Source organism: Camelus dromedarius, chromosome 7 (assembly GCF_036321535.1).
Source record: "Camelus dromedarius isolate mCamDro1 chromosome 7, mCamDro1.pat, whole genome shotgun sequence".
NCBI classification, from domain to species: Eukaryota; Metazoa; Chordata; class Mammalia; order Artiodactyla; family Camelidae; genus Camelus; species Camelus dromedarius.
Window position 1 is genome coordinate 20,113,180 of NC_087442.1, and position 72,089 is coordinate 20,185,268.

A 72,089-nucleotide genomic window follows, 5' to 3' on the forward strand; every position below is an offset into this window, starting at 1 on the left:
GGTATATGGTCCACTTCTTATTCCTGGTAGGTCTGAGGGGAATATACTTTAGAAGAGAAAGGAGGAATAAACCAAAGGAAATAAAACTGTTCTGCATAATAAATGTAAAGTGTTAATATAAGGTGTGGAAAGGCTTACAAATTAATTGAGGGGTAGAAATTGTGTCTTTTCCTCCTTGTAGATTTATATTATAATATTTAAGATTATTCGTCCTGGGAAAATGTATCTGATCCAATAGTTTGTCAACAAAAACACTGAAAAATAAGAGGTACACGTGCAATTCTAGACGGGAGACTTTAAAAGTGACCAGACGGAGTGTCCACACCTACTCCAGACTTAAGAGACACGAGGAAAAGTACCCCTGGGAGAAAGCGTCTCATTAGAGAGGGAAGCAACACAAAGCAGAGGTTTTGGAGAAGGAAGCATCTGGAGACCAAGGCCAGAAGTTGGAACTGTGGTTCCATCCCCAAAGGACGCCGGTGAGGGACTCATCCTCCCGGGGATTTTCCCTTGAATCATATAGATAGTCGTGACTCCATGTAAAAGTTCACATTTTCCCTTTGAATTCCCTGTAGCTCCTCCAATCCTTCAGAAAAGTCTTGATACATCTATACAACTTGTCTAGTGGTGGCCTTTCCCCATAAATGGGAGGGGGCAAGAAAAGGAGTTATGACCTGCCTCACAGTCATTCCCTTGCCGATGTCCTGGAGGGAGCAGCATTTTGTTGAGGGGACTATTGTGTGTTCAGGAGTTCCAGAAGGTGAGCAGAGAGAAGGTGCCCACAGCTGGTGGGGGTGGAAAGTGGATGACACAGATACTACAGAGCAAAGTGGACCCTGGTGGGGTGATAAAGGGAGTGGAGGTGGTGGGACTGATGCTTAGGTCATAGAGGTGAGTTCACATACACAAATTACCATCAGACAATCAAGGTAGCCTTGAACCAAATAGATTTGGATAAGATTTATTGATTGTTTTAGAAAACCAACAGCAAAACACTGACAAGGTACATAAATACAGATTGGACATTTTAGGGTAAATTCACTATATTTCCTACTTGCTTGTAGGAAACCAGGTAAGGTGGAAAAGCTGTCCTGATCATATGGCATGCACACCAGACTGCAAAAGGACTTCCACACTATTTAACAGGACTGTGGCAAATAGCTTTAAAGTAAGGCAAGCATCGTGTGTGGCATAAGCATACCCTGTACCAAGAGCCAAGGCCAGGCTTGCCCTCAGAGACTGCGTATGAGTGAGGTTTCCCTTTCTTGCCAAGGTTCTTCCAGTAAAATCCTCAATGGCAGGTGCCTTTATAGGGAGATGCCTGGTGCTGTCCCTGCTCAGACTCTGTGTACCAGGAAGTGGCTTTAGAGAAAGTCAGTGTGTTTCTGATGCCTCCTTTGTATTCTAAATGTGCAACTAGTAAAACAGCAATTACTACGGCTTGATGAAACTGCCTCTGACTCACCCTCTACAGTGACTAAGCAGGGCCTTTAAAAAACTTCTAAAAAGTGAAAAAAAATTAAAACATAAAAATTATATTAAAAGATGGTACCACTTTTGAAGCACAACTCAGAACTTCTTTTCATAACACCAAAGGAAGAGGTCACTTTCCACCGAATCTAATGACCTTAGAAGGGAAACACCATTGCTGGGCATGGCCTGCTGGCGATGCACACAGAGGTCACAGAACTCTACCGAACCTATCTCAGGCCCTGCCAGTGCTCCAAAGTCCCGAGGTATTTGGGGAACCAAAGCAATTTAAGCAAATGGTGACCAGTTTTGGGGGCTTATGATCATAGGACCACAAACCCTCATCCATCCTGGAGCTCAATGCCAGAACAATGAAAAATAAGGAAAATGGCTTTTTGTGCTACATCAGAGTGCTGGCAGGTAGACAGTTCAGTAACCTGTGCCACTTTCTACACATCCATAAGACTACATAAAAACAAACTTGTTTTACAGAATGAAGACCAACAGAGTCTTAGAGGATAGTTCAGCCTTTCCTACATGCCAAGCTATATGGCCAGAAAAGGTATCTCCTCAGGAAAAAGTAAGGCTCCTTCAAGAATAGTGGAAAAGCAAGTATTTGCAAAGAGCCAAAGAAATGTGTTCAAATGCATCATACACAGCTTTTTCTTCCGACAGGTGCTAAGAGTTCTTTGGTGGTTACAGGAGAGACAGCCTAGAGCTCAGGGCAGGAGACTATGCCAAAGCAAAGGAGTAAAGAGTGACATCTAAGCTCAGCATTCAACAACTGTCATCCAGTTGACCAACTACAGCTAATCAGGCTACTTAAATGTTTGCTGGTTTCTAGCCCCTCCATGGTTCTTGCTTTTCAGTTTCTAACTACACATTAGCCCCACTCCATTGAAAAGGAAATGCTTGTGGGAAAGGGGTAGGGAGGAAGAAGAACTATAAATGAATCAATTGTTTGATAGAAAAGTTGAAGCACTGATTATCTATGGATTTCAATTATCTGTGCTTTACTCTGGCTACTCTGGGTAACCAAAGGTCACTGTTAATATAACTTTTGCTTAGAAATGTTAAGGTTTATTATATTTTAAAATCTAGTTATGTAATGGACATGAATAGTTTAGAGCAAATTTTTATATCATGTCACCAGGGCCCTGAAAAAAAAGATTATTCTTCCAGTGGAAAGGATTTCAGTTTGGCCCCTGAAGAACAGTTAAAATTTCAATCTATTCTATATTGGTTTTTAGACTTTCCAGAATATGGAAAATACTTTATTAAATGAAGCAAGCATCATTTTCTTCATTTCATAAAGTATTACATTCACAGATAAATTAGTATATACATGGGAGAACTGACAGTATTAAATATTAGGTTTTAATTCTCCATTTAGGAAACTCCTTATAGGTAGACTTCCTTGTTCCTGGGCAAAGAAAAATGTAAGAAGATATGCAAACATGAGATCGTACAAAGATGAATGGGGAAAAGTCTCAACTCTAACAAATCCATGAAATAGTAAGTCTCTAAGAATTGTAATAAGAAAATGCTGGACTTGAAAACCCAGCTCTACCAAGAATTGGCCTAAGCCAGCCAATCACATCTCAAATTTTTGGTATAATTTGACTCTAAAGTAATGAGCTGGCTTCCCCAAGACAGATAAAAAAGGAGTCTACCTGCTTTATAGTCACACCTTATATATAATCTGTATATATCCATATGTGTTTCTATATATTGCACTTAAACTTACAGGACTGCAGTAAGATGGCTGGGAATACCTCAAAGAGGCAGAGAAGCAGCAGGCATAAACTTTCCTAAATCAAGTAACAGTGTCTGGAATTCAGAGTGCTGGTTATAGATATACTAAAATGCCTGGTGACCCCCTATATAAAATCCTAATCATCTACATTTAAGTCATCATACACACAGTCTCATTTGGCATCCAGAACATGTGCACATGTGTGGTTCTATAGCGCTCAGAACTGATCACACTACATCATTTTCACTAGTGTTATAATTAAAAGAAGACATTTTAGACCAAGGATACATACTTTTATGAAAACATCACACACAAGGTCTTAGATGTCAGGCCTCCAAAGTCTACCTCAAAGAAGACTGCCTTCAGAAGGCTTTAAGAAGGATGCTAGCAAGTGTGGATTGAACCAGTCTCTCTTTCTGCTCTCTGGTGTCACAGAACTAGAGACCTGCTTATATCCCAAGGACCATGGAAGGATAAGCACAGAGGCCAGGCATTCATTCAGTCTTTGGTCCCTATACAAACCCATGACAAAGACCATTTCACCACCTTAGGTGGCGTGAATTATTTAATTATGGATATTTCCCCCCAAAATATCTAGAGACTAGACTGGAGTCATGCAACAAAGCTTTGTTTTAAACTAACGGACCTGCTCAGGCAGGCTTGCTCTGGAGAGAGCTCCTCATTGGACCAAGCACAGCAGTGGGTGGTAACAGGTTAAAGGCCAGACTGGTCATGGCAAGTTGGAGGTGGGGCCTCTAAAGGCCTTGCTCCTTTTCCTGCCTCTCCCCTACCCCCTCAGCGCCCCAAAAGGACCCAAACTCACAAATGAATGGCTGTTACAAGACCTTGCAGAACACAGGCTCCATCAACTCAATCTCACTTGGATGGGAGGTTATAATAAGGCCTGGAGGTTAGGAGTCCAAGTCTAGAGGCCACAGTTTTCTCTTCCCCAGAACTGAACACTAGATGGTTACTTTGTAGCCATAACTCACAGGTGATTTTAAATCCACACATGAGCTTCTGGGATGAAGGAAAAAGAAAATTAACTTTAAAAGCTAAATGAAAAAGAGGCACTTAAAGGAAAAACCTGTCCCCAGTCTGAGTCTCCTGTTGTGATGTAACCAACGAGATGATCAGCACTGTGCCCTCTTGCATGCCTTTAGCACCTTCATTCACCTAAGGACTTCCAAATGCTCATGTCTCAGTGCCTTGCTCAAGTGTTCTAGCACCCTAATGGCAAAGCAAGTGAAAATTTAGATTATTTCTTTTTTAGAAATAAAAAACAACACAAACCAAACCAGAACTAAAATTTCACGCCAAAAAGTGAATGATTCTCAGTTTCATTCCTTCCTCATGCTAGTTTTTAAAATGATACTTAGTTCTTCAAGAGGAATGACCTGTGGCTTTCCCCTCAAGACCTTTTATCCAATTACTAGGCAATTACTCACAGCACCATGCACATTAAAGCAGAGAAAAAAAAGACAACACAAAAAGCTAAGAGAAAAATCATGGGCCAACTGGCTTTCTAGAGATAAAACCCATTGCCTGAGAATATGACAGGTGTATGGCCCAGAGTTACAAAGAAACAATCCTGAAAGGAAATGGCCAACATGACAGTCAAAATTCACAGTCCAGAGCAGAAGCCCTTCCTGCCCTGCTCTCTTCCAGCTTCTTACAAGCTTACGTTTGTGTCCCACACTGTTTATGCCACACATTCAGGGTCTACAATCCTCATGATGAACTCAAAGAGATACTGGAAACCATTAATAAGCACAGGAGAATTTCAAAACTGCCCAGAACAAAGAACTTTGACCACCACGTTTCTTGATTTGAAATGTCCTTGGTGCCATAATTTCTAAGAGCAACAACAAACAGCACAACTACAACACACAATAAAGTTTTCTGACAAGTCAACTCTAACCATTGCTGGCACCATAAGGATTAGAAAAGAAATCACTAATCAAGGGCTGGTGACCTGCTTAACTTTCCTCCAAAGTCAAAGGATAGGTTTGGTATCTATGCAGCAAGACATCAACCACTGCTGCCATTAGATCCAGCTTCTCAATTAGATATATCTGAAAACAGGAAGTTAAACATCTAGCTTTACCTATAACCTGCAGGATTCTCAAGGTTAGCTTCTTGTTCTAGCCCCAAAACTTCTTGTTGTTGTTGCTGGATTTAATTTTTTTAATTTAATTTTTGTTTTTATTGATGATGTTGCTTTAATTTATAGAGCACATGGTAATATGGTTAGAGTTCCTTTAAATTTTTCTTTATTTTATCTTGATTCATAACATTATTAAGGTACTTTCAGACTTTCCCTCAGCTCTGTCAAGGAAGAAGGAGTATGTGTGTATGTGCGTGTGTACTGAGGCAGGAGGGAGAGAAGCAAAGAAAAAAAGCACAAGGGAAAGTGAGATTCCATAAACTTAAAACAATTTACAGAAAGGCATCTGATGTATTTTCTGAATAAGGCCTTGATCAGGGTAACCAATCCTCTTTGAAGCACATTCTACACTGCCCATAAATAAAGGAGTCTCTTTAAATTAACATTTCCAGTATCAATGAACAGTCCAGAAATCCTCATTTCAAGCGTTCGATGAGTCCCTGTGTGAGTCCAAGGTGCAGAAGCTGTGTTCGGGAGAGGTTTGCCAGGTTGGGGAAGGCCGCGAGCAGCTTCTCCCATGCCAGCTCCAGCAGGCTAGGCACCACCAGCCAGATCTTAAACAACGACCCAGTCCGTTTATTTTCATGGATGTTCACCACACCTCCGTGAATGTACATGCAGCCAGCCTATGAACAAATGGCAGTCACAGAGGATAAATATAAGTGGGAGAGAAACAGATACTCAGGCTGGAGATTCAGCAAAAAATTCATGGTAGGCTAAATTAAGATGAGATGGAACAAAAAATTTCTCATTAATTCCAACATAGTGCTGAGATCAAGAAAGGTTTAAATAATGAATGAGTTACGAAGGGAGAAACTAGAGATTGTTTTTACTTCAACAACTTCAACAAATGTTAAACTAAGACTATATTAAGTATCCATTGTGTCAAATACTAGGAATACAAAGATGAAAATAAAGGTCTTCGAGCTCAAGAAACTAGTAGACTCTTGAATAACATGGCATCATGGGGATAAAACTATTCTGCACTCCCAGGAGGGCAGATACCACTGTCAGGGCCCGAATGCCACATGTAGCATTTCTTTTACATTATGCTGCTCTTTTAAGCTTGTATGTGATAGTTTTTCTCCTCTTTTCTTTGAGGAAGAGCTAGCTTGGATGAAGGTTTTAAAAACACATTCTTAATCCAAGTTTCGCTAATACCAGAATCTTTTTTTCTTGCTAACATCCCTAAAAATATTTCCTTATCATCTGCAACTACATAAAGAAGATATGAAAATTAAAACTTACTGGTGTAACAGCTGCACAGTGAAAATACACTGGCTCTGGCATGGTAGCTGGGAGCTTGACCCACTGAAAAGTCTGCAGATTCAACTTCCAGATATCTCCCAGGATCACTTCTCCATTGTAGCCCCCGCAAATAAACACATCTATCAGGAAAAGAGAAAGCCAAGATCACACCAAGGAGAAGAGCCACAGCGACAGCACGTCTGGCAGTAGCTCTCATGGCTAGCGGACAGGGGAACTGGTTCAGTGGCTCTCCCCATACCACAGAAGACTTCAGCTAGCGGGCCACTCATGCTGCTATCTCGTCCCTCACTAGAGTTTGGACACTCTGTTGGGATCTTTGCTAGGGCTGAGGATGCCGGTCTGAGAAGACTTCATGTCAGGGTTCTCAAATTCCAGTAGCTCCAGGTGCTAGGCATAGATAGTGAATGAGCAAGAAGGTCCAAGGAAAATAAATAGGAGGTCCAAGGAACAAACAGGAGTGCACGTGCCCTAATGGGGAAGATGACGATGCAGCTCTAGCTGATTGATACCATGTAGGACTTAAGGTCAGCAACTGCCAGATCTTCAATTTTTTTAGAGAAGGTGGAAATCTAGATTTTTTTGAAAAGTGAAATATTTTTACTTTTTGAAAACATTTTGCTTTTTAAGTATTGGTCACTAATTCAAAAAATGATAAAACACATATGAGCCAAACAAAACATATCTACAGGCCGCCAGTTAGTGAACTCTTCTTTTTAAATAACGTCCTGGAGAGGACAGACATTTATCTGCCCATAGAGACAAATGTTCTCTATGTAGACAACTTGAGGGGAAACATTCACTACAATGTTCAGTTTGGGGCACAAAAGACATTCTTCCAAATCTTCTTCAGCCCAAAGAGGATAGCTTAAAGCCTCATTTGATCTGTACCAGTTATTTATGTCAGGAACAAAACCTTCCTAAAATCAAAGGTTTTTTATTGTTGTGGTTTTGTTTGTTTTTGTTTTTGTAAAATCAGTTAGTTATAACGAATTAGATAACATGTAACAGAGACTATGTGAACCTTCAAACTAGATGTTCAGAACTACGGCTGAATTCCATTTATATGGTGTGTGGACTCAAAAGAATCAAATGAATACACATCTTAATTCAGGTCTAGACCAAGCATAAGTCAATACTTAATTAAACTATAAAACACGTTGGAAACTTTTTTGGCTAGGATTCAAGAGAAGTACAGCTCCGTTCTTAGAGAAGCAAAGCTGACCAATGCCACTGTCTATAAATCTTGCCTCCAAAGCAGAAGCATAATGAAAAGCACCTCTGTACTAGCGATGGCAGGATAATCTTAGTAAAATCTGAACTAAGCTGCTGAAAGGATATAGGCTATCAAACTCATTTATACATACCTTCCTCCCCCTCAGATTTAAAGTAGTACATCCAACTATAAAATAAGCTGTAAATCACAAGAGAGGAAAGTTGTCCAAAGAGGAGTCATTTATCACACTTAGATAAAGCAGCTGCAGCTGTTTTCTGATGCCATACAATGCCTGTGTTGTAATATGGCCAAAGAATGAACTAAGAGTTCTATCTGGCATCAGATAGAGAACAGAATAAACTTTATGAAATAACATTCTGAAGGAGTTACTACAATTTTAATACAATGTCTACTGAGGTCTCTACTGCATGTCAAGATTATTACTTTTACCCACCGTTAAGTGCAGACATCTGTTGAGGTGGGGTGCTGAAAGATTAGGTGGTATCATAAAAGCTTATCATTTACTTTTGAGTTCTCTGATAACTGAGGGGACCCAAATACCACATTAGTTTACTTTATGAAAATTGCTGAGAGAGGCATAACTTTATGGAAACTATAAGACACAGACTCTCCCCAAAATTATGCCTCTTTTAAGGAGTTATTAAGAAATAGAATATTCTCAGTATATACAGTTACAAAAATGGAACCAGCATGCTATTTGAAATCCTTACCATTTTTAATCTGAACACAACTGTGGCATCTTCGGGCTGCAGGAAAACCTACCAAACACATAAACACAGAAATTCCATTATTCACAGAAAGACTGGGAATAATGGTGATATAATATAGCAGAAGACATACTACAAATAACTCACTTAAAACAATCCCTTTGTTGCATTAAGCAGTGCTAGTCCTTCCAATCCTTCTTATTTCACACTAAAATAAAGCCATCAGAAGTTTCATCATAATGGTACAATGTTAAGGTGTCAGGAAAACAAAGTGAGGTGGTGGTGGGCAGGGGTTACTAGTGGCTTTCCCAAGCTTTGTTACCCACAAAGAAACAGGCAGATCTTGATTTAAGTGCCTACTTCTCATCCCAGCCAGATTTCCCCGCTTCCACAGAATTCAGTAATCCCCATCAAAAATCTCTGCTCAGTTGCTAAGGAAGAATAATAATTGGACTAAGGAATACAAGTAATTTCTAATATCAGTTCAACAGATATTTTACTGTCATGGAATGCAATAAAATTACTTTTTCCCTTCCAGAATTAGTAAAACTATAAAATACATTTACTAAAGATAAATGAATCAGTATTTTAAATTTACCTATTTTTTCATGAGGCTTTGTTGCAATTTCCTCCCATGCATTTGTTTCAAGGTTGTATGCATGAATCTTGAAGAGAGAGGAAAAAAGAAGACACACAAGTAATTTTAGCTAGCCTGAAAACTGGATTTTTCACAACAGCCTGTACAAACATATTCTTGGTTGAAAAGCCTTCTATTCCTTTGCTTTTTTCTGATCTTTACTAATTCTAATATAAGGCAAAAGATTAAATTAAGCAATTGAAAACTAAGCACATATATGATTTCATTATTTTTAAATCTTAGAAAAAAATGAAGTAAAAAAGTTGGAATTCTGCAACTTCCTCATTTTCTACAATAAACATGTATCATTTTTATAACAGAAAAAAAGCAAGTTCTGGTAAGAAAACATGGGAATGCAGTTTTGACAAAACTTAAAAAAGACTGTTAAGGTTCCAAAGCAGACCAGGAGCTCAGCAGCCTACAGACATCCCCTGGGATATGTGGATTTAGGAAGGCCACAGGGGTGGATGAATGAAAGCCCTTCAGAGCTCAGCTTTCTGAAGTTAGTGATGTGCAGTCCTAAACATGCCTTTTCTTTTTAGATACATGGCACTGACAATGAGAGGGATGTGACATTCTGAGAATCCTGGTTTCAGTTCTAATTAGTTGCTCCTATTTAAGCTACTATAGCTTCCTTTTAGTGACTTTCCTACCTAGCATAGAGGGATAATTTTCATATTGTATTTTCAGTGTATAATAATGCAACTGTCAACTGGAAAGCATATCAGGGGCACAGAGTTCAACCTTAAATTATAAAGAGCATCTAACACAAAATAGGTGTTGATGAAGAACCTGCTTGAAAATTAAAATATCTACAGTATCAGAATTAGCTTGCTTTAGCATAACACATGCCTTGCTCTGCCTTCTTCCCCTCTTTTTTTAATATACCTTGTTTAAGGAATAAGCTGTCCAAGAAGTACCACCTCCCAGGATGTAAATCCTCTGCCCATCATGTGCAATTTCATGTCTGTATCTGAAAATATACAATAAAATACATTTATAATTAAGGGAAAAAATGATCTACCTGAGATTTAGCTGCAAGGCTTTTTACTGCATCATTATTTCTAATAAATAACCCAAGTGTTTAATAATAGTGAATCAGTTAAATAAATTATAGAATATGCATAAAATCGATTAGTATGCAACCAATAAGAATGTAGGCACAAAGGATGGTTAATATACTGAGAACTTCTTTTCATGTCATTAGCTGAAAAAAATAGTTATAGAAGAGCAGATAGGCTATAATCTTATTAAAAATTTATAGATATACAAAAATGTACAGAAAATGACTATAAGAATACATGCAAAATGTTAACCCTGGTTATCTCTGAGTTTAAATTTTGCTTTTCATTTTCTTCATTTTGCTTATTTATATTTTCTAAAAAAAAATTTTAGAACATTTTAATTTTTTGTACAATTTTATTTATTGATTTATTTATTTTGGGGGGAAAGTAATTAGGTTTATTTGTTTATTTATTTGTTTGTTTGTTTGTTTGTTTATTTAAAATAGAGGTACTGGGGATTGAACCCAGGACCTCGTGAGTGCTAATTAAGCACGCGTTCTGCCACTGAGTTATACCCTCCCCCCCCTTTTTTGGGAAGCCCTCCCCCTTTCTACATTTTCTATAATCTTTTTGTGATAACTTTGTATAAGGAGGGAAATTATTACAGAGTTTGAAAAAGTGATCTGCCTACATTTAATTAGAAACCCTAGACTATGGGCTTTCAAATTAAGACGCTTATTTAACAGATAAAAAGATATCAGAAAAATTATGCCACACAAAACTGTGAATATAATGTGAAATAACTACCAGAACTTTTATCTAAGCAGTCTAGCTAAAAGCTGAAACAGTTTATAATATGTCCATAAAATGCTTCAAAGAAAGCAACCATGTGAAAATGCTTTGAAAGCTTATTGTTTCCTCCTTTCCCTGAAGGCCCTGGTGTTGATAATAAATTACATCAAAATTATTCCCTGTAACAGGCCATCTCCAAGTCCTCTCATGGTAGTTCTGCAATAATCAGCCCACTAACATACTACATTGGAGATGAGTTTTCCTTAGCACCTGTATGTCATTTATTTAAAGGGCAACAAAGAGATGTTAGTCTAAACAGAGTGATTAAAAAACTGTTTACTGTCTTTGCTTTTAAACTAGAGGGCAAAAAATTTAAGTTTACCAGTGAGTTTAATTCTAAGAAGAGGCAATTGCTATTAGGAAAGAAAAGTGAAAGATCTAGGATTTCCACTAGAAGGCAACTTAAGAGAATCATGTGATGTTTGAGTGTACCACAGAGCACTTAAAAAAAATGATCTTTCCTCCCTCCTCCCTTCCATCCATCCATTTATCCATCCAGTCAACATTCACTGACTACTACCTACGGGCATGACACTGTGCCCTGTACTAGGAATACACTTGTAAACAAATGAGCCAAAGAATCCTAATATGCAAGTTAAGAAGGGAAATCAAAAAGTAACTAGAAAGTGAGTGTTTTGCCTGTAATATGAAATTTAGTTACAGTTATTACCATTGGTTTCTACCTTCCTAATGCAGGAAAACTGAAGTATAAGAGGAAATAACATGAAAAAAGCCTATAGTTCAGAGAGAAATATCATTCCCTCACCAGAAGACCTTTCTTTAAAGCTGACTGGGATCGAACAGCCAGTTCACTATTTTAACCAAGCCAAAGGGTTTTCTTCAAACCTTATTGCCAATATTCTGAAAAAACGTCAAATCTTAGCAAGAAAGAATAAATATGCTTTAATCCTATAATCTCACCTCTCTTCTGGTAGATCACAGGACAAGTTGTTTGGTTTCAGTTGTGTCCATTCTCTAGTATTGAGGTCTAATTTGTGCAGGTCTGTGCTATAAATATAGCCAGTTGTCCCTCCAAAGACATAAAGGGAGCCATTGATGATAGCCATGGCCTAGATAATGAAGAAAGATGAACAAGACTGCCTTGTTAACACTTGATTAAAGAATATAAACTTATTAGATACTCCCAAATCAGGTTTTATGAAAATTTCTTGTACTTTTTAACCTTATAAAAATCAGACCCTTAAAGGACTAAAGATTTTAGAGATTATTTACAGAGATTATTTTTAGAAAGGTAAACTTTGCTCAATGAAAAGTAAGTTCTACCTAGACAGGCAAAGGACATCAGATGATCCTTAGGGGTCCTAGGCAACCAAAGAATTTATAGACCATGGACATGAGCATTTCCACTGAAGGCTGCTTTTCTTTCTAAGCAGTCTGAAGAAAATGCTCTTAAGAGGACGAAGCAGATATGAAAATAAGATACCCAAATCCTTTAAGTAAGAAGCCTAGAGTTGGCAGTCCCCAAAACTTGATATTTTCCACCAGACTCTTCTCAGTGCAAGTTTGGCTATGGTTATGGTCATTTATTAGTGTTTAAATGCCTCCTGTGGTGGGATGCAGTTATCCAGTCTGTGCCTCTACAAACAGCTCAGAAGCTGTCAGTACCAATGCCAGCTAGTTGAGAAAGAAGCCAATGCTTGGCTGTTTTAAGCTTAGCCCATTACTCTCAAAGGGTCTCTGATGTATGGTGAGTTGCTTCCTATCTTTTAAAATATAACTTTTCAAACCTAAGGCTTGAAGCACTGAAATCTAACTGGAAACTAATTTCTATGTAATCTGTGTTTTAGCTCAAATCTGTATAAAAGTTTCTTAACCAAGTACAGAGATCATCTGCTCTACTACTTAGGGTAGAAAACTCTTCAAAGCATCCTATCACTCTAAAGATGACAGGACCTTGACCATATGTTGCCCAATGTCTCACTTGGGGTGGGTAGGGTCCTGACATTTAAAGAAACTTCCATACAGGTTTAGATCACTGATCCTAAGTTGGATTAGAAACAAAGAGTAAGTGCAAAAAGGAAAGGAGAAGGCAAGCAACCAGATTTACAAACTACAATTTCATATCAGAAATGAACAACCAAATAGTAATCACAATGAACTTATTCCCCATTAAAAAATTGGTAGCAATATAAATATTCTGACATTGTCCCAGGAACTAGAAAAATCCAAACAAATACATCCACCATGACTGGCCATAGATTGGTACCTGTCCATATATACGACTCGGTTTCTTCCCCCGACAGCTGAGTAAAGCCCATCTCTTATACTTCACGTTACAGACATGGACATCATTGCCGTTGCTCTCACCAAATGGGATACCCGTCCCTCCAAACACTAACAGGTTGTTTCCGTGTAGCACAACTGGGGAAGGAGAAGCACAAATTCCCTTTAGATACTGGCTACCTGCAATGTGTTCCCACATTAACCCAGAATATCTGAGAAACTAAAAAGTTACCTGCTTTAATGCTTTCAGAAGATAGCTCAAACCACTGACATGTAGTTACTATAAAGTTCTGCAGAAAAAGGTCTAATTCACATTATATCATATAGCTCACTGTTTAGTATATGACATGTATTCAATGCATATCTCTGGAATTCATGAAACACTGTATGTGACAATATTGAATGACATTAACTATAATCCACCACTGCTGCTTGACACAGTTCAAGTATGCAGCAAAGTAGAGGAAAATAAAGTATCATCTTTGCCTTAGCATAGACCCAGCGGGATTCACGATGAAGGGATAAAAGGATCATTCTGTTTTTGCCAGGGGAATGATCGCTACATTTCAAATTATGGTTTCTGTCATCTTAATCTTCTGTCAGATAAAAAGAACACTAATATCCTGCTGGTAACTTTCTGTTCCTGTCGTCACACACACTTGTATATACTTTTTGTCTCTCTCTGATGGCAGATACTCTTAAAGATACTGCTACTGTATTATTTCAATGGCTTTTTTTTTTTAACCAATTCTTCGATTGATATAGGGTAAGAGTTAATAGCATGAGCTCTGGAGCCGGTGAGAGCTGGGTTTAAATTCTCGTGTGACCTCAGAAAAATTATTTAATTTCTCTAAATTAATCTTCCTAACAATCCTATGAGGTAGGAACTATTATTATTTTCCCCATTGACATAGACAATGAAACAGAAATGGTGAGCAGTTTAAGTAACTTGTTGAAGGTCTCCTAAAAAGAACCTTGCCAAGCTGGGCTTCAAACCCAGGCAGTCTGGCCCCAGAGCTCGTACTCATAGGCCTAGGGTCTCTCTATCTAAAGCTTCAGTTTCCTCATCTGTATGATGGCAATAATTCCAGTACCTGCATCATAGGGATGTTGTAGGATTAAATAGATACCATGTGTGAAATACTTTGCTCAACAGCTATTATTATCATTATAAACCCCATTTGTTGATCTTCTACTACATTCTGCCTAGAATATGATATTTTACATTGAACTCCCTGAGATATTATTAATCTCATTCTATAGGTAAGGAACTAGAAACAAAAAAATCATCTACCAAGTAGAAAGTATACAGCTAAATTCAAACTCAGGACTATCCAACTCACAATTGATTGTGAATCACCACACTATATTGTTATCATAGTAAAGAGTCTATCTATTAACAAGGCTTAATCATATTACAGTATTATTAAAAATTATTAACAAGGAACATGTGACATTGAACAAGACCTCTCAGACGTTTCATAAAGTCAAAAGTTCAGCACTGCTTCAGAACTCACGTGACATAGATGCCAGTTCCCGAGGCATGTAGCCATCTGTGCCCATCTGGTGCCACACTCCTGTAGCAAAATGATACCTCCAAAGCTCCCTGAAGAGAGGATAGTCTTCATTATCTGGCCCTCCTGATTCATCATAATCTGGGTTATAACCTCCAAACACATACAGATTGGTATTATCTGCCACACAACGATGTCCGCTTCGTGCTGGTGGAGGTCTGTGGCCTAGGAGAGAAGAGGGCAGTTTTCCACAGATGGCCCAGCAGATTAAAAGCACAAACAAAATTTGGTAACAAACATTTTATCTTTAAAAAGCGATCAGGGAAAATTTATAACCTTGATGTACTTTTTAATTACTTAGGTTATTTTATACATTCACACATACTACTTAAGATTTTAAGGAGCTAGTCTCCATTTCTATTTCATATGACTATTTTCAGATTTTGATAACTGTAAAAAGATTTTTCAGCAAAAACAGCATTATAAACTCAAGAAAATGGCTGATAACTTGGAATTTTCAAGAAAAGAAGGAGGAGGGGTTTAATAATCCAAAAGCTAAAAGGACAAATTTTCTATTTTCTTTGAGGATAAAAAAAACATAGGCCAACTAAATTAAACTGAAAATATTAGAGAACTACAGAAATATAATCACAAATGTGAATGAGTTATGTATAAATAAAAATACACACAAATAAAACCTATGATTTTCCCACAATATATAATTATACACTTAAAAAGAAAACTGGCTTTCAAAGAATTATAGCAAAGTTTAGAATTTAACTACCACTCCATGCATTATGGCAGTTAACAAAAGTATCCCTATATTCATCTCAAAGAGCATCTTTCATCGTATCAAGAACTATACTAAGAAAAGCTTTTTCTACAATTTATATTTGAAAGCTTTCTTGAAGTTTAAATTATGTCAACTAGTTCACTAAAAATTATTTCAAGATTTAGAGTAAAAAACCCCTAACTTTATATTATCTCTGTTATCCTTACAATTTTTATACCAGTCTATGCAAACTCTTGCATAGCTACAGAACCAAAGATGCTTAAATATACATTAGGTAGAATAAGCTGTCTGTTACCCTAAAGACTTGTCTACTTTCATATATTAGGAATAGATACTAATATAACATTAGGATTTATGGCAATGTTGTACTCCTAATAAACATCTATTATTAAACATTTATTACCAGTCTAACTCAGGCCTTACAATTTTTTAAAAATCAAAATCCCACTTCCTAGGGTATGCTTTTAAACAAGAACTGAAAAGAAATTGCAGATATCTAGAAAAGCTAAAAAACAAACCATGAATCACTCAAGTCCAACCTGTCAGTCCTGAGAGTCTTTGATGGCTCCTTACTGCTCAAGCTCAAAGTCCTCAAACAGCAACTTACAGAGTCTTTCCTGATCTCTCACACTCCTGCCTATTTTAAGTCTATCTTTCTGTTAGGAAAGCCAAGTCCTTCCCCTCAGACCGGGCCTGCTCTACCTAGCCTTCACTGCCTGGTTGTGGGAATGCCTCCGAATCTAGCCAATACAGCTCTTCCTCGTCAATAAAACCCTAGGGCCCTTGCTGTTCAATACCATACCACTCAAGCATTAGGATATACATGTACAATTAATACGATTATTATACTGTAACTATGCAAATACATGAATAAATACGATATTAGGCAAGCTATAACCAGTTAGAAAATTTACTCACGAGCTATGATTTACCTAGTAAAGAACTCAATTTCTCTTTCTAAAAATCTTGAAACACAGAAAATGTGGTGTGGAAGAAAAAGCAATTAACTTCGACCAGTACCTAGATTTGAATCCAGGTTCTTCCTGTTACCTTGAGCAAGTCACTGACCCTCACTGAGTCTCAGCTTCCTCATTTGTATGAAAGGATATTATTCCTGTTATTCCTGTACCTCACAGATTTATTATACTTGCTATTATGTTAAAATGTTTATTGGTTAATGTGTGTATCTTCCCAGGAGGCTGTAAGCTGAGGGAAGAGGAATGTATTTGTATTAACCTTTCTGTCACCAAAAGGCACACAGAAAACACTGAACAAATTTACAAATTTAATTTTTCTCTACTCATTTCATTAATGTTTTTTTTTCTCCAAATAACTATAAGTTTCGCAAGGGCAAAGGTCATGAATAGCAATTATCCTGTATCACCCACAACACCTAAAACAGTTGGAGAGATATATCAGATACAAGAAGTTTCACTAATTTTAACTTCAGATCAAAGCAAATAGTGACAGGGTGATCAAAAACAGTGTGCAGCACTCAGTGGATCTGATACTGTGCTCAACAGATATATGATTTTGGGGACAGGGGTTGGATTAAGCAATGGTCTTCTTTTTTATTGAGTTATAGTCATTTTACAATGTTGTGTCAAATTCCAGTGCAGAGCACAATTTTCAATTATATACAAACATACGTACATTCATTGTCCCATTCTCTTTCGCTGTGAGCCACCACAAGATCCTGCATATACTTCCCTGTGCTACACAGTACAATCTTGTTCATCTATTCTACATTTTGAAATTCCAGTCCCTTCCCACCCCCCTGCAATGGTCTTCTTAAAACACATCTGCTTCTAAGAAGTAGCAAGACAAATTTAAAGAAACACAACAGAGTTGCTATGGTCAATAGATAAGAATCTCTAAGAATCTCTATAATGTCATTTACTATATTACCTGGAGCCAACAGATACTTTTTAAAACTGATTTTGGGCTAATATGAAAAGACATATAGTATAATTTAGGATTCTTCTCTAAATGGCTGTACAGCAGAGAAGACATTCCATTACAAGTTTAATGCCAACTATTTTTGAGACAAATATAACTCACATGGGTTAGAAGTTGAGGAGTCAATGAAAAGATGATTTTATATTTTATACTTATATTTATATATCCACTCATTCATTCATTAAGCCAAAAATATTCCTGGACACCTGCGATGTACAGGTACTATGCCAGGTGATGGGGATGCAATGATAAGACTATTACTGTTTCTGTCCTCTGGAGTTTATAGTCTAGTCCTGCACTGTCCAACACAGTAGCCACCAGCCACATGTGACTGCTGAGCATCTGAAATGAGACTGGTCCAAACTGTAAAATACTCCCTGGATTTCAAAGACTTGGTATCCAAAAATGAATGTAAAATTACTAATTTTTATATCTGAATATATGTTGAAATGATATTTTTTACCTCCTGGGTTAAATTAAAATATTTAAATTAATCTCATCTGTCTTTTACTTATGGCTACAAGAAAATTTAAAATTTTGTGACTCACATAATACTTCTATCACACTGCATTGGTTTAGCTCAGTTGCCAACTTCTGTGAGTAATTTCATTATCTATGCAAATTAAATGGCTGGGTAAAGAGCATCTGACCAATATTTGATAAACATTAAGCATCCTGTCAAGGAGTCTTACAGCTGGGAGAAAAGAGGTAACTCTTCTTTCTCTTCAGTCAGTAACTAGAGATTTCTTTGTACATATTTATAGCCCAAGAGTGACTAACATATTAGAAAGTCAAATTTTATTTTGAATAAATCATGGGAATGTGTCAGGGCTAATGCCACAGAGACTAAGCATTAATTTTCATTAAGCAGGATACAGTATAGGCTCTTCAACCCTGACCAAAATGAAATTAGGTTTTAGATTCTTAAAGTAGTTCCCAGAATTCTCCCCCAAATTCTCCAAGTGCAAACCCCACTTTCCTAAAAATTACTTGCTACTAATAAAATCACCCATAGAATTAGGATACCTGATTGAAGAATTCCAATTAGAAAATGTAGAAGTCAAAAATTTAAACTGAACCTGTATGCAAAGATGAACTTTTGAAAAAATTGAAGTATAGTTGATTTACTATGTTGTTACAAGATCTTGTGGTAGCTCACAGCGAAAAAAAATGTGACAATGAGTGTATGTATGTTCATGTATAACTGAAAAATTGTGCTCTACAATGGAATTTGACACATTGTAAAATGACTGTAACTCAATAAAAAAAGTTTTAAAAATACAATGTTAATTTCTGATGTACAGCATAGTGATTCATTTGTGTGTATAAATATGTTATATATATATATATATATATTCCTTTTCATTTTCTCTTTCATTATAGGCTATTACAAGGTACTGAATATAGTTCCCTGTGCTATACAGCAGGACCTTGTTGTTTAGAGGTGAACTTAGCACCCAGAAGGGAACATCCAGCTGAGGGAGTGTGCATCTGTGGTACCTGAGCCCATCTTTGCTTCACTGTGCTCATCATGTCACAAACACTTGCTCTTTACCCAAGGGAATAAGCCATAGCTTATGGTAATCAGGGAACGGACTTTAGTTTCTAGCCCAAAGGAAGAAAAAAGTTAGCTGTCAAGGCGACAAATGATTAGGTTGCGCCAACGTTTTCACTATTATGAATAATTTTATAACAAAGCTTCTTTTATACAGATTCATATGCAAATGTCTAAAGTATTTCTGGGGTCAAAGGAATATACACTTAAAATTGTCACAGATGCAATATGGTAATAGAGCCATATTGCTCTCCAAAAAGACTGGAATAATTTATACCTCCAGCGATTGCGTATGGAAGCGACTACTTCTTCCTGCCCTCTTCAACCTTTTTAATTTGTGCCAGTCTGCTGGGTGTCAGGTTAATTTGCATTTCCCTGATTTTTCTAGTTCACATGTTTCTTAGCACATTTATATTTCTTCTTTGGGGAATTGCCTGATCATATCCCTTGCTCACTTTTCTATCAGGTTGTCTTCTCACAGATTCATAGAAAGTATTTATTAGTATATTTCTTTCTTCCAGATTGCTACTTGTCTTTTCATTTTGTTTATGGTATCTTTTAACATATGGAGTTTTTCTCTAATTGAACCTCTCAATTTTTTTCTTTTAAGGCTCCTGTGCAACAACAAAATCCTCATTTGCTTTATATCTCATTTATCTCTGCATCTTTATAAAATTATTATTTATTTCTAGTAATTTTATAGTTTTGATTTTTATATTCAGAACCTGGATACATTCAGAATGTATTTTTGTGTATTGTATGAGGTAGAGCTCTAATATTTCCCCCAAAATGGATAAGCTACTGTCCCTAAACCACTTATGGAAAGCCATCCCTTCTACACTGAACTGAAATGCCACCTTTATCATATACTAAATTGACACATTCTAGAGTAGAATTAGGAAAATCCCAACATCCAGGTCTAATCACCTTGGACACAAAATCTATTGCTCCTTAGGAATGCACACAATCAATATAACAAGCAACATCACACAATCTTAAATGGAAAAGCTTGCAAGTAAAGTAGCACATGACATTTTTGCTTAATAAGCCTATTACAAGGTGTAGTCACCTCTAGATGTGCTATCAAACATTTGTAGTGGGGCCGTAGTGAAAAAAAAAAAAACTAAAACCTTTATTGCTAGAAGTATTAACTACTTATAAATGACAAATAGGCTACAGGATAAATTCAGTTTAACTGGTCACTTCTTTCCAAATATAAAGCCCACCATTACCTCTGCCTGAGAAGACAGCTTTTCTGTTGTACACCTGGAAGCAGAGACAGGAAGGCCAGAGAAAACTGGGCTAGCTGGCTCCCAGCCCTGACCAGCAGGCAGACCTTTTTACTACTCCCAGAGTCCAAGCTGCTCCATTCACACCAGCACACAATAGTCTTGGTTATGTAAACATCCTCTACTGCAGGGACTCCATACTCTGTATCACAATCATATGTAAAGATTTGGCTTCTTAGGACAGAGTAATCTTAGTCCAAGTTGGCAGCAGTAAAAGCAACTTGCTTTGACAGACTGGTATTACCATAAGTTAGTTTCAAGTGCTGAGCAAAGCATAGTTGAGATAGCTGTCACACTCTACCCAATTACATACTGGCCTGGGCTTCTGGGCTCTGTTCAGTCTGACTGCCTATTTATTGATTCCTACACTATTACCACATTGTTTTAGTTATGACAGCTTTGAAGTTATTTTTCAACATCTATTGGATAAATTCCCCTTTGTGTTACTCTTTCTAAAAAACTTCCTAGCTATTTTTCTCCACTTACTTTTGCAATAGATTTTAGAATCAGTTTGTTAAAATCTATAAAATGTCCCTTGGGCAGACCCATCTTATCCAGGTGATCAAAGTTATCATCACCAGTAATGGGACCAATCAACATCATGTGCAATGAGATGAACACAGTATTTCTTCAGTGGTATTCCTGCCAAAAACACATAAGCTGAATGGGATCATGAAAAAAATACGAGACAAACCCAAACTAAAGGACATTCTGCAATATGACTAGTCCCTCCTGTTCAAAAATATCAGTATCAAGGCTAAAGATACAAGAGAACTGAATGCAACACATGATCTGGGATTTTCTTTCACTATAAAGGACATTATTGGAATAACTGACAAAGTCTGAAATGAGGTCTGTAAATTTGAAACTAGTGTTAATTTTATCCATTATGTACAGTGTTGATAGTGTTAGTTTCCTCATTTTGGTACTTGTTCTGCAGTTATATAAGAGAGTATCTTTGTTTCCCAGGAACAAACACTAAAGTATTTAGGGGTAAAGGAGCATTGTGCCAGCAGCTTACTCTCAAATGGTTCAAACAGAAAAACAATACGTATGTGCCTATGTATTACAGAGAGAGAGGGGAGAGTGAGAGAGGAGAGAGAGAGAAGACAGGACAGGATAAAGTAAATGTGGTTAAATGTTAACACCTAGGAAATCTGGGTGAAGAATATAGGAATTTTTTTCTCCATTCTTGTAACTTCTCTGTAAGTCTAAAATTATGTCAAAATTAAAATTAAAATTTAAGGAAGTCTCTTGAGGATTTTATTTGGGATAACCCATGAAGGAACATAATCTCTAGCTATTTATCCTCATCTTTTTGATTTCCATCAGGACAGGTTCATTGTCTTCTTGTGTTTTATTCCTAAGCACTTTATAATTCTCTATATATTATGAATAGATATCTTTTATTTTCTAAATGGTTATTGTTAATACTTAGGAAAGTAATTTATCTTTGCAAATTTAAATTTTAACCAGACAGTTTTCTGGACTCTAGTATTAGTTATCATTAGTTCATTATCTTGAACTTTATAGTAGACAATCATATCATCCTGTTATTAATGACAACTTTCAGCTTTCTTTCCAATATCTGTACCTTTTTTTTCCCCATCTTTTATTAAATTGGCTGAAACTTCCAGAACAAGGTTGACTAGTGGAGATAATAATCTGTATCTTTCTCTCATTTTTTACTTTAATGAGGATACTGGTAATGTTTCACTATTATATATGATATTTGCTTTGGCTTCTTATAGATAGTTTATTAGTAAAAAAATTTTTATTAAAATATACAGAAAAGTGCATATATCATAAAAGTACAGCTTGATGCCTTTTAATATAATGAATGCACTCAGTATCAAATTTTATTAAATGCTTTTTTTGATAGCAGAAAATCACTTTTTCTCTTAACCTATTAAAGTACTAAACTACATTCCACAGATAAACCCACTTTGATCTTGATTTATTTAGGTTTATCCCTGCCATATTATGTATATTTTAATTTATCGTTCTTTCTCATTGTTTCATTTTCTTACTTTTCTAATTTTACTGAAATAATTAAGCTTTCTCTTCTTTTCCTTTCCTTTTTTCCTAGGAAGAGCTACATCCTTTTATTCCCAATATATTTTTTTAAACCCATACATTTTTATTTCTTTAACACTATTAAGAGTAAATCATGTCTGGAAAGAAACTTGGCTATTTATGGAGGCTATTTCTGGAAAGGGGAATATGGTGAGGAGTGAAGATGTGAAATGGGACTTTGCTTTTATTTTTATTTAACCTCTTTTACTGTGAAATATAGCACATGTATAGGAACATACTTAACTAGAAATGCATAGTTTAACAAATTATCAAAAAGTAACTGCAGTCATTATTCAGGTCAAGAAATAGAATACTGCCAGCACCCAGATACCCAATCTTACCCGCCCCTTTTAATCACAACCCTCTCCATCCCACCTTCTTCATTTCTAGAGGAAACATATTTCCAGATTTTTATGGCAATCACAAAACTTGCTTTCTTTTAATAGCTTTATTATATCTAAGTATGCAACCCTAAACAAAATTGTTTATTTTGGCCTAGTTTCAAAGTGTATTCGTATAAAATAAAACAGTATATTTTCTTTCTGAGATCTTTCATTCACAATTATGTTTCTGAGATTCCTCCATCTTGTTGGAGTTAGAGATAGTCTGTTCATTTCCATTGCCAAATATTATTTCTTTGTATGAACAATACCACAATTTATCCAGTCAATGTTGTAGAGAATGGATATTTGGGTTGTTTCAAATGAGTGGTTCTTATACTGCTATAAATTAAAGAAAACTTAAAAAAAATTGGGGGTGTAGGTAATTAGGTTTACTTATTTATTTCTAGAGGAACTGGGAATTGAACCCAGGACCTTGTGTATGCTAAGCACGTGCTCTACCACTGAGCTATACCCTCCCCCCTTATATTGCTCTAAAATTTTTGTACACATTTTCAGGTGCACAGGGGCCCATATTTGTTGGCTATAAATGTAGAAACAGAATTTGCATTATAATGTATGGAAATCTTTACTTTTACTTGGTAAGGCCAAACTGTTCACAAATATTTAGTATTAGAGTATTAGTATCATAAGTCTTTTTAATTTAGCAATTCCTGTGGGTTTGTAGACCTATCTTATTGTGGGGTTTTTTTTTTTTTTTTCTTATTCAAACCTCAGTTTACTAGCTAGCTGTGGAAAGTCACTCTGGTTTTAATATGCATTTCTCTCATTACTAATTAGTTTGAGCACCTTTTCACATTTACTGGCCAAATGGATTGTTTCTTTTGGGAAGTGCCTGCTCTAGCCTTTTATACATTCTTCTACTGAGATGTCTTTTTCTTACTGATTTTCATTATATATACTTGAGATAGGGACATTCATTTTTCACCCTGTGTATTTCCATATTATTTGAATTTTAAAAAGCATATATTATACCTATAAGTTGTAAAACAAAAAATTATAAGATCTTTAGCAGTTTGACTTTCTCCCTACCCCAAATTTATTCAAATCATCTGAAATGTTAGTTGCAGAATGTCATATACATACATACAAATATACACATACATATATACTATACTTATATTATTCTTCTATATATTTGGAAATATTTTCTTAACAGTATTACCAGGCCTCACAGTCCCTGTATTTAGACACAGCTCTAAGTTTTACAGGTTTTTTTGCACACTACTGCTTCTTGTGTCCAAACCTTCCTCTTTCTTGGATTTTTCATTTTCAAGTAATCTCAAAAAGGGTGTGTTCATCAATTTTTCAGAGTTCTTATTTATTCTGACCCCCACTTAAACATTTAAATATTAGTGAGATTGGGTGCAGTTTTGTGTTCAAAATAATTTTCCCTCAGAACACTGAAGGCACTTATCTTCCAGCAAACCATGCTACAGGTGAGAAATCCAATACCAGTCTGATTCTTAAGTCTTGAGTCTTTCTATACAGCCTGCTTTCTATCTCTGAAATTGTAAGTAGTTCAGTAATACACAGATAGATGCTTTTTGTTTTTATATTTTTCTAGCTTGTTCCTTGGTAGGCCCTTTACACTTGAAAACTCAAGAGTTTTTCTTTCTTCAGTGTAGGGAAATATTCTTTATTTTCTCCCTTCCACTGACATTCCTTGTGTTAACACTGTAAAATAAATACTGGATCACTTAGATCTATCCTCAAAGTATAATTTTCCTCATGTATTTTCTCTTTTTGTCCTCTTGCTTTATAGTCGATAAACTTCCCCTACTTCATTTTCGTAGAAATTGGTCTTAAGCCTGTGGATTATTTAACTCTCCAACTGCACTTTTATTTAAGCAATCAAATTTCAATATGGAACTAATTCTTTGATCATTCCTTTTTTCTCCACGGCAGTTGGCTTTTTATTTGTGGACCCAATTCACTCTTGACTCAGGAAACCTGCTGTGATGAGAACTTCCTGACCCTCCATTCTGCTTCCTCAGTATCTCTGTTTCCACCATGGTCAGTTGTTTCATTTGTTCAGCTTGGTCATCTTCTTTCAAGTTTAATTTCCCTCAGATGTCTGGTAGGCCTTGATCACCTGTTCATATTAATGAATGAAGGGCTACACTGACTAGTCTTGTGAGAGATATAGATTTCCTCCACAGTTGTATTACTCTGTCACCAAACCTCCAAATGGGAGATCTCTCTGCTTGTAGGTCTCTGTAGGTAAGTGGTACACTGACAGCTTTCTCTTTAGAAAAAGCAATTTTGCCAAAAGTGAGGAGGGCTTCATTTTGATGATATGGTCCTTAAATGCACATCAATCTTTGGTGGAGCTCCCTGTCTTCTCCTCCCCTTATTCCACCCTCCTCATCCAATCTATCATGGAGGGTCCATTACCTAAAACCCTGCTGCTTCCTCCTATACTTGCTGATTCTAGGATTACAGTTTCAGAAAAGGAGCTCTATTAAGAAATTCTCTGGAAAAAAAGAAATTCTCTGACTTCTAGCATGCAGCAGGAGTACGTATCTGGGGTTGCATTTTATTCTGTTCTTGTTCCTCAATCATTATAATTCTAACTGCTTTCTACTACTCCGAAATCCCTTAAATTTTCTGGTATTATAACAATAGCAAGAATGGCAGCAGCTAACATTAATTCAACGTCAGCTAAACGTAAAAACTCTTCTAAGTACTCTGCACAAATTACCTCGCTTGATACTCACAACAACCCTAGGAGTTTGGTACTATTATCATCATCCTAATTTTACAGATGAGGAAATTGAGGCAAAAAATAAATAAATAAAATAAAAGCAACTTGCCCAAAGTCACACAGTTGGTGAATGGCAGAGCCTGGATTCAGACATAAGTAATCCAGCTTGAAAGACTCCCTTTTGTTTTTCAATACAATTATGATTCATTCTTTTCTGTCATTTTCAATAATATCTGAGAAGTATGGGAGGGTAAATGGATATAATTGGCCTATCATTTTGTAATGGAAACATTTCACTACACCAATACTGTTTTCACATCACACTTTTAATGGGTAGAAATACCTTTTAGAGAAGATGCAGGATCTAGTGATAGAAAATGAGCTCTATGAAACTGTTCGATCAGAATTAACAGAGATAATGTGTAGAATTCCTAAAACGAGAGGCTTGAAAGTGGTAATTTCAAAAGTACAGGTAAGTTTTTTTTTAAATCTAAGGAAACACTAAACAACAGCATTTTCATCTTCTCAGCAACTCATCAGTTTACTGTCACCACCACCAGAAAGAAGTTGAGAATGTACTAAAATTCTTGTCCCATCCTATTCCCTGACAACAGACTTACAAATGATTCAATTCAATTCAAATACACATGATGTACCTACTACATGCACTGTGCTACAAACTCGAGACAAAGAAATGAAAGGCACTGTCCCACTGCCCCTGCCCTTACAGAGCTTACAGTCTATGGCAGGCACAAATAAGTAAACAGATGACTGTAATTCAGTGTGATAAGTGTTATGACAGAGGCAGGAACACAGAGGGTGCCATCAGAACAAAGAGATGGGACTTCCAAGGAGGCTTCCCTGGAAATAACTCTTTGAGTGTTTCAGGATACGCTATTATTGCTTTGGGGAGATTAAGCTGAATTTACCATCTTTTCCCTCAATCTGCCCTTCCATCCATCTATATAACACCTGGTAAAGAGAAAATGGTCCACACAGAAAGCTGGAAGCTTTCTTCACTTTCCCCTCCTCCTCTTCAAGTCTTACCTAATTTCACTTCCTTATATTTCAAATCAACTCCCTACTCTCTATTTCTACTATAACTACCTTAGTTGCAGCCTCTATCATTTCCCACGTTGATAACTGTAATAATCTCATAACTGGTCTTTCAATTAAATCTCCTCGCTAATTAAGAAATAAGCTGATCTTGAAGACTCCCCTCAGGTGGTACCCCACTTAAGCTGGGCTTCTTCAGCTTCTTCTCTCCACACTCTTTCCCACTCTGCTGAACCTCCTACAGTTCCCTGAAAGGCCATGCTCTACTCTGCCTAACTGCCTTTACACAAGCTGCTTGGTTCCCATGGTTTGAGATGTTCCAACCTTCCCCTGCTAACACCGACTCAGACTTTAAGTACATCTTTTCTGAAAAATCATCCTGATAGCTACTTCTCTTTCTCTGTCCTCCCCACAGGTGGTTAGGTACCTCTTCTGTGCCCTCCCATACCATATTACCTCATCAGGACACTTATCACAAAGAATTACACTCAAACTATTCTGTAATCGTTTCTTTACCTGATTCTCTATTGCCTAGATCACTGAGCTAGTACAGTGTCTGTTACATAGGAAATCAAGAAATGCTGAAAGAATGAAAGAATGAACGAACGAACGAACGAGGTTAGTTAAGTCTGAAATCTGATGAGATAACCAAAGGAGGATAATGGAGAGGACAGAACGTTGGAGCAATACCCATCTTTAGTGAGTAGGAAGGAAGAAGCTGGTGAAGAAAACAGAATGAACAATCAAAGAGGTAGGAAGGAAACATCTCAGATTGTACAGTAAATTAACCCAAAAGAAGAGAAAAATTTAAGAAGGTGCAGGTGGTCAACAGATCAAACACTACAAACAGATCAAAGAAGATGAGAACTAAGAGACAAGGCCACTGATTTAGAGGCGGTCACTGGTGGTCTTGATGTTGCGCTAATGCTGAGTTTACTCCCGCCTCACTCTTCTCAGCACTGTTAGAGACCATCTTCCTCAGCCATTGTTTGAGGCAATTTAGGGCTTACAAAATAACCAAAGTTATGAAACTTACCTGTGCTAATCTCTTTTTTCCATGATTAAAATATTGAACAACAGAGAATGTACAAAAGAAAATTAAAATCCTACCATCTTGATTTATTATTTCACTATTTCCTTTGTTTTTTGTTTATATTTGTACAAAATTTATATTATATTGAATTCTATATCCTAATTAAACAATTTCTTACTTATATTTAAATTTAGTCAGCCCAAGTTATCTAATTGTAAATCAATAAATTAGCATTCTAATTTTTAAATAGAAAAAAGAAAAAAATGTTATAGAATTAGATATACCTTCTTGGCCACATGTGCACAATGGTTTTTTGGTCACATAAAACTAAAATTCCTCTTAGCTTCTATCAATAAAATTATTTATGCTAAAAGGTAGCACAGCACCCAAAGTATCTTATCTTGACCCATTTAGACTAGGTTTGTTTTTTTTTTTTTTTTCATGCTCTGGAGCTTGGCTGCTAAAAATAGGCACTAAATACAGAAACATCTTTAGCTGCTATAGGATTTTTTTCTAGTCTTTTTTAAAAAGTAATCTCTTCAATCAAAATTAGATACACTGGTTTATAAACAACAAGGTCTAAATTGTAATGTTAAGCATGCTTGTCTGACAATTTGTTATACCTAGAAAAATAGTGGGAACCAGAGTTTTCAACCCTATTCTGGGATTTTCTTTTTTCAGTAGGGAGTATGTTTTACTGGAAAAAATAGAAAGAATGCAACATTTCTAAAAGTAAGAATTACTAGGTCAAAGGATGTGAACATTTTTAAGGCTTTTGATACATATATTGTGAAATTAAATCCAGAAAGGCTGTGTTAAATTTACACTCCCTTCAATATATGAGTTTCATTTCCCCATACCCTTGGGTATTCTTATTTTTAGTCTTTGCCCACCTAATAGGTGGAAATCATGGCTTATTATTTTAATTATCATGTTTATAACAATAGTAAAAATAAATATTGGTTCATATTTACTGACCTTTCTTTTTATGAATTGACTATTCATGTTCTTTTCCCTGTTTTTCTAGTGGGTATTTGCTTTCAAACTATTGATTTATAAGAGCTCTTTATATATTTGTGATATTAACCATTTATTACAAATATTTCCCCTTTTATCTTTTTATTTATGATTTTTGACATGAGGTTTTAAATTTTATACAGTCACATAAATTATTTTTTATTTCTTCCTGAAAGTCATATTTAGAAAATTCTTTCCCACCCCCATATTTTATAAGTTATTCATTCAAAGTTCCTATTAATATGGTTACAATGGAATAATACTGTTATCAGTGAGATGATTTATTTCTACCATCTAATGCACATTAAGTGATTCTAACTCCCTAAAACTTTTGGTTACAATTCCAACAGTGGTCAATAGGAAACATAGACTTAAAATTAAGTTCTAGACTTTCCTTTGTCCAATTTTAGCTGTTTAGACAATTTTTAAAAACCAGAATTCTGAGTTTAGAAAATTCATTCAAAATTCCCTTTAACCCATATGAAGCATAGTCTCTTGCTAGTTATCACCCACCTCTCAAAAACCTGTTAGGGATCCTTATGATGGGACAGGACTGAATGAAGCGCCTCCTAACTGGGTCCCATCGTATTTTCTTCTTACCTGTTACCACAATTATCAGCAATAAGTCAGACACATACAACACATGGCAAATAATACATAGTTACTGTAGTAATAAAGACAGAAAAACAGGAAACAAAACAATACTTGAATACAGAAAGAAGTGATGTAAAGTAGCACTTATCCCTGTTTTGTAAGTCAAAACAAAATTAAATTAATATATAAAAGCAATGATGAAGGTTTTCAACTCATCCCCAAAAGTTTACAAACAATTATGCGCACCATTTTTTTGAATTCTGGTTCAACAGAACATGCATTCAGTAATCACCAATGCCATCTTGTGGCAAAAATTCACCAGGAGCTTTATAAACAGATTAGAAACTATATTTTTAAAAGTCAATGAATGTTAAAAAGGGAGCTCTCATTAAAATTATTTTGGCATAATGTAGATTCCTGTTCTCCTTCAGATTTGGTATCCTTTTATCAGTTATATGGTTAAGAGGATAAAGCAATGGGCACCATTCTTTATGAAATAAGCTGATTTGCTATAATTAAAATTTTATGGTAGCAACCAAATAAAACAAACATTTAATATCTTGACAGTTCCATTGTTCGGGGAGAAAAAAAGGAAATTCCTCTACCTTCCCAGGAAGCAAATTAGCTGCACTTTAACCCCAATTAAAACTTGTCTTCTTATAAAATAGAAGAAAAATGCAAAGCATTATAGAACTGTTAAATGGGATAATTCTTGTCTCTTCCCAAAGTTTTGATAGCTCCCAAAGATAGCTCTTACAGGCAATGAAAACAATTAACATTGGTATAGAGTTTAAAGCTTACAAAGAGCTTCTACACATATTACCTCATTTGATCCTCATAACAATCCTGTATGGGTTCAACAGTCATTTCATTAAGCACCTGCTCTGCCTCGGGCCCTGGGCTAGGCTCCAGGGCAGCCTAAGGAGGATATGACTCCTATCCTCAAGAGCTCACGGTCTTGTGGAAGGCAGATGCCTAAACAAATAATTACATTACAGTGAAGTAATGACTATAACAGGGACTATAAAAACACTTCAAGGAAGATATTATCATCTTAATTTTACAAGTAAGGAAACTAAAGGAAAATTAAGTGACTTAATGCCAGAGCCAGAATTCAAGTCTAGGCAGACCGACTCTTAATACCTGCCTTCTTTCTGCTATACCACACTTAACCTGTCTCAAATTCCTTAGAAAGCATATGTTTTTGGTTTTGGCAAATGGAAATATATTCAAATGTTCATCAGCAAGGTCTCTTTTGTCCACTGTAGTACCTGTACCTAGAGATACACACATTCTGTGTAATGAAATGGCATTACCTGCACATGTATAGTTTATATTGTAGAGAAGACATACTTGTGGGCAAGGGGAAGAATTATTTATTTTGCAAAAGGGTTTATCTGTTAATCCTTTATATCTTTTAAATCAGTAGTTCCCAAATGTTGGGTGAAGATTCACCAGTCCAACACAAAATGAGAAAAATATGAAAAAAGCAGTGAGTTTTTTAAAAAACTAAAATTTTCACTTAAAGGCCTGTCCTTTTTTCAGAAATTAGAAACTTTTTGTTATTAAACAGTCTTTTCTTTTGAGATTAAGTTAATAGGAAATGGTAGTTGATTTTGTTCTATAATATTCTTTCTCGAAAAATAGAGAATTTGCAAGCCTATGTATATCCCCAAAATAAACATATTTTTAAATTTACAGGTTTATGACATCCAAAGATTGAAGAACCACAGCTTTAAATCAATACAATTATTTGTCGGTGAGTCATAAGTTCAACATTGTAAATCACAATATTAAAAGATACATAAGATGTATAAGAAACGTCCCTTACCCTCAAGAAGCTTATATTCTAATTAAGGAGACAAGACAGACACATAAAACAATTACATTGCAATACAAGACATAATATAACAAATGATTAGCTTAAAATTTGACATTTTTATGCATCAAAAGCATTAAAATGTACATACCCTTTGACCCAGCTATTCCACTTCTAGGAATTTATTCCTAAAGAAACAATCATAGATGCATGGAAAGATGTATGGAACAAAGATACTATGATATTATTTATAATGGTAAAAAAAAAATTTGAAATGCTTTCAATGTCCAATGATAGGGAGATGGTTAAGTAAGTAAGCTAAATAAACATACTTAAATATATTCATATTTTTGTAGCACTGAAAAGTATATACAAGACTATTTACTAACATGAGAAAACATTCACAATATATTGCAAATGAAAAGTGCAAAGTACAAAATAGTAGTAGAGTATATTACATTAACAAAGAAAAAAGTGTTTTTATGTATTCATGAAAAATACGGTAAGGATAAACATCCAATTTTAATTGTGGTTATCTTTGGGCAGTTATTATGAGTGACTTTGTTTTTTTCTCCTTAGTGCTGGTCTTTATTTTCCAAGCTTTCTCACTCAGTAAGTAGGCATTACTTTTGGACTGGAAGAAAAACAATACCATATTACTTTAACTTTTTTTAAAGCTATAATAAGAAAACACTGTAAAGAAACACACCAAGAGTGTTAACAGTGGTTATGACTGGGGTTGAGGATTATCACCTCTTTTATATTATCCAAAAATTCTATGACATATTTTATAATGGGAAAATATAAAACAAATTTAGAATACCAGTGAGGGAGTAATACTGAAAATTACTGAACCAAAGTTGTAATCAAAAATCCTTTCTGATGTTTTCTCAGAGCTCTGCCAAACGTCTTTGACCTGTTTCTCTCTCAGCAACCAACGTAAGTCTGTCACAAGCTTAGGCTAATGTTGACTCTATGGAAGTTATTTACACAGAGTAGGCACTAACTTAAGAACCCATGTTTTCTTCCGTCAGCCAAAGAGCAGGGAAAAAAAGGAAACCAGCAACACAGCAAATACATGCCTTTCCAATTTCATGTAAATATATTCCTGAAGTTTTGTTCATTGAAGCTTTAATTTGAATGCCAATCTTCATTTATGATTGCTTCTTCTCTTCAAAACAAAACCCACAATTTCTTCAATCATTTCATCAATATTTTATTTTTATTAGTTTTTTTTCTCCTTTTTGTGTATTTCACTATAAATACCATACAGTTGCTCAAGATGGTATAGCACTGGCAATATGATGCTGGCAATCAAGATGGTAGGCACACTGCAAGCAAGCTCCCCTTCCCCCCAAACCCTGCAAGTAACATAAAACCATTTTTTAAAAATCTATAGTCAAAAGAAAACAAGAAACGTTCTTAGTGAATCACTGAAAGATGAAAAGCTGATAGGATCAGTGGAAAAGAGGAAACTACAGCCCTACCTATGCACCCAGAGTAGAGGGCTATTAGAAGTGGTCAGAGCAGCCCTCAGAGTAAACTAAAACCAGAGGTGGAGGACAGCAGAAAGAACTGAAGTAATTTATAAAATTTACAGCATGACTGTTAGAGGGCAGCACAGAAGTTACAAAGCAGGTTAATCTCTCCCACCATTTACCTCTTTGGATCAAGCATTATAGAACAGAGGTACGTATTTTCTCCCAGATGGGAACAGTGGCACCAAACAAGAAAGGTGTCACTCCCCACGTAGGAACAATGAATATAAACACCTGGATCAGAAAGATAGGACAGAGCGCTGGGTGGATATTAAACCCCAGGCAAAAGAGGGGACAGACACTAAAGAAGACTGGCGATTGGTACACTCCACCTCATTGCACATTCCACCTCTACCCACCAGTCAGTGGAGACCTCCTGCAATAAACAGATGTAATATTCACAGGAAGGCTAACAAAGACTCTCAAAGATGAATCAACAAAAAATCAAGACTCACACATGAAAAAGAGGTATAGTGTGACAAACAGAAGAACTTGCACCCAAAGAAAGTTAACAATTTAAATAGAATAAGACTTTAGATTAAGTACAATTAATATCCTCAGAGATAGGCAAGATGATAACACATTTATTTAAAAAATAAATAAATCGGAACACTTAGAAGTTAAATTTTGATCACTGAACTAGAATACCTAATTAAGAACTGAAAAACATAAAGAGCAAATTAAATTAGTAATCTAAAAGATGGAACCAAGAAATTCACCAGACTATAGTATAGAAGGAAAAAGAGGTGGAAAGCATTTAAAAAGTTGATATAAAAGAGAACTGAGCAATCACTATAAAAATTCCACCTGCCTTTTCTGCAGAAATGGACAAGCTAATCAAGAAAACCAAAACAATCTTGAAAAAGAACTAAATTGGAAGACTAACACTTCCTGGTTTAAAAACTTACTACAAAGATACAGTATTCAAAACTGTAGTACTGGAATAAGGATGGACATATGTATTAATGGTATAGAATTGAAATAAACCGATAGACCTATGGTCAATTGACTTTTGACAAGGGTGACAAGATTACTCAGTGGGGGAAGAATAATCTTTTCAGCAGATGGTCCTGGGACAACTAGATATAGTTGTAAATCAAGAATTATATATCTACTCAAACTCTAACTCAATTGTGAAAGGGAAATTCAGGCATTTTTGAATCTACAAGGACACAAAAACTTTGCTTCCCTCAGAGTTCTGATGAAAGAATTACTCAGAGATATATATCTGGAATTTAAAATAATAATAATCCAAGAACAATAATCAAGGTACAAGAAAAGAGTAAACAGAGAAACTGGCAAAGTAAGATTAAGTAACTGCTGACCAGGGTCAAAAAAAAAAAACAAAACACAAAAGCTTACTAACATTCAAATCTATAATCTCAGATGCTGATAGGAATGATTGTGAGGGTAAGAGGGTTGGGAGAAGGGAAAGCAGATTAATGGTAAAGACCTTGTCTTGTTCAGAAGAAACATACAGAAAGTGATTAATATAGATATTGTCAGAAAATATAAATTTAAGTATTATGTAAAAAATTTGAGAATACTAGGTGGCTTCACTCTAAACATTTAAGGAAGATGCAAATGCTTTCAGAGAATAGAGAAACTCACTTCTGAGACTGGTAGAACTCTGATATCAAAGTCGGATAAAGACATTAAAAGTCATTACAGGTCAACATCCTTTATAAACATAGGCACAAAAATTCTAAACAAAATATTATCAAATCAAAGTTACAGAAAAAGGATAATTCATCATGACTAAGTGAAATTTATTCCAAGAATGTGATGCTGATTTATCATTCAAATATCAGTATCATTCACCACATAAACAGAATAAGGAGAAAAACCATGCAATCACCTCAATAAATGCAGAAAAAGCATTTGATAAAATTCAACATCAAGCAAACAGGGGGAAAAAAGAAACTCATGCTTACACAAAATCTTGTACATTAATGGTCACAGAAACTTCATTCATAAGAGCCCAAATGTGGCAACAACCTTCTAAGGAGTCAGAATGGGTAAACAAACTGTGATAAATCCATACCATGGCAGACTACTCAGTATCAATGAACTAACCACTGATAGAGGCAACACTTTGGATGGCTCTCAAGGGAATTATAGTGAATGAAAAAAAGCCAATGTTAAAGTGTTACATATTGTATGATTCCATTTATATAACATTATTGAAATGACAAAATTATAGACATGGAGAACAGATTAGCAGTTACCAGGGGTTTTTCCAGGGGAGGTGGTTGTGCCTATACAAGGGTACATGAGGGACCCTCGTAAATGGATCTGTTCCCTATCTTGACTAGGTGGTCATGCAAATCTACACGTGATAAAATTACAAAAAACTCAATATAAACACATGCACACACACACATACAAATTAGCACATGTAAAACCAATGAAATCTGATTAAAATCAGTTGATGGTATCAATGTTGATTTCCTGGTTGTGTTATTACACAACAGTAACAAGATGTTATCATTCAGGAATCTGGATGAAGCATATATGGATCTCTCTATTATTTTTTTAATTGCACATAAATCTACAATATCTCAAAGTAAAAAGAATGAAAAATTGAATAAATAAAAATGAAAATGAAGGGGGAAAATCTGATGTTGATATGAGGCAGACACATTCAAAATGATGTATCTGAAATAATTATGAATATTTTAGTAATTAGAACTATCAATAGAAAACACGACCTAAGAATTCAGATTTATATGATATAGTCCTACTCCATTATGCAATTCAGTATGTACAAAGAATTTTAAAAGAGAAGCAAATTAATACTGTAGTCAGAATCACTGCACAACTGTGCAGACTGCTTACCGCAAGAGAGCGACACATCAAGTGGCTACGGTAGGGGCCAAAATCCAGCCTGCACTCTACTCCCTAACGCACTGGCAGGACTATGTCTATATGTACCATCCCACACTTTGGGCTTGTTAAGTAAATGACTTTCTTCTAAACATAAGAGAAATAACATTTATTATCTCTCTATTCCTAGCACTTACATATACTCATTTTTAAATTTCTGCCTTTGCCTTTCAAAACAAGATCTGAACCCAAATCTTAGTTCTGTTGTGCTGCTTGGGTATAGAGTATTCCTTTAGGAGGCTTCAGTTCTGTCTCATTCTTTTTTGAATGAAACAAAGTGGTATACAAACCAATATAAACTAAAATATGAATTACAGTGCTATATTACACTGTGTTGTAGATTAATCAGTCATGGCATTACATATATGTATGTTTTTGTGTGCATATGTGAAAACAACTGCATTCCTTAATAAAAATACTATTCCAAGAACTCATTTAATCCTCACTACAACCCTATGAGATAGATAATGTTATGATCCCCAATTTACAGATGAGAAAACTAAGACACAGAGAAAGTAAGTAATTTGCTAAATTCTGGGATTCAAACCCATGCAGTTTGGATCCAAATTACTCTTAACCACTCTACAATAATGCTCATAGTCACAATTCAATTTGGTACCTGAAAAAATCTAGTAGAGGCACTTGATAAAGACTTGTAAAATGAATAACTGAATAAATGAATGAATGAATACTGAGGCACTAATTCTCAACCAAAGGTACACTCTCCCAAGCCCCTAAGAAGTTGCTCTTCTCTCCCAAGATTCTGGTATTATCCCTCATTATATAGTCGACCCTCAGTATCCCTGGGGGATTGGTTCCAGGACCCCTCATGGATACCAAAATCCAAGGATGCTCAATCTCTTATACTATTAAATGGTGAAGTGTTTGCATATAACCTACAGGCATATCCTCTCTTATACTTTAAATTCTCTATATTACTTATAATACCTAGTACAATGTAAATACGACATAAATAGTTGTAAATACAATGTAAATGCTCCATAAATAGTTGCTGGAATGCAGCAAATACAAGTTTTGCTTTTTGTAACTTTATGGAATTTTATTTTCCCTAAATATTTTTGGCCCGAGGTTGGCTGAATCCATGGATATGGAACCTGTGGATACAGACAGCCAATTATATCATTATATTGCCACTTAAGAATAAAAACCATACTAAGTCACTGCAAGTAATGGAATAACTGTAATATTTCCTATCCCTTAGCTTTTTAGAAGTCAAAAATGGTTAAGAACAACTATGCTGGCAACATGAAGGGCCACTCTGATTGTTTTAAGGGTCTTCAAGCCAGGGTGTGAGCAGCTGTTGACTACTTACTGGCTTCTACCGTATTTGCAAAATACAGGCAAAGGAAATGTTATCTTTAGGGAGTTACAATATTATGGCAAAAGCAGCTATTTGCCCCACAGACATCAGATATGTTATATCTTCTGTTTTTAACCACACCCCTTATTTGTTTGTTTGCTTTAAACATTCTATTTTCATATATATCTCTATTTATAAGCCAACTCAAATATTTTGGCACTATGAAAGGAATAAATGTTAAAGAAATGAAAATTGCTGGTTCTTGCCTTTCTGTTGCTTGCCATTTCTGTTGGTCATTAAAACATGTTCATTTCCCATTGTGCTTCATTTTTCTGTTTTCTTTTACTCTAGTCTCTGTTTTTTGTCGACATTACCCCTCTAACATTTGTGGCAAAAGGCAGGACTATCATAGACTTCTTCCCTTCTATAAAAATGAAAGAATCATAGCACATTGAGAGATATCTTCAAATCTTAAGCTGCTCTTTGTCATTTTGGTTTATATCATTAGTTATTCAAGTATCTTTACTAAAAAAAAAAATAGGTTTATTGGGTAAAGAGTTCTGTCTTTGGAAGAGGCAGGGAGCACAGAAGCAGTTATATCTGGTTCAAACTGTTCCAAAGGGTAGATGTGATACTGAACCCAGTGTTCATAAATGACTGAATTCTAAGCTATACTATCCTTCCTTAGAAATAGTAAAAACAAAATAAGCTAAAAATTGTAGATTAAAAATTAATCAAAAAGTATTATAATTCATAAACCTGTGTTAGATTAAAATACTAAATCTGGATCTAACAAACAAAAATCCTAGGAACACTCCTGATTTAAGATACCACCATTACATTTCTATGTTTTATGAATGGCTGCTAAGACTTTGAAATAAAGTTTTAAATAAACCCCCACATTTTTCAACCAGAAGAATCTTTTGATAGGAAGAATTAACTATAAATATACCATAAACTATATGTATACTAGATGGTCTCTAAAGCTCTAAAAATTCTACAATTTTCAATGGAATCGGAAATGCTCTAAGAATCTCAGACCTAACTTAGTGCTATGATTCCTGAGATGGCTTGTTGCAAGCTTATTAAAAATGATAAAAATAAAAACAAAACCAAAAAGCAGATTACCAGGTCTATCCTAGTAGGTCTGGCATATTAACTTTAGTAGGGAATCAGGTTCCATTGAGACTAAAAAATTACTGGTTCTTTTCCCAGAAAAATGCCAATTTTACATATGATATAATCCTCTTAAGACCATCCACAAACTCATGAATTGATGGAATTGAATTGATGGACCCCAAGTTAAAAAATTAAAGAGAATTTAGACCCAGAATGTTTTCAAAGGGTAGTTAAATGAAAGAAGGAATAGATTTGTTTTATATTCTACCAGAAGACACCATTGGGAGAATACCAACTATTCTTTACTCAGAAACAAAAATTTCAAAAGATAACACTTCACAAGAACATCTGCATTGAAGCATTTTTTCCTATAAATGCACAGATAAGTTTTGAACTTAAAATCTTAACTGAGTAGAAAAATTCTGATGTAGCTTTAAGAAATTATTTCTCTCCTTGAATGGTTTTCTTTTGTATATCCATGTGTATTTAAAGCTAAATATATTACCTCTTTTTAAGGCACTCCGTTTGGAATTCATATTAGAAATTTCATATTCCGGCTTCAGGTCTGTGTGTTCATATGTATTTTAAGGAATTTATTTTACATGACACTAAGATGTTTGTGGTTAGCGTTTGTTTGATCAATCACATCTGATGCAAATTAACTGAGTTGACACTGTTGATGAAACCATATGGAAAGAGCTACTGTGGGTAAAAAGGGAAACAACTTTTTTAATAAGCAGCATTCAACTCCAATGACTATCTACCTCTTTTTTTTTTTTTTTGCTAGTCTACTAGCAAAAAACTACTTCTGATTTCACTAGCTAGTCTTACAGACAACTCAATGATCACACCTTAGATAAACCTTGGAGCAAATTCACTGACAATATAGCATAAAAGGGAAGAGCATGAGATTGGGCTGAATTCTGAATGCAACAGGAAGCCATTGAAGGATTTTGGTCTGGGAAGCAATAATCATAGCTGTGCTTTAGGAAGATTAATCTTGTTTCAGTATATAGAATGAAACAGGAAAGGAAGACTGAGAATGACAAAAACATTACAGGTTTCCCCTGCTATCCTAAAGTAGAGTGTTCCTAATGAAACCCTTCCTAAGCCAAAATGGTGTAATGCAAAGAAGCAATTGCCTTAATTACCTTTAAACAAAATAAATCTCAATAAAGCCAGATGCTCACAGACACAGTGCAAGCTATGGCAGCTTGATGCCCAGTGTAGTTCCTGGGGAAGGAGCTTGGTGGTGCTACTCTGGGCTGTTGGGCTCGCTACAAAATAAACGCTGAACCCCATTTTCACTTTTCACCTATTTTCATAAAAGCAAAAATCCTCTTAAGATTTCATTCAGTTAGTGAAAACAGGTACTAATGTAGATCTTTCTTAAAAGTAAGGTTGCGTAAAGCAAACTTTGGAAAAGCAGGGATATCTGTGTTACTACAGTCCAATTTGAGCCAGTGAAGGCCTGAATTACAGGAGAATTGGGAAGGAGAGGTACCAGAGAAGAGCACAGCAGAGTGGCATAAAGCATAGACTTTGGAACCACACCGTGGTATCCAAACCCCGGCTCTGTCCCTTGTTAGCTATACTGCCTTGGACAAGGTCTTATCCTCTGGGCCTCAGCTTCTCTCCCTATGAAAAGGGGACAATCACAGTACCTCCTCACTGGGTTATGAGTAAATGTTTATAAAAGTGCTTGGCTAATATTATGTGGGGATAAAACATAAGGACTTAATGACTAGCAGGGAAATGGGAGTAAAAGAGAAAACTGTGTGAGTTTTTAAGTTCTGTAACTTGAAGAAAACTTTAAAAAAACAGATATTAAAGGGCAAGTGGGCAATACTTACCACTATGCATTGCACAATGTTTTTAAAGAGTAGGAGACCAGAAACAATCTAAATATCTATCAAGTGTGTGGCTGGCAAATTACTGTACGTACATACAATGCAATACTTTCAGTCATGAAGAAGAATCAGACCAATCTAAATATGATAATATAGAACATTCTTCAAAATATAGTTTTAGGAAAAAAGAAGAAGACAGGTGCAGAAAAAATACTTTATGTTGTATTTTAATTTGTTTAAAAATAAAGATAACATATACCAAATGCATATATATTCAAATTCTATTTCTGGAAATATACACCAGAAACTCTAATGATACCTCTGGGGAGAGATGAGAGAACTAAGGATCTGGGGTAGAAGAGAGATTTTTGTCTCCCTTGTATACTATTTGATGTTATCATGTTTATGTAGTGTTTTTCAGTTTAAAACAAAATTAATGAAAAAAAAAAGAGGGGCAGGGAAGGAGGAGTTCAATAATAAGAAATCATATTCGCATACTTAAGTGAGCATAAATTCTATGTGCTCTACAAGTTTGCCCAGTATAGATACTGGTAATAATCTAATGACCTGGAGGTTCAAAAACACTTAAGACTTAAAAAAAAAAAAAGACATGGCCAAAGGGAGGGTATAGCTCAGTGGTAGAGCGCATGCATGAGGTCTTGAGTTCAATTCCCAGTACCTCCTCTAAAAATAAATAAATCTAATTCTCCCCCTACACCAAAAAACAACAACAACAACAACAAAAAAAACCCCGGATGGTCTTAAAAATAGTTCAGGGAGAATAAACAGAGTGAACCTTAAAAAGCATATAGGCTATTAAAAATTAGGCTTACAACAAGCTTCTTCTGTATAGCACATGGAACTATATTCAATATCTTATAGTAACCTATAATGACAAAGAGTATGAAAAGAAATATATATATATGTATATATATGACTGAAACATTGTGCTGGACACCAGAAACTGATACACTGTAAACTGACTATACTTCAATTTTTAAAAAAAGAAAAAAATTATGCTGCATTTCAAAATTCTAAATTTATATGTCAGTTTGTGATTTGTAATTCTGAATATATTTTCCCATGTTACAAGAGTTAATAAGACCCTGGGCCAGCCCACAAAAGCCTACTTTATCCACAATAACTATAGCACTGTGGTAACAGTACTACAGAGTTCACCATTTTAAAACCTTACCTTACTCAAGTTCTCAAGCACATTTGACAAGGTGATCTCTCCCTCCTTGAAAGCCTTTCCTCTCTTGGCCTTTGTGAAACCAAGCAGCACTGGTCTTCCTCCTACTTTACTGACCTTCACTTGCTTCTCCTTTCCTTCTCACCTTCAGGAGTTACAGTCTTCTGCCCTTATTTCTATTTAATCTTTCTTAGTGACCTCATCCAATCAGTGGATTTAAATACCATCTGTATGCTAATAATTCCAAAATTTATATCCCAAGCCTGCACCTCTTCTTTGAGTTTGATTTATATATACAGATTGCCTACCCTATATCCTCTACGTGGAGGTCAAATAGGCATCTCAAGCTTAACATAGCCAAAACAGAACTCTTGATTGACTCCTACAATCCTGCTTCTTCCAGGCTGTTCCCTCTCATTTAATGACACCATCATCCACCCAGCTGCTCAAGACAAAAACGTATCAGTCATCCTGATTCCCCTCTATCCTTCATGGCTCACAGTAAATCCTGTTAATGCTACTTTAAAAATATATTTCATATTCAATCACGTCTCACTACCTATACCACTGCACCCTACTCCAAGCCACCATCATCTTTTTAGGAGACTACTGCAATATTTTTCTAAATGGCCTTTATGCTTCACTTTTACCATTTCCCACAATCCATTCTCCACCCAGCAGCTAGACAGAGCTTTAAAAAATGTAAATCACATCACTTAAAATTGTCCAAAGGCTCCCCTTCACACTGAAAAGAAAGGTCACAAATTCAGTTTTAGATATGCTGAATTTGAGGGGTAAAAGGCATATACATGGAGACTTAGAGAAAGGCATATACATGGCTCTAAAGAGAGATTTAGGCAGAAGTTACAAAGTGACCTTACTTACAGGCATTTGGATGGAAACTAAAAACCACGGATTTGGCAGAGAATACCTAAAAAAAAGTTGAAAAAAGAAGGCCAGAGGCATGGGACCATGACTTAAGAATCTCAATATCTTAAAGGCCTGGTAGTAGAAGAAGGGTTGACAAAGAAGACTAAGTATGAGAGTCCAACACGTAAAAAGAAAACCAGATGCCAGGGAAGACAAGGGAAAAGGATGTTTCAAAATTAAGAGAGATCAGGTAAGATGGAGACTGAAAAACATCCACTTGATTTGACAACACTAAGTCATCTGTGACTTTAGCAAGAGCTACTTCAAAGACACAATGGGAAGGTATGGCAATGAAGACAGCAACTCTAGTCAATGTTTTCACAGACTTGGCTATGATAGAAAAGGGAGAGACCAGAGAGAGAAAACTTGTGCAAGCTCAAATGCTATAGGGACAACTTGATGGAGAGAAAGAGGTTGAAGACGAGAACAGAGAAGTGGTAATAATGTAAATTTTCCAAAAAGGCAGGCAGGGATGGAATCAAGGTACAGATGAAAGGATGCAACAACTATTTCTGTTAATATTAAACATAAAATTGTACATGAAAAGAAAGTATTTGGAAAAGCCATACAAAAATTGTATGTACCAAATTCTGAGGTTAAAAAAAAGTATATTTAGACTTATGTAATGTAAAATAACCTAAGCTCAACTCTTCTGTATGAATAACTATAGACACTAACTACTCATAATATAATCACTAACTCATTCAATAAACACTTACTAAACATCTGCTATAAGTGAGGAAGTATTCTAGTCTCTGTGGAAGATGACAGAGAATAACACATTATTTTTGCCTTTAAGAAGCCTATAGTTAGTAAGCGGGTAAGTTCAAAGACAAGTAATTGCAATTCAGTGTAAGTACTATGATCCTTTGTACATACAGAGGAAGATGGTGGCACAAAGGAGAGGCACAACAAAACAGACTCTAACAGACTGGGTTTGAATCCTAACCTTGACATTTATTACCTATATAGACTTCGGGCAAATTCTGTAGCTTCTCTCTAAGCCTCAGTTCCTCATCACAGAAGGGGATAAAAAAGTTACTTACCTCACAAAGTTAGGAGGACTAAATAAATTAATGCTGTAAAACACCTTGAACAGGGTCAGACACACAGTAACTACTCAGTACCAGTAACCTATTTGTTTTAAAAGAGAGAATAGAAAAAAGCTGTATAAAGTATACTTGGGTGGGTCTTAGAAGAAAACTAGGAGAATGGCAATCTAGGAAGAAAAAATGGTACGTGCAGAATCATGACACAGTGTAGTATTGCAGAAAATTGCAACTTAAAAAAAAAACTCCCTCTCAACCTACCTTGTTACAATTTAAGGCAATTAACTGCAAATACTTCTATAGGTGAAATACAAAATGAAAGACATATATGGTGAGGTTAGACAGATAGAAAAGAACAGACAGAAAAGATAGGGTAAAGAGGAAAAATCGACAAAACTGTGACCAATTAGATAAGGGGTGAGCAAAAGAAAGGACTCTAATGTGATTCCCAGATTTCTGCCTTGATTCACTAAATTGATGAAGTAGCCATTAAATTAGTCAGAATAAGGAGCCTAGAAGGAAGAATAGGTTTGGCAGGAAAGATGATGAAACTTTTTTCAGACTTGTACTCATCAGTCACTTGGGTAGTAATGTCTAGTAACCACTGGCAAACAGGCCAGAAAAAGAGGTCTAAGTTGGAGATAGATTTGGGTGTTGTCAGGATATTTATGATATTACCCTTGGAAAAATAAAAGAATAAGGAAGGAAACAAACAAACATATATATCCTTGGATACCAATACTAAGGGACAGATAAAGGAAAACTAATGAGAAGTTCAAGCAATAAAAAGGATAACTAAGAGTTCTTTAGGAAGAGAGACTTTGTCCAATACTATGTATTCCCAGCCTCTATTTTGAGGGTGTCAAAATCAAAATCTAGAGAAACTGGGTAGGATTAAGACTAAGAGACATCTAATAGATTTGGCAATTAGGAAGTTATTACCTTAACAAGTGATATGTAATTATTTGTATAGAAAATAAAAATAAATAGAATAAAATATAGAATAAACATAATTCACTAATAAAGAACTAAGAAGAAAGCAAATATCAAAATGTTAATATAGTCGTCTTTAACTGGAATTACTATAGATGATTTTCCCCTTGTTTCAAGTTTTCAATATTTTCCAAATTTTAATAATGAGCTTATACTCCTTTTTTATTGAAGTATAGTTGATATAGAATATTATATAAATTACAGGTATACAATACAGTGATTCACAATTTTTAAAGGTTATGCTCCATTTATAACTATTATAAAATAGTTGCTACATTCCCTATGTTGTACAATATATCCTTGTAGCTTATTTTCTACCTAATAGTTTGTACCTCTTAATCCCCTACTCCTATATTGCCCCTCTCCCCACTCATAACCACTAGATTATTATCCATACCTGTGAGTCTTCTTCTTATTTGTTAAATTCACTAGTTTATTGTATTTTTTTAGATTCCACATGTAAGTGATATCATATAGTATGTCTTTCTCTATCTGATCCATGTTGCTGCCAACAGCCAAATTTCATTCTTTTTTATGGATGAGTAGTATTCCAGTGTATGTATGTATGTATGTATGTGTGTGTGTGTGCTGTTATGAGAGCTTATATTCCTTTTATAGTGGTGGTGGTAGGAGGTGGAAGACAGTAAGTTTTATCAAAATTTCTGCTTCAGTAGCAGAAAAGACTTAAGTGAGTCTATCTTGAGGAAGATAGATAATAGAGATGAAATATTAGCAGGCAGAGAGCAGAAGATAAATGGAAGGAAAAAACAAAACCAATGCAGAAATGAAATCTTCATTGGAAGTAGCACAAAGGAGTACAAACATTGCTGAAAACATAGTCAAGGACCTGCAAGACAGGACCGAGAAAGGCAAACAAGATAAAGATGAACTCTGAAAACCATAAAGCATTGCTGAAAGAATAAAAGAAGATCTAAATAAAACCCATATTCAGCGATTGGAAACCTTAACGTTCTTAAGATGGTAGTATCTCCAAACTGATGTACAGATTCAGCACAATCCCCGTGAGAACCTCAGCTGAGTTCTTCATACAAATCGACACGCTGATTCTCAAACTTAACATGGAATTACAAGGGACCCAAAATAGCCAAAACAATCCTGAAAAAGAATCAAGTAGGAGAACTCACACTTTCTGACTACAAAACTTGCTACAAAGCAACAGTAACTGAGGCAGTATGGTACTGGCACATGGACAGACATATAGATCAATGGAATAGAATCAAGTCCAGAAATAAACCTACATATGTTTAAAGGTCAACTAATTTTCAACAAGAATACCAAGGCTATTCAACGGGGAAAGAATCGTCTTTTCAACAATTGTGCTTGCACAACAGGACAGCCAGTTGAGATAACCCTTACCACATACCAAACATAAAAGCTAACTAAAAATGAATTAAAACATATATGTTAGAACAAAACTATAAAACTCCTAGAAAAAAAACACAGAGGTAAGTTTTTATGACCTTGGATTTGGCAAAGGAGTTTTAGACATGACACCAAGATCAAGAGCAACAAAAGAAAAAAAAAAAAAGATAAATTGAACTTAACCAAAGTTTAAAACTTTTATGATTCAAAGAACATAATTAAGAAAGTGAAAAGACAAACACAGAATAGGAAAAATATTTGTAAATCATATATCTGATAAGGGACTTGTATCTAGAATATATAAAGAACCCTTATAATTAAAATAATAAAGATAAGTAATTCCATTAAAAATTGAGCAAAGGATCTAACAGACATTTCTCCAAAGACATACTATTAGTCAACAAGAACATAGAAAGATGCTCAATGTCAATCATACCTCAAAAAAGCTAGAAAAAAAGAAAAGAAAGAAAAAGAAAAGATATTTGACATTATTAGTCATCAGGGAAATACAAATCAAAAACTATAACGAGATGCCACTTCATACCCACTAGGATAACTAGAATAAAAAAGTCTGATAACAGCAAGTATTGGCAAAAATGTGGAGAAACTGGAACCCTCTTACACTTCTGGTAGGAATGTAAAATTCCAGTCACTTTGGAAAACAGTTTGACAGTTCCTGAAATGATCAAACACAGAGCAGAAAGTTACTAAATGACCCAACAATTTTATACCTAAGTATATACCTAAGAGAAATGAAAACATGTGTCCACACAGAGATCTGTACACAAATATTTACAGGAGCATTATTCATAATAGCCAAAAGGTGAAAACAATCTAAATGTCCATCAACGGATAAACGAAATGTGGTATATCCATAAAATGGACTATTATTTAGCCATAAAAAGAATGAATTACTGGAAAAAAAAAAAAAAAGGAACGAAGAACTGATACCTGAATCAAATGAATAAACTTTCACAAAAGACTGTATCATTCCATTCACGTGGGAAAGTCCGTAACAAGGAAATCCATAGAGACAGATAGTAGATTAGTGGTTACTCAGGGCTGGGACAGTGGGTGGGAGAGAATGCAAGCAAGAGAACAGAGTGACAGCTTTAAGGTTTCTTCATGAGGTGATGAAAATGTTCTAAAATTGACTGTGGTAATAACTACACATAGCTGAATAGACTAAAAAACACTGAATTGTACACTTTAAATGGTGAATTGTGTGGTATGTGAATTATACCTCAAGTAAAGCTACTAAAATCATAAAAATGGGAATGTTAAAGTTTAAAAGTATTAACTACTCTTGTGCTAAAGAAAATAAATCAAAAATTGAATTGCAGTGATCCAGAAATCCCACTCTTGGCATAGATCCAGAGAAAACTGTAATACAAAAAGACATATGCACCCCAATGTTCATAGCAGCACTATTTACAATAGCCAAGACATGGAGGTGACCTAAATGTCCATCGACAGATGTACGGATAAAGAATATGTGGCATATATATATATATATATACACACACACTATGGACTACTACTCAGCCATAAAAAGAATGAAATAATATGATTAGCAGCAACACTGATGGACCTAAGATTACCATATCAAGTGAAGTAAGTCAGACAGAGAAAGACAAATATCTTATGATATCACTTATATGTGGAATCTAAAAAAATGATACAAATTCTATTTACAAGTCAAAAACAAGACTCATGGACATAGAAAATAAAAGCTACGGAGAAAGGGTGGGAAGGGATAAATTAGGGGTTGGGGACTAATAGGCACACACTACTATATATAAAATAGATTAAAAAAAAACAAGGACCTACTGTATAGTTCAGGGAATATTCAATTTCTTGTAATAACATATAATGGAAAAGAATATAAAAAGAAAAAATATATATGTACATATATGCATAACTGAATCACTTTGCTGTACATCTGAAAGTAACACTGTAAATCAACTACACTTCAATAAAATTTTTTTAATTGAATTGCAAGATATTTAGAAAATAACTACAACAAGAAGCCTACAATCTACAGGACACAACTCAAATAGGGTTCTGAAGAAAACTCCTAATTTAAACAGAACGAATGAAAAGAACATTAAGCATCTAACATAAGAAGACAGAAAAACAACCACAAAATAAACCTAAGGAAAGCTAAAGGAGGGATTTAAAACAATGAAACACAAAAATAATAAATAAGAAAAGAGAGAAGATAACAGAACTGATTTTTTTAAAAATTCAAGAGTGGGTTCTAAACAAAAAAAAAGGGCAAGGTCTCACACATACAAAATAAGAAGTGATAATGAATAAAATGATAACATAGTCACAGATCAGAATTTTTTTTAATCATAAAAGAGTATCTTGCCCACTTCACACAAATAATTTTGAAAACTTGGATGAAATGGATTATTTTCTAGGATAATATAAATTAGCAAACTTTCCTCTCAAAGATATAAATTGTAAGCAAGTTGAATTACCATACAAGTAGAGAGGTAATCGTCAAAAAGCTACTCTCCCCACAAAATACTCAAGGTCCAAATAATTTCATAGGCAACTCAACCAAACTTTTAACTTCAATGCCATTAAACCAGAGAGGGAAAGAAAAAAAAAAGCATAGAAAAAGAAAGATAACTTTAAAATTATTTTTATGAAAGTGGCATAATCCAACAAAGATAAAATAAAGAAAACTATAAAGCAATTTAGCTTATAAGGAGCAATGCAATATTTCTAAATAAAATCTAGAAAACAGAACCCAGCAGCACATTAAAATATTAACACACAATAACAAAGTGAGTTGATTCAGGAAAGCAAAGATGGTCCAGTAACAGTAAATCTATTAGTACAATCCACTACAATAGTAGATACAAAAAGAAAAAGTACATAATTCCCATAGAGGCTGAAAATGTACTTCTGTATTTTAAAAAAATCTTAATAAGATGCTAAGAGCTGACTACTTTAATATAATATGTACACTTCAATGTAAAGTCAGGTCTAACTTTAACAGGAAAGCACTAAAAAACTCCCATTAAAGTCAGGAATAAGACAAAGATCCAATACTATCTTACTGTTTAATATTTTTGGAAAGTACTAGCCAAATCAATTTGACAAAAGAAAGAAAGAAATATAAAAGCTGGAAAGAAGGAGATAAAATTATCTTTATTTGGTAATGATATGATTATTTAACTGCAAAACCCTAGAAAAACAGTGGGAAACTATTACAGATAGTATTAGAATTCCAAAGGTAGCTAGGTACAAAATTAATAGTCGGCAATTAGTAGCATTATCATATTCAAACAATAAGATATAAGATATAATAGTAGTAGAAACCCCACTTACAATAGCAACAAAAGATAAAATACCAAGGAATAAACACAAAAGGAATGTAAAAGGTCTGTATGAAAAAAAAACTTTTAAAATATTATTGAGGGATACAAAAGTCCTGAACAACAAGAAATGAATGTACACCCTGTTCCTGAACAGAAGACTGAACTTCAAAAAGACATCAATGATCTCTAAATCAATCTATAAACATAATGCAGTACCAATAAAAATACCAACAAGATTGTGGAGGGATGCTTGAAAAACTAATTCTAAGTTTTATGCAATAAGCAAGAATATCCAGGAAAGCTGACTAGAACAAAAGAGGACTATAATCAAATAATGGGTCACCAGGTATAAGTAGGTAAAATGATCAATAAAACATAATAAAAGCCCAGATAGAACTCCAAATTATATGTAGGAACTAAGTACACCTGCGGGCAATATTTCAATACTGTGATAACTGGATAGCCACCTGCAAGAAAAGCAAACTTGGATTCCTACTGCAATACTTTACACAACTTAAATTTTGTATGAATAAGTGCATTTAACTTAAAAATAAAATTATAAAATTACCAGGAAAAAATAAGAATTTTAATTTTAATTAGAAATGATATTGAATAGGGAGGGCCTTTCTTATGACACAAAACCTAAAATAAAAAAAAAGATTATTAGAACTACAAAAAATGTTAATTTCTGCTGAAAAAATATACCATAAGCAAGGTCAAAAGCCAAACGAAACTGAAAAATATCTGCAACATTTATCTGAGACAAAGGACTAATTTCCTTAAAACAGAGTTCCTATAAACAATATTAAACAACCCAACAGAAAAATGACAAAAAATGTAACCAGATGAAATAGAAATAGAAGCAGATTTTACAATATAACTAACAATTATGATTGTATCGTTCTTAGACCTACTGAAAAAGATGAAGAAAAATATACCTCTTAAATTGGTGATTTAAAAAAAGTTTAATAACCCACGCTGTTACCAAAGGTATGGAAAGCCAGTACCCCACCATCAATAGGGGAACACAAACTGGTACAATCTCTATGGAGGGCAATTTGACAATATCAATCAAAATTTAAATAGCACATATCCTTTGATCCAGCAATTGTACCTCTAGTAATTTATTCTCAAAACAGACTCACTCATGTGCAAAATTATATACAGGATTTTTATTTTATCATCCTTTGTATTAGAAAGACAGTAAACGTTTTAAAAGCCCATCCAAACAAAGAAATGCTACCAGTTCTCTCCCATCCTACACACACACACACACACCTTTCTGGAAAAGATACGCAAGAAACTGGTTGCTTCTAGGGAAGGAAAGCAATTAGCTGGGATCAAAGGAAAAAGGAAAATTTGCCTTTTATCATGTGTACCATTTGGATTTTATATCATGAACATAAATCACATTGAAAATTTTTAAGTTAAGATTTTCAGCATTATTTTTACACAGCTTTACCAATTGTTATATTTTTCCTCCTCTCTGTCAGTTTTCTAGTTCCTACCTTAGCAACAATGTTTAACTGTTTTCCCAGCTTATACATGGCATTTACTCAAATTCATACAGGTAAATCACAACAGTAACTTAGATTCCATTGTCCCCATGACCTCTTTGCCCAAGCTGCACCTCTGCACACCTCTTCTACAAAGAGCACTGTGCCCCATTCTTTACTGGGTATATAGAGATTATGAGTTAGTAGAAATCCAGGACTAAGAAGCTATGAATTTCCTAGCCTATGGGGCAAACGCATAACTACTATTGTATTTTAGGAGACAGCAAAAAGGAAAGACGCTGCTCAAACAAGGTTTCACAAAATATCATTTGTGCTCTGTGAAGTATAGTGTACTATTTTTATATTTAAAAACCTGACTTTATCCATTTGTCCAGAGTCAATGGAGCTATGGGGAATTGAAACACACTAAGCAATCAAATTTACAAGAATTTAATTCCTTACACAGTATGTCAACGTATTTAGAATTTAAGAATATATATGTATATGTGTGTATATGTATATATCTATATACATATATATTTGATATATAGTCTTATTTTTTTATCTTGATATATATATATATCAAGAGTATCAAATCCTGCCATTTCAAAGAATCACACACAAATAGTAATTATGCCCAAGGAGAACTATGTGGTGCTATGAGTGTGTTATTAAGGAGAAGAGAACAAACAGAAGGTCAGAGAAGACTTCTTGGAAAAACAGTGTGATCAACCTGAGATCCAGTGGAAGAGAAGTTTAAAAAAAGAGAATAGAATGAGGAGTACGAGATTTCCTGGATGATGGAATAGCATGAACAATGGCCCTGTGGCAGAAGGGAGCATGATCTGTCTAAGGAGGTGGAAAAAGATCAAAGAGCAAGAGAACGTGATGTAGGATTACCTAGAGAATTAAAGAGGGGCATTTTAGGCCATGTTAAGGATTTTTACCTTAAGAGCAATGAAAAGCTAGTAAAGGGTTATAAGCAGAGAAGAGAACAGGCTTGCGCTCACAAAAGATGAGTGTGCTGTACAAACGTGAGTGGAAGCAGGAAGACTGCTTAGAAAGCTATTGCAGGAGACGTAAGTGAGGGATGATGGCAGCAAGGACTGGAGTTATAGCAGAAATAAAATAAATAGGACTTGGTGATTGATTATATCCTAAATGCAAGGGAGAGGAAAATGTTAAGGAGGATTCTTGAGTTTCAGGTTCGCATAACTGCATGGATAAAGATGCTATCACTGAAAGAGAGAACACTCCAAGATCAGGTTGTTTTGTTTTGTTTCATAGGGGGCTGGACAGAGGGTAGATGTGCAAAAAGTAAGCAAGGGTTCTGAATGCTGAGTATCTGGACATCTTGGTAGAGAAGGATAAAAAATGTTAAAGAGGATTAGAATTCAAAGGAGGGAGAAAGTTAGCTACAAAAACTTATTATTTTTTAACCTCCAAGGTCAGCCATAAAATGGGCCTAGACATTTCTACCCCTCCCTATCACCTAAAATCTTTTTAAACATCTCAAAATAAAACCTTTCAATCAAGGGGAGAGGGAAGGCTTAAAATTCAATGCTTGGAAAAATAAAGAATTGGTGTGAAAGAATTTCAGAGTATATATTGAAATATCAGATGTTCCCAATTCTGAGAGTGAAGAAACGTCAGAGGCTTCCTGCCTGGGGAAGGAAGAATGACATGCCCATCAAGGGGAAAAGAAAGCATAAAGAAGAGCCGATGGCCCCATTGCACGAATTTTCAGTTTAAATACTGTTTATCTTTACCTCTGGACAAATGGCTTTTCTTGGCCTTGTGTGCTAAGAGAATGCAGAATTAAGCTCCACACCTAAGCCCTTTATCAGAAATCATGGCTTCCACTGCCATCAGGTGGTGGCAGTGAGGAAGTGCACCAACCAGATTCTTAGAGCCTGGGAATGCCTATGTGAAGCCTATGATATAATTAATCTAAGATCAAAGACTTAAAGATTGCAGTAGTAGAGGGCAAACTGATGATATCTTTAGTAAGAAATTTATCTTCTCACCTGTCAATACACAAAAATGAAAATTTTTGCTATTAATTTGGGGTGAGAAAAAAGATTTCTCCTTTTTTCTTTTTCATATTAAAGATCACATATTTAACAATTCTAGAATACCTAGTCTGATACTATCTGTCATCTCAAACCCAACTCCTGGTGTATTTTATATATGACTAAAATTGCTTCACTGTTCATTTCAGTGGCGCATATAAATGGATTAATATGCATTTCTAGCACGCATCAATAACCTTATCTCAAACATAAGCAATTGTCTCACTGAAAGTGCAAAATTCCCTTTTTATCTTCAAATTAATCAAATAACAATTTTTGACAACTTAGAAGTACAAAGCACAATAGTAAACACAATTCAAAAACCATCATATTCTCCAAACTCATCACCAAACATATCACTGATAAAATCAACGTCAATATTATTCACAAAAAACATGCTGAATGATTAACACATCATTCTTGATAGTTTCCTTCAATATAATATTTGACATTTTGGGCAGTACACCTTCATTCTACTGTACTGAATATTCACTCACAAATGTAGCTTTTTTCCCATTATCTACGCACATACATCGATTTGATTGTCTTTCAAGGCATGTGAACACAAGGCTAAGAAATTGTAGGCAAAAACGTGAAATAATCACACTGGGTAGATGTTTTTACAATTCTCAATCAGATGTTTTCATATGGTAGACACAACATAATTTTGTCGCTAAGTATATTCTTGATCTTCATTTTCTCCCGTTAAATCCAAACACACCATCCATTCTGTCTCTGGACATTCCAAAATATTAATAATTCAACTAGTTTTCCCTAATTTTCTTGGTTCTGTTCCCATCCACCTCCAACACCCCCAACCCCCGTCTCCTTTCTTGTTTCAGAATGCCTAACTCTTACACACTCGAGGTGATTTTTACAAAATCACTCTTTGGAATGCTCTTCCCTTTTCTCTCCTTAAAAATAATCTCCCACAGCTAGGCGCCAATGTCTTTCTTTTACAAGATCAAACTGCCTAAGAGGACGAGACTGAAAACCGAGTAAGCGAAACATTTGGGAATGTCAATGAGACAGCGTCCTCTCCTTCGAAAAGAAAACACAACTCTTAGCACAGAGCTTTCAATAGAGCAAAAATACTTTTTCCCGCTGTGCTCCTGTTCCCTCCCTGACCTCCAAGACACCTTTCCTTTTTTCTAAGCCCCGGTCGCTCTGCTATGCGTGGGCCTGCCTTTCCTCCTCCCAAGGAAAAGCAAGCCAGGGAGAAAAGAAAAGGTAGCAGTCCCCTTCTCGCCGCGCCTGCGAGCTGTCAGGATCGTGCCCCACGACTCACCTGGCAGGTGCGGCCGCCCGGAGAGTTGCACGAAGCGGTTGAGCTGGCCAGTCCCCCGACCCCCGCTGCCCCCACTGCCCCCGCCGGCCCCGCTACCTCCGCCGCCGCCACCACCTGCGGCGCCTCCTCCCCTCCGGCGGTTCCTGTCCCAGCCCTGGGCGGCCGACATGCCGGCTAACGACTGCCGCAGCCCGGTCGCGGCAGCCCGTGGCCCGGCGGCACTAGCCGAGCCTCCTTCCTGGGCTCCTCAAGAGACCCAGGAGACAGGGGAAGGGGGAGCGCCCGGTCTCACCTGCGGCCAATGACTGACTTACTTGGTGACAGACAGCCAATGGCCAGTCGTCTTCTTGATAGGTGGAGGGAGGCGGGGAGAGACGTGGTAACCATAGCTATGGCTAAAAAAAAGTGGGGGGAGAGAAAGGCAGAAGCAGCCACTCATCACTCGTATCCACCGCGCTAAGCGAGCCCGCGTCGCCAGGACTCCTGCGGGATCAGGCGGGCCAATCGAAGGCCGAGTGAGCGAGGCTACGCCTGTAGAGAGTCCCAGCGGCAGTCCCGGCGGCAGCCCCGACTCCAGGCATGTTCTGGATTCAAGAACTCTTCCCTGTAAACATTGAAATCAGAAACAAGACGCGCACGTAATACACATGTTTGAGGACAATACAGTGTTCCGCCAGCTTTACAGACTGAGATCCTTTTCCCTGACATACACAAAGAGGGGGAAAAAACCAGGGGCGGGGTCAAAGCTTGACTACAAGAATGAGGTATTCCTAGGTTTTATTTGTCTAGTCTTTCCGTCGACTGGCGGAACTCCTCCCTTACTCAGTATAAACCAGATCCCAAGCAAACAATTTTAAACCTGGTTAACAAATGTAGGAAGATGTTCAAGCTCACCAGTAGTGATAGAAATACAAATTAAGACTCCTCAATGAGGAAACCTTTTCAGGTTTATTACGTTAGTGAGGATTCTTAAAATAACACCTAGCAGCAAATAGAGTGCCAAGAAAAAGGTTCTTTCATAAATGACTGACGGCTATGTAAATGTTTTTGTTCAAACTCCTTTTTGCTCATAGAAAACTTTAAAAACTTTAATCAGCTGGAAGACAGGAACAGGTACGGATGATCAAGATCAAAGAAAAATGTAGATGTACAGATCAGAAATTCCTGTTGTTCCAAAATTAAACAGAAAATTTGGCTTTGAACTTACTGGGCGCAGTGCAAAGTGGGAAAGTACCAGATTATTCACTGATGTTTATGAATGATATGGGAAAACCATGTAAATTCCTTAAGGAAAAAAAAAAACTTTTCAAGATTCTTACGTCTGATGGCGTTTTTACTTCTCTTTCGCTTGATGCTTAGAGGAGACCTAACGTGATGCAGAGAAAAAAGATAATCTACTGGAACTGAGGATGCATATCTTCTTGGTGCAAGTTTCATGTTGCCACTGGCCCCGCCTCCTTATTTTGCTACTTTTCGGCCCTGTGGGCAGGTATTTTACCCCTGAAGCATTAGAATGCACTTCTTATAAAAATGTTGGAGACCTGAAAAAGTCCATGGCTCTAAACCATGAAAATCAAAATTAATTAATGTTAGTTTTTCTAAAGAATCTGTACCATTGAGTAACCAAATAGTAGATGAAGTATCCTTTATAGGAATACTCCTATAAAATTTTTACATGATAGACTGTCACAATTTTGCAACCCCTAAGGAATTTGGAGATCACATTGAGCATCAACCACTGCTGTTATCACGAAATGAAAGTTGAGACGTATATGCCTCTAGAACATAAAAATGTAGTAGCCTTGTAGAAAAAATTGAACCTCAATCTCATCAGACATCTATAAGTAACCATCAATTTATAGGAAATAAGGAGGACAGAAGAAAATAAAAAAAGATACCACAGAGATGCAAAAAGCAAATCCAGACTATGGAAATTCTACAGGGTAAGCAAGCAAATTTCTTCAAGAAAAATTGCACAGGAAAAAGAGATCTGGAGGGGGAAAAATCTGTAGATTAAAAAGAGACTTGTGATGACTGTGTAACTGTGAATATACTAAAAATCATTGACTAGTAATGGTTGCACAACTTTGTTAATACATTAAAAACCACTGAATTGTACACTTGAAAAGGGTGAATTTCATGGTATGTAAATTATATCTCAATAAAACTTTAAATAATATGGGAAGGAGGAGTGGTTGGGGAGAGAGGTGAAACAACATTGGCTTCCCTTTAAATGGGTAAATTATATGTGAATTGTATCTCACTAAAGCTGTTTTTAAAAAGAGCAACATAAAAGACATATCAATGAATTGCAATAACGTTCACACTTTAGAAGTGTTACCAAACCAAACTTGGGTCCATTCACCCATGTGCAGTAAAAGCTATCTACTGACACCAGGTTGTGGTGAAGGAGAATGCAACGTTTACTAGAGGCACCAAAAAAGGATTATGGGCAGCTAATGCTCAAACCACCCGAACTCCCAGACGGATTTCAGGGAAGAGTTTTTAAAGGCAAGGTGATGGAGAGAGTCACAGAGTGTGTGATCAGCTCATGAATAACTCTCTGATTGGTTGATGGTGAGGTAACAGGGTGATGTCACAGGGGTTAATATCATCAGTCTTCAGGCTCTAACCTGTCTGGGGGCTCCATGTTCATGGTCATCATGCAGTTAGCTTCTTCCATCCAGTGGGGGTTTCAATATATGTAAAACAATGCAGGAGTGTGCATCAGCCATTGTTATCTATGTCCGTCGGGGAAGATCTAAAGATTCTGTGACTCTTCTATATGGCTGATTTATTGTTTAAATTGTCACCGGTTCTCCTGGCCCAACTGCTATTTTTTGTTACTACGTGTTCACATTCTTTAAACATTAACTCTTGAGCCAGCCTTTTGTGACTCAGGGGAGGCCAGAGAGACTAAAGCTTTTCTACAAACAAGAGGCAGTGGAGGACATGATGGTGTGTGTTGGGCAAGGGAAGGTTCTGTCCCAGGAAGGCCCCACAGGGTGAAATAGTGGGCCTTATGTGAATCCTGAGTCATACAAACTGGGGAAAAAAGCATTGATGAGACCATTAGAAATTTGAACACTGAATATTTTATGACATTAAGGAATTATTGTTAATCTTAGGTGGAACAATATTATTGTGACTATGTTAACAAGAGTCTTTACCTTTTAAATATACATACTGAAATATGTGTGGATAAATTATTTAAGTCAGTTATTTGCTTCAAAAAATATAGGACCCAGCAATTCCACTCCTAAGTATATACCCAAGACAAATGAAAACATATGTCCACACAAAACTGTGTACATTAATGATTATAGCAGCATTATTCATAACAGCCCCAAAGTGGGAACAATCAAAATGTCCATCAACTGATAAAGTGATAAACAAAATATGGTATATCCATACAATGGAATATTATTTGGTAATTTAAAAAATGAAGTACTGATACATGAATGAACCTTGAAAAAATCACGCTAAGTGAATGAAGCCAATCAAAAAAGACCACATATTATATAATTCTGTTTATACAAAAATGTCCAGAATAGGCAAATCTAGAGAGAAGTGGATTAGTTGTTGCCAGGATCTGGAGGAGAGAAGGGGCACAGGCTTTCTTTTTAGAGTGATAAAAATGTTCTGAAATTAGCTAGTGGTGATGGTTGCACAATTCTGTGACTATATTAAAAATCACAGAATACCCCACCTTTGTATATGTCAAAAATTCTTCATAATAAAAAAATCTAAAAATTCTCCATAATAAAAAAAATCTACAAAAATAAGGCGATATTAATCAATAAACTGAAAACCATCTAATATAGTTTCATAAATATATAATCAATTTTAAATTCCATAAACAAAATGAAAAATTTATTCTGAACTAAATTTAAAATTATTAAATTATTTTAAAAGCCTCTTAGAAAGGTTATAGCCAAATGTTTTTAATGTGGAATTTGTGTACTGGTGGGTATTGACATGATTTGGAGAGAGGCCTTCAAAATAAGTGCATGCAGACAGTATGTACCTATTCACATGAGGTAATATGAAGTACATGATATCATCTATAAAGTAATCATGCCAAAAACATTAACTTGAATGGAATCAAGATATAAGCATTAACATCCAGTTTGCAGGAACTTTCAGGGGACAAAGGAACAAGTTAAATGGCATGTGAAACAATCTAACAAATCCAAGGGGACAGTCTCCATAATATCTAGACTGATCTCGCCAATAAACCAATATCATGAAAAACAAAATGAAACAACACAAAAACAAAATGGAAGGGTTAATTAATTCTTAATGACTTAATAGATCTAGGCAATGATAATCAATGGCTGCTAGCATAACAAAAAGAAACAAGCAGGCACTAAGTCGATGAAGTATTCTTACCAAAAAAAAAAAAAAAAACCTGAATTAAGTCAAAGTTTTAGCTCTAACTACCAGTTCACAGGAAATAAAAAGACACAGAATATGTTAAATGATATCTTGGGGGGGTGTAACCTGAAAATATATAATGTGGAAAACTCTATAGAACAAATAGCCTGTTTTCTTCATTATATTTCAAGGAAAAGGAGGAGGAAAAGGAAACCTACAGATTACTAGAGTTTGAGTTTGAGACATAGCAACCAAATGCAGTGTTTGAGACTTGTTTACATCTTGATTAGAACAAGCCAACTATTTTTTTAATGGGAAAATTGGATTGGATATTGGATTATACTCAGGAATCGTTAAGTTTTTTTAGGTAATGTAGTTTTTTTTTTTTTTTTTGCTCTTATATTTTGAAAAAGTAGACTGAAATATGTATAGGTAAAATGCTATGATGTCTAGGATTTGCTTCAAAATAATCCAGTAAGTGGGGTATGGGAGACAGGAAGAGAATGTAGATTAAATAAGGATGGCCATGAGTTGATACTTAATGTTGCTAGGTGGTGGGTACTTGGAATTCATCACACTATTCTCTCTGATTTTGTGTATATTTGAATTTTCCCCTCATAAAAAGATTTTTTAAAAAATAGTTCTTAAAAGAACAATTCCAAATTAAAGGAAATTTACAACAAAATGTGTGCTGTCCTCTTGAATAAATCAGCCTTAAAAAAAATTGAGGACAACTGGAAAAATTGGAATTTGGAGAGGTTATTAGAAGATATTAGGATATCATGATTATATTTGTTACATGTAATAATATTAAGCTTATATAAGAAAATCTCTTTGGTGGGGGTGGTACAGCTCAGTGGTAGAATGCATGCTTAGCATGCACAAGGTCCTGGGTTTTATCCCCAGTACCTCCATGAAAAATCAAAAACAAACCAAAAAACTTTAAAAAAATTTTTTTAGAGGGAAGGTAATTAGGTATCAACTCGCAGTTGATACTAACTCAGAAAACAAGTCAGTTGGAATTAGCAAGAAGTCTGCATTGAGAATATTTTCCAGGAAATTCTGTTATAAGTGTTAAATACATACCGTGATTCAAACAAATTTCCAGAATGAATTTCCAGCCAAGATTTTATAATTACAACATTTGATGTAGTGAGGAAGTAGAGGATTGAGGAAGTGGTGAAAAGTACTCACTGTATTATGAAATCTAGTTTTTTATTTATCATAGTAGTGTCTTAAACTCAGCACTGCACTATGTAACCCAGTGGCTCTCACTGTGACTGCATTTTCAACTAATCTTAGACCATTTTGCAAAATATTGATGTTCAGGCTCCAGCCAAACCAAGTGGATCAGAATCTCTGGAGCACAGGCATTGGCCATACTTTTAAAATTCCCCAAGTTACTCTAATCCACAGCCAGGGTTGAGAAAACAAATGCAATCCTCTGAAACCCAGTTTTATCATGTGCAAGATGAGAGTAGTATCTTCTGTTTTAGCAACCTCTGAGTGTTATTGTGACAAAACCAATGAAACAGTATTTGTGAAAGTACATGGAAAAGTATGTTTTATGTAAATGTAAGGTCATATTCCCACATTAACAATCAATGTATAGCAATCCTTTAAAAGTGTTTACCTCTTGGGTTGTTGGTTCATTTTTTGTAAAATAGAACCCAGGGTCATATAAATTCCTTAGAGAATAGTCAAAGGTGACTCACTGCTTGTCATCAGCCCAGATCAAATAAGCATTGACACTGAGAGCTCCAAATAATGAGTCTTTAGTTTACTTAATTACAAAAATTATAAGCATTATACACATATGCATTACACATATAGATGTCATAGAAATGCAAAGTACAAATTGTAGCTAAGGTTAAATTTGGCTGCCCAAGGAAAAGAAGGAAGAGGGCTCCCATTACTGAGAACCTTTTGTGAACTAGGTACTTGTAGGTATATTATCTTTTTAACAAGCAAAGTAGCCTACCACAGTATTATTTGGAAAATTAAGTCATGAAATCATTTTAACAGGTTATGACCAGTAATTCTTTTTTTTTTTACAACTGTAAGTCTAGTTATAATATAACCCGATTCAAAGATATTACATGGTCATTTACTATGTTCCCCACATTGTACATTTCATACTCATGATTCATGGCCAGTAATTCTTAGAAGCAATACAGTGGGAAAAGAATCAAAATATGAACATGAGGAAAGGATCAGGAAGGTCTTAAAACACATTGCCTGTAGGTATTTAAGTTGGAAGGGTCTGCTCAGGGGAAAAATGAGTGGACTCAGCAGCTCTTAAGCTCCCCTCTCATGATTCTCAGGCAGGGGTTTTATCAACATTAGGGCAGGCAACTAATGTGTTTAGCAAAGTTTTAGGCTCCCCAGAAGCTAGGTAACTTGAGCTCTGTCTCACAAATGAATCTGGAAATTGAGAAGGCAACTCTTTGCCCCTCTCCTACCCTTACTTAAAACAAACAACAAAACAAAACGAATTTGAAGGCTTCCATGTTTCTTTGTGTAGTTCTGGAATATAAAGGTCTGAATTTGCCGCTAAGGTTTACAAAAAAGACTGCTGGCTTTGCCAAAGTAAAACCAACATTTCATTCTGTAGTGGGGAAGGAGTTAAAGAACTCTGCTTGAGATGGCATTGGAAAGGTAAACTTCATCAAGGAACTCAGATTGAATTCTAATGGAGCGAGAAGACATTGAAAGCTTTAAGCAGAGAGGTGACATGATCAGATTTATGTTTTCAGTGAATTGGGTTGAGGATTTATACTGGTGGCTATCCACCACCACGGGTGCACCTGCCTATAGGCAGCAGCCTCAGGGAAAAGACCTCTGCTCCCAAATATCTTCTACCTGCCATACTAAAGATCTATCAGGTCACAGTATGAATGTTTTGAGAGCAATGTAACTAAAGATTGGAATTCTTGTTTAGGCTATGATTTAAACGCAATACTGTTCTAGCACTAAGCCATACAGTCTTATAACAGTCAGTTTTGAAGACAGTGTTCTTGTAGTTGTGTTCTGCAACTGAACAGAATTAAACTTTAGTTTATTGTTAATAAGTTTCATTTTTTACTTGCCATCAGGAAAATGACATAATGTAATGCAATAATATATTATTTTAGTTGTTATGGGCTAAGGAGAAGAGGACAAGGGCTGCCACACAACATTTAAATGTCACTGTCACACTGTGTTTATGGCATCATAGCAGGCAGCTCAAAAGCAGATTTCACAGTGGTCCCAATGTTCCAAGCCCAACAAAAAGTAGAAGTTTATTAAAAAAGAAAAACTGAATAATGGTCGATCATTTTTAAAGTTATGTGAATGAGTCACTCGAGTGTTTACTTCCTTCCTTCAATAATCTAATAGAAAGTTCTGGGCTAAAACTAGACAATATTTTCCAACATCTGCAATATTGAACATGAAGTCCAGATATTATTTTCTGTTCCCTATTCTAGAATAATTGGCTTATACACTCATTTAATGCAGATTTAAGTAATACTAACTTAACTGCAAGGGAACAAGACAGTTTTATGAAGACATCAACTGACATCTCATTAAACTGACATTAGAGGAATGCTGTCTGGCACAGATTTGTGAAATATTAAGTTGGATAATCCCAAACACGTAAACAAAACTTTGAAATTATTAATATCATTTTGTATTTTTGGTGTGACAGGTTTATATGAACAAGCATTCTCTGCATATGTTAATATTGTTTAAACTAAATTACCCAAGCAAATTAAATAGAGAACGTAAACTGGGACATATTTTCCTACTTTCTTCCATCATTGGTGATTGTGGTTCAACAAAGCAACATCATTCATCACAGTAAATTAATGTCTTAATGTGAACTGTTTTGAGTTTATGGTTATTTCATTTACAAGTGTATTCTGATTGTATGTTTTATAAGCACTATAAGCATAAGGAGCTTATAAATAATTTATGCATGTAAGTAACATTTTGATAAAAATAACTTGCCAACATTGAGGAGGAGGCCTTTTTTTTCTGTTTGAAACAGGATAACAAAATTAAAACATGGAATGAACTTTACTCAGTTTTAAGAAATATTGTTCTACCAAGTTCTCCTTGCTTAGGTTAAATTGAGTTTGTTTCCTGAAGCCCACAAAATCCTAATACTCCACCTCTAAAGTTGTGAGAAATAAATGCAAACCATAAACGACAAGTATGAGATATTTACTACACAAAGTAGATTCTTAAGAGATGCTTTTTAGTTGGTCATCTGAGAGAAGGGAAATAAGATGATAATGTGTAAAATTGTAATGGTTCTAAGATTGGTTCAACAGCTACATGGACAAATATACTGTGTCTTTAAATCGAATTTAAATTTTAAAAACAATGAAAATAAACTTACTGTATTATCTTTAATAAATGGAAGAATATATAGAAAAAGTGAAACTCTCGTCCTCACGCTCCACTTAATTCTACTCCAAAAGATGGCTAACAGTTTGATGTCTGTCCTTCCAGATGATCGGCCCTGCATTTACATATGCGTATGTGGACCTTGCAGCTATTCTATGTCAGTTTGCTACATCGATGCGACCATACAGAGCGTATTCTGCATGGCTTTTGTTCTTTTATGCAATATGCCTTGAGTACATTGGATACACAGGTATTCTTTTCTTAACAGGACTTTGTTATCCTTTTTTTAACCTGCAGATATTATTTTATCACCTTTGGTGGAAACAATAAGAGTGAAGACCTCGTAGCCCCAAATCAGCACTGTTGCCTTTTGGAATACAAGTTTACAAACACAACAAAAAGGTGTTAAAGAAATCCAAGGACTCCAAACAAATTCAAGCAAAGTTAGATTAGCCTTCAGCACCTGAACAATCTTTCGTTTCTAAAAAAAAAAAAATTAGGGGCTAGGAAGGGGAATTTCCCTAAATGGGAAATATCATTTGTCAAGGTCTCAGTGGATCTGGGAATACTCCTGTGAACCGCATTGCAGAGCAGGCTGAAAAAGCCTCACTGACTTTCCTTTTCCTGAGAGATTTGTTCACAGGACAATATTCTGGTTTCTCCATGCAAATTTCACTGCTTAAATCAGGGGTTTTGAACCTCTTGCAATCTGATGATGCCTATGGATACTTTTTCAGAATAATGTTTTCAGTGCATAAAACAAAATTATGGGATTACCAGGCAAACCCATTATACTAAAATAAAGCTATCAAAATATTTTAAAAATTATATTTGCAACATAGTAATTCATGTGCCTCCATATTAACATATTACATAACAAGATCTAGTGGGAATCTAATAACCACTATTGTTTAAAATAGGATATAAACAATATTTCAAGGTATTTGCAGTAACTGTAGTGGGATATGAAAATCTCTGAATTTCTATTGGTGACAAAGTCACAGTACAGCTAATACCACTGTGGTTTGTTGCCTACATTGATGGAAATGCTGTTTCTGTTAGAGAATTCTTTAAATGATGGTATTTTTCCCTATCTATATATTAGATTCCTTGGAGTATTGGTTTGCTAAGGCTGTCATAACAAAATAACACATACTAGACTTAAACAACAGAAACTGATTTTCTCACAGTTCTGGAGGCTAGAAGTCTGACATCAAGGTATCAGCAGGACTGGTTCCTTCTGGAGGCTCTAGGGGACAATCTGTTCTGAGCCCCTTGCCTAGCTTCTGGTGGTTGCTGGCAAACTTTGGCATGCCTTGGCTTGTAGCTGCCTCACTCCAATCTCTGTCTCCATCACCAAATGATGCTCTCCCTGTGTATCTCTGTGTCCAAATTTCCCTCTTCTTACAAGGAAACCAGTCATGCCGAATTGAGGGCTCACCCAAGTCCAATAAGACCTCATTTTTACTTACTACATCTGCAAAGATTCCATTTCCAAGTAAGGTCACATTAAGAAGGTACAGGTGGACATAAATTTGGGGAACACTATTCAACCCAGTATACCATCCAGGTTCCTTGGCTTGAATGGAATCAGTACTAAGTCTGAAAGAGAAAAATGATGAAAAATGCTAATAATTATTGTGTTGGCAAATGAAATTATGGGATTTTTTCTTCTTATCTCTATTTTCAGAATGTCTAGAGTATGATTACATTACTTTTAGAATAAAAAATTAATAAAGAAATGATGATGGTATTGATTCTAAGTACTGGCAACTTTTTAGATAATAATTTCTTTTGAATTTGACCTTGGATAATTTCCTCAGCATAAAGGCAAAGTGGCCTGGACAGGTAAGAGGAGTCAGGCTCCTGGTTTTATACATCTGCGAAGTTGCAGATTAACCTGAAAAATCTCTCTCAAAGAAAAATGTAGGGTCATGTTTAATTCTTTTAGTATAAGGGGAACATGATCAAAGTCTTGCAGACTTAAGGCATCCTTGAATAAATACAAACTACAATTGACATACAACAATGAAACTAAAAGCACTAAATGAAACTAAAAGTCAACATACCTCTTTAAAAATACATAGGGACCTACACATTCATGGCCAATGAACTTTTGATAAGTGTGTCAAGTACATTAAATGGGGAAATAACAATCATTTCAACAAATGGTGCTGCAGTAACTGGATTTCCACGTGCAAAAGAATCAAGCTAGACCCCTAACTCACATCATCCATAAAAAATTAATCTTAAATGAATCAATGGCCCACATATAAGTGCTGAAACCATAAACTATTAGAGGAAAACATAGAGGTGAAGCTTCATGAGCTTGGATTTGGCAATAGGTTCTCAGATATGACACCAAAAGCATGAGCAGCAAAAGAAAAAGCAGATAAATTGGATTTCATCAAAATTAAAAACTTGTATGCATCAAAGGACGTTATCAGGAAAGTGAAAAGACAACCTACAAAATAGGAGAAAATATTTGCAAAACATACGTTTGATAAGGGCTTAATATCAAGAATATATAAAGAACTCCTAAAACTCAGCAATAAAGACAACCCAATTAAAAAAAATGGGTAAAGGATTTGAACAAACATTTCTCCAAAGGAGGTATACAGATGGCCAATAAGCACATGAAAAGATGTTCAACATCATTAGTCATGAGGGAAATGCAAATCAAAGCCACCTGAGATACCACTTCGCATTCCCTAGGATAGATAGAATCAGAAAGATAGGCAATAATAAATGTAAGCAAGGATGCAGAGAGATTAGAACCCTCATACATTGCTAATGGGATTGTAAAATGGTACAGCCACTTGGGAAAATAGTTTGAGAGTGTTGTAAAATAGTTTGAGAGTTAAACATAAAGTTACCACCTGACCCAGAAATGTTACTCTTTGACTTATATGTAACAGAATTGAAAACATATGTCTACACAAAAAAAACTTGCACACAAAACATTCATAGCAGCATTATTCACAATAGCTCCAAAGTGTAAACAACCCAAATGTCCACCAGATGACTAGATAAACAAAATATGATATATCCATACAATGCAATATTATTCAGCCATAAAAAAGAATAAAGTACTAATACATGCTACAACATAGATGAACCTTGAAAACATTATGCTCAGTGAAAGAAGCCAGACGCAGAAAGCCATATATTGAATGACTCCATGTATATGAAATGTCCACAACAGGCAAATCTATAGTGACTAAAAGATTAGTGGTTGCCAGGGGCTGGGGGAGGGGAGGAATGGAGGGTAACTGCTAAATGGGTATGACGGGGTTTCTTTTTGGAGTGATGAAATGTTCTGGAATCAGATAGTGGTGATGGTTGCACAACCCTGTGAATATACTAAAAACCACTGATGTATACACTTCATTAAAGGGTGAATTTTATGTTATGTAAGTAAGTTATATATCAATAGAAAGTAGCACATAAGAAATCAAAATGTTTGATAAATGTGTGCTCACTTCAAAACCTATTAAGTGTCATGTTTTACAGAAACTAAATTTTCACTAAAAATATAAATTTTGCTGCTTGATACATTTTTCTACTTCATGAATGAACAATACTAGCAAACATAGTATATTTGACTTGCTCTTTTTTTTGACTTATTCTTAAAAGGAGAAGTTGTACAGAGCATAAAAAGCTCACCCACAGGCTGTGGAGAAAAGGGAAGCTTCCTACACTGCTGGTGGGAATGCAGTTTGGTGCAGCCACTGTGGAAAACAGTATGGAGATTCCTCAATCTCCATAGGAATAGACTTAACATATGATCCAGTAATCCCACTCCTGGGCATACATCCAGAAGGAACCCTACTTCAAAAAGACACCTGCACCCCAATGTTCATAGCAGCACTATTTACAATAGCCAAGACATGGAAACAGCCTAAATGTCCATCAACAGATGACTGGATAAAGAAGATGTGGTATATTTATACAATGGAATACTATTCAGCCATAAAAACTGACAACATAACGCCATTTGCAGCAACATGGATGTCCCTGGAGAATGTCATTCTAAGTAAAGTAAGCCAGAAAGAGAAAGAAAAATACCATAAGAGATCGTTCATATGTGGAATCTAAAAAAAAAAAAAAGAACATAAATACAAACAGAAACAGACTCATAGACATAGAACACAAACTTGTGGTTGCTAAGGGGGAGGGAGGTGGGAAGGGATACACTGGGAGTTCAAAATTTGTAGATACTGACAGGCATATGTAGAATAGATAAAAAAGATTATACTGTATAGCACAGGGAAATATATACAAGATCTTGTGGTAGCTCACAGCAAAAAAAAACATGACAATGAATATACGGATGTTCATGTATAACTTAAAAACTGTGCTCTAAACTGGAGTTTGACACAACATTGTAAAATGACTATAACTCAATAAAAAATGTTAAAAAAAAAAAAAGCTCATCCACATACATTTTTTTTGTATATTCTCACCTCAAAAAAAACCACAATAAAGACAGTCTGAGAGCTGGAGCCATCAGTAGAGCTGCCTGCTTCCCAGGAAAAAACAAATTGGATAAGCTGACCCTGAAAGGGCAACTACTGTGATATAAGGCTTGAGGGAGGGGAAGGAAGCAGGATTTGGCAGAGGGAGGGGCTGGACTATGGTGCAGTCTCAAGGGAGGCCCCGGGGACCCTACAGGAGTGGCCAAGAGGGGATTAGGTCAAGTATACAAGGGTGGCCTTAGATAGGAGCACAGGCTACAGCAGGTTTTCTCAATCTCTGCACTTTTGACATTTTTGGTGGGATAATTCTTTGTTGTGAGGAGGCTGCACTGTGCATTGTAAGATGTTTAGCTGCAACACTGGCCTCTACTTATCACCCCCTTTGTAACAACCAAAAATGTCTCCAGCAATTGTCAAGTGTCCCCTGGGAGGCAAAACTGCACCCATTTGAGAAGCACTGATCCACAGTAAAAGGAGGAAAGGTAAAGCACTATCAGAGGATAAGACAACCACTCAATGTATGAAATAAAAAGACAAAGCTGAGCTTATTGCTCACTGTAGGTAGTGAGAGTTATGCTTGTCAAGCACAGGCTTAGAGCAGACCAAACTGCTAATCTTATATTAGATTCTGAGACAGCGGGGAGTTCAGAGATTGATGAACTTTCAGAGGTCTAAGTATGTTGACACCATCTGTAGAAGCGATAACTTGGGGGAGACTATTGTGGATTGGTTGGCACTCAGAGGTGTGTGTATTGAAGTGAGTCTGTAATCGGCTGATTTTCAGAATCAATGAGTTGTCTTTGAGCTTGCAAAAGTATGTTTACTGGGGTGAGTTATCCATTGACTGAACTTAAAACTGGCTCTGTAAACAATAAAGTCCTATTGTATAGCACAGGGAACTGTACTCAGTAACTTATAATGACCTATAATGAAAAAGAATATGTATAAATATAAATGTAGAACTGAATCATTATGCTGTACACCAGAAACTAACATAATGTTGTAAATCAACTATAATTCAATTAAAAAAACTGGCTCTGATTTCTGGCTATTACCATGGGAATGTAGAAACAAAAAATTCTCAGTACTCTATATGCTGGTGGGTAGACGTGGTGGTGGAAATTTGTGGACATTCTCTTCTGATTGCTTTCACTACTTAAGCGAAATAGGAAACAAAGACATCAGCAGACAGGGAGGATGGATTCAAAGAGGCACTGAAGGTTTGGGAGAAAGATTATGAAATAGTCATCTATGCAAGTAGGAGAGGAGGTAGACTAGGGAAATGTAATATGATTACTGGGCAGAATTAATGGCTTACTTGAGGTCAACAATATAAAGAGAGACAAATCAGCATGTGTGCATTTTTCTTTCACCATATTCAGCTGAAAGAGTGCAGGAGCAGAGAGGTGAAAAGTTTGAACTCAATTGTGATCGAGGTTTTGCCAAATGAGTACTACAAAGCAAGAAAGGTTCAAGGAAACTGAGAATACATTCAAGAGAATGTATAATTTTTAGCTTATTTATTTTGATTTTCATTATAACATTATCAAACATAATCATGGAAAGAATAATATAATAAGCCCCTGTGAGTCTGTCACCTAAACCCAACAATTAAAAACATTTTGCGATCTTTTTTCATCTATTCCTCCTCACATTTTCTCCTCCTTCGGATTTTTAATTTCTGTATGCTAAGCATGTGCTCTACCATTGAGCAATTCCCCCATCCCCACCCTCAGAATTTTAAAGCAACTCCCAGACATCATACTAGTTCACCCATAAATACCTCAAGATGTAACTCTTATAAGTAAGGACTTTTTAAAAATCATAATCACAATGCCATTATCACGAATAACAAAACTAGCAATAACTCTTTAATATTAACTAATTCTCAGTCCCTATTCAAATTTTGCAAAAGAATGATGATAATGATTGGCAATGAACTTAAGCTGGCTAAGGAGAGAAGAAATATGGCAGGTAGTGGAGTGAGGGACAATGTAAAGGCTTGAATCAGCAAGCTGAAGGTCCTGGTGGGTGAGTATATTATTGGAGTTAGGAGCCCACACAGAGTGAGCTGAAGGGTCGGGATGGTCCTACTTTCATCTTTGCCCATTGCTCAGTGACATCAGTCATCTTTGTTGATTTTATGAGACAAACTCCTTCCAGTCTGGGCTGCTGGGAAATTCTGTGCAGATCTCTTTCCCACAATCTCATCTATTTTAGCTCCAGCACTGATACTCTCAGGAGAATGTGCAGACTGAATTAGGTCCTTCTTTTTATACCCTTGGTACTTCTTTGGAGCACTTATAAGTTCAAAACTGCAGGAAAACTTTTTTTTTTAACGTCTAATTCTACTAAAAACTATGTCTCCTTTGTTCACTGCTGTCATTGCCAGCGTCGAGGGCAGCGTCAGTAGGATACCCTCAATAAATATTTTTTGGACAAAGCAGGGAGGGAGTGTTTGATAATGTCAAATACCAGGGACTTCTAAACCCACCTGTAATGGGGCTTCTAAGAAGGGTTCTAAACTATTTACTCTCAAGTGACGGTCAGCATTTCCTCACATTTAAAAAGCTATAACTTAGGAGGGCCTTATGAGTTAATTACTTTAAGACTAAATGGGGCCCCTCACCCCTGCTTGAATTCGGAGACAGCGCTCTAAAAACCCCTTATTAACCCAAATATGCTCATGCATAAAGGAAATGACTAATCTAGGTATCTAACCAGAGCCCTGCCGTGATGGTTTACCTCTTTCTAAAATGAGGGTTTCTAAGATGGCCAAGAAAGGCTGAGCCCCGCAGTCAGACTCGGCAGGTCGCGTGGGCAAACGCGCTGGAGGCCGCCTCCAGGGGAGGATCTTAAACACCCAGAACGGAAGTTCCTGAGTCTTCACACCCGCGGGAAGCAACTCGGCGATGGACCAAGATGGCGGCGCCCAGTGAGGGGCCGGCGTTTGCCGCGGGGGTCGAAAAGAATTGGAGTGCGGTTGTTCGCTCCCCCGAAGGGACTCCCCAGAAAGTCCGGCAGCTAATAGATGAGGGGATTGCCCCAGAAGAGGGAGGCGCAGAGACGTGAGTCTGCGAGTCCACCATGGGTCTGGCGACGGCAGTTGGACAGGGTTTGGGAAACGCGGGCCAGAGGGGATACCCTGGGTCTGTAACTTGGGTCGTGGGGATAACTTTTGTTTCGGGATCTCAAAGAGACTGGGGTTACTACTTAGTTGACTTTAATGTCCTACTCGGGAGGTACTGAATTCCGCACCGCAGGCGGAATTTTGCCACAAGATGGGTTTTTGCGGGGAAGGAAAAAAAGGGACCGCTGAGTATGCGCACCTAACTTAGTTGGGATTCCTAACCTTTTTTGAGCCCTAAAAACCTTTAGCAGCCAGGTAAAACTTATGAACACCTTCTTATAATTATATTTTTTAAATGCATAAAGTAAATTACATAGGATTATAAAGGAAACAAATTACGTTGGAATGCAGTTACTAAGATAGTAAAAGAAAAAGTTATACGGTAAAACCTCAAAGATTAAAGAGTTAAATAATATCTAGTATTATACCTATTATCTACCATAATTTTGAAGTAGTAATGAACATAAATGGTATTTCGAAACAAGTGCAACAACCATAATGTGGTGACAAAATACTTGTAATTTCCACTGGTGACAAATTTACAGGTACTGCTGATGTTACTATGGCTTTTTAGATTACCTTTGTTCATAATGGAAGGCAATGCTCCATTTCAGTTAGGGGTTACTAAAGTTAATGTCATTTTTTTTCCACCCAAAAAAAATCCTCTGAATTTTTTTCCAAGAAGCACATCTCCTTCAGGCTCTCTCTGACTCTTAAAAGGATTCTTAGAATAAATTAACTTCTTTTGAGTTATATTGTTGGTGTAATTCTAATTTTAGTTAAATTACTTTTGTCTTCAGCAGTTCCTTCCTCTATCCCTTCTCAGGAGCTGTTGAAATGCCTTTCATGGAAAATAAAAGAATTGTTTTGCTGGGGTTTTTCTCCTCCCTGGATTTTTTTCATGAAATATCCTACAGGTCTTTTACTTTGATTTAAATTTTCGAATTAGTTCTTTTGGAGGAGGAGTGGGATCAAGGGTCAATTCAGCTAGAAATATCAAAATTGTTTTTTGCTGTTAAAAGTGTTGAATTTCTAAGGTGGTTCAAATTGTATAATGCACAGAAGCCTGAGTCTTATTTTGTGTTTACTGAAGTTGTGCAAAATACTGTTGGAGAACAGTAAGTGAGGTGGAAGAACAGTTTGCCTGTATAGGATTAGTCGAGCTTGGTGAAGGTAGGAATTGCTTGAAACTTAGATTTGACCAACCTGTGAAGAGATTTGGATGCCAGACGAAAGAATTTGGATTCTATTTAGTAAGTATTTTGAAACCATTGAAAATGTTAAGCAGAGAAATGACATGACTGAAATGAATTTTAGGAAGGTTAAAATCCAATGTGGTGTGCAGAGAAGCTAGATAGAAAATGTTTAGGCAGAGTAATGCCGTGAAAGGATTACCAACAGTTCTCCACTTTATTTTAGGAAGGACACATCTGCCACATTCCAGTCAGTTAATGGATCACCCCAGGCAGAAGACCCTCCATTGGAATCTACAAGCAAAGAAGCCTTCTTCAGCAGAGTGGAAACATTTTCTATATCCTTTTTTAGTTCATGTGAATTGCACTTTCTGCCTGCTTCTGGAATTGTTCTTCTCCCAGGCATAACACCCCTTACTCTGATATTTTAATTCTTAGAATTAAACTTGGGTAAGACATTTTTTAAGGAATATTAGCATTATAAAATGTTATCCCAAAAGGGACATTTGAAATCTAACATTTTCCTTTTTAAAGAAAAAACTAAAAGCCTGAGAGAAGAAAGAATAATAACTAACATTTTGATAATGTGCCTTCACATATATTATCACACTTGATCTTCACCTTAAACCTACAGAAATAGGTATTGTTATTCTCATTTTACAGAAGAGGAAACAGTTTCAGGTAGGTGATGTGACTTACCTGGGGTCAACCTGCTAGCAGATGGCAGAGCCAGGATTATAGCAGAAGGCTCTTGGCACCCAAACCTAATGTTTTTTGAGGCGATATGACACTTCCTGTCTCTTTGAAGATTTTCCTCTCTATGTTAGTTATCTGTAGTTGCATAACAAATTACCCTAAAACTTAGTGGCTTAAACCCACAAGGACTTATTATCTCACATCTCTGTGGATCAGGA

General features: G+C 35.8%; 2 protein-coding genes across 5 annotated transcripts in view; one reads left to right on the forward strand and one right to left on the reverse strand.

Moving 5' to 3' along the window:
* Nucleotides 1-5,482: 5,482 nt before the first annotated feature.
* KLHDC10 (kelch domain containing 10) lies at nt 5,483-54,005 on the reverse strand. 4 transcript variants are annotated; one of them, XM_031455361.2, is made up of 10 exons: nt 53,606-54,005; nt 29,254-29,340; nt 14,858-15,079; nt 13,324-13,478; nt 12,018-12,166; nt 10,129-10,213; nt 9,202-9,268; nt 8,607-8,654; nt 6,642-6,781; nt 5,483-6,019 (listed from the first exon to the last, which is right to left on the reverse strand). In XM_031455361.2, the coding sequence occupies exons 1-10, from the start codon at nt 53,772-53,774 to the stop codon at nt 5,810-5,812; spliced, it is 1,332 nt and encodes a 443-aa protein (XP_031311221.2). In that variant the 5' UTR covers nt 53,775-54,005; the 3' UTR covers nt 5,483-5,809. The 4 variants fall into 4 exon arrangements, with proteins under 4 accessions (XP_031311221.2, XP_064343437.1, XP_064343436.1 ...); XM_064487367.1 differs by having other exon boundaries at nt 53,702-53,870; XM_064487366.1 differs by lacking the exon at nt 29,254-29,340 and having other exon boundaries at nt 53,606-53,871.
* Nucleotides 54,006-69,740: 15,735 nt separating this feature from the next.
* Nucleotides 69,741-72,089, forward strand: part of ZC3HC1 (zinc finger C3HC-type containing 1) — a 16,200-nt gene continuing 13,851 nt past the window's right edge. The window contains exons 1-2 of the mRNA XM_010975653.3: nt 69,741-69,920; nt 71,402-71,513. Coding sequence (XP_010973955.1) covers nt 69,775-69,920; nt 71,402-71,513 — 258 coding nt within the window. The 5' untranslated portion in view covers nt 69,741-69,774. The remainder of the gene's footprint in view (nt 69,921-71,401; nt 71,514-72,089) is intronic.

Excerpts from the sequence above, each read along its gene's own strand:
- KLHDC10 (XM_031455361.2), bottom strand. The coding sequence starts at position 53,774 with ATGTCGGCCGCCCAGGGCTGGGACAGGAACCGCCGGAGGGGAGGAGGC. Across the intron at positions 12,167-13,323 it reads CGAGTCGTATATATGGACAG|GCCATGGCTATCATCAATGG; the intron begins GTACCAATCTAT and ends TTCATTATCTAG. Across the intron at positions 6,782-8,606 it reads TTGTGTTCAGATTAAAAATG|ATGTGTTTATTTGCGGGGGC; the intron begins GTAAGGATTTCA and ends TTTTCCTGATAG.